General features: G+C 33.9%; 2 protein-coding genes across 5 annotated transcripts in view; both read left to right on the plus strand.

The window, feature by feature from the left end:
• Positions 1-707, plus strand: part of LOC136025260 (eye-specific diacylglycerol kinase-like) — a 266,512-nt gene extending 265,805 nt beyond the window's left edge. For all 4 annotated transcript variants that reach the window (XM_065701114.1, XM_065701109.1, XM_065701110.1 and 1 more), the window contains one exon: positions 1-707. This exon is cut by the window's left edge and continues 144 nt beyond it. The gene's annotated coding sequence lies outside the window, so the exon portion shown is untranslated.
• A 14,821-nt stretch (positions 708-15,528) lies between these two features.
• Positions 15,529-59,689, plus strand: LOC136025261 (uncharacterized). The gene is made up of 6 exons (XM_065701116.1): positions 15,529-15,673; positions 23,690-23,776; positions 34,523-34,618; positions 45,674-45,862; positions 54,532-55,473; positions 59,458-59,689. Exons 1-6 carry the CDS (start codon positions 15,637-15,639, stop codon positions 59,577-59,579), a joined length of 1,473 nt encoding a protein of 490 aa, XP_065557188.1. The 5' UTR covers positions 15,529-15,636; the 3' UTR covers positions 59,580-59,689.
• The last annotated feature ends 12,400 nt before the right edge of the window (positions 59,690-72,089 follow it).

Raw genomic sequence — 72,089 nt, forward strand, 5'->3', positions numbered from 1 at the left:
CTATCGCTCCAGGATTCCAGGTCATGTTTTTGCGGAAAATGTTTTTTTGGAAAAAAAATTATTTTACATATGTTTTCTTCATTTTGTAGAAAATCACCTTTAACAAATTGTATTTATACACTTACTATTTCTATATTAAGAGCTCTGTGTACTGTCTACGATGTTTACAATAATTTTGTGTGAATCTTTTATTTATAATTATCATAGAATATTAGAAAAATGGAAATGTATTTTGACCTGGGTAACTGCCCCTGGAATCTAAATCTTACAAAATTATTTTCATTATGTGCTATATCTCGTCTGATCCTTAAAGTCGCGACGGCAAAATCTAACCATAGATATTATGTTACATTCCTTTTTTCATTGTTTATTTGTTCCTTTTTTGATGAAGTTACCGAAATAGAAAAAAAAGGACGAAAATTAGAATTTATGTTTCAAAGTTTCCGGAGTGTGGTAAGGTTCAGGGTTGGCTTTAAAAATGTAGTGTGGCTCTTCATTGATTTTCTCATTTCTGTTCTCATATTCCTGTTCTCATAAACCTGTTTCCTATTCACATTACCGTGTTGATTTGCGTTTGAATCTAGTAAATAGCTTGTTTGGGCCAAAACATCAAGTCACTCGTCATTCTCTGGTTCGGCCATTTGGTCTTGCTCAATTAATTTGTTTGTTGGCCATAAAATTAATAGGGGCTACATTGTGAAACGTATTCTTCTCCTAATTTTCTCCTAAGGCTTAGCAATCTTTAAGGCAAACAATCTTCAATCAAGAATCTTCAAATGAGAAAGAAAACATGTCAAATGTGCTTATGTCATATGTTACTTTAAACATATCAAAATGAGAACTGCAACTTTTTCTAATTTTAAAATAAACGCTTTTAGTTTGGGTATCTATCTTACACTATGAATCTTATGCTGTGAATCTATCCTTTTAGCTCCCTCCTAAACGGAGTTTGAATAATTCCTTATTGATATGATTTGGCCTATAGGTGTGAACAGATCCGATCTTGAGAGAAGGAAACCGGGCTGGGGCTTCATAGCGGGCATTCTTAGGTCTGAATTTCACAAACTTTTATGGAGGGTCCATTGTGACTAACCTAAAGTCTCCTTTTTCCCTTTTGTTCCAGGCATGACTATAAGGTAGTAGACCTCTGGCCGACCGGGTTGCTGTTTATTGGGCATTATAATATCATTACTTGACATATCTAAGCATCTTATAATTTACCAACCTTTTTGTTTAAAACGATGTCAGTGCCAAACGCTATCTATTTACACTTAAATGCAAGTCTTAGGGGGCCGGAATTCTAGCACACGGATAACATCTACTTTGGAGCAATTAAAAATTATGTAAGGAAATTTCAAATAGGAAAGATGTAATTTTTTTGTCAATGCGCGAATTTTGAAACGGTAAAATGTGTTTGAATTTTAGCAGTCTATAAGTTCACCTATTTTCGTTTAAAGTTGAAAATATTCGTTTTATTGCATGATAAATGCATGGGTGCCAATCTGACTTCCCTCCTTGATCCCCTGTCCCAGATTTGAAAACGAATTGCCCCCTCCCCCATGAATTTCGACAAGTAGTTTTTTTGTATCTTCGTTAAGAATAATACTACTACTAGCAACTCACTGCAGCACCAAGCCACCTTGAGGCCAAGGCAGCTAAGTACGCTCCTTCTCTATCCCTATCTATTCAAAGCCTCTCTTGTTACACCCTCTCAAGAAGTTGCAATTTCCATTAAATCCTTCCTTACGACCTCCATCCCCCCTCCCCCTATTCGGGGACGATCTGCTTTTCGTTTGGCTCACTTGGCTTTAAGAATAGAATAGAGAAAAATCCCTAACCCCCCCCCCCGTCTCTACATTTTTGTAAATTGGCGCCCTGGATATCTAGCATGTTATGGTATCTTCTGTTGCAATATTTTATAAAGGTTAATAGTAAACGTTGTACCTAGTTGTTTCATAGCTAATGCTCACTCTTTGTAAGCCTTGTGCCTTCCCTCTATCGGCTGAAAATGTGTATCTTTCTGGTATTTTTGTACCCTGTATATATTATTCACTACTGTGTTATGGGAAGTTCTCATATTTGTTGTAGGTTGCACCCAACCCAAAGTCAATTTATGTTAACCTGTGATTTTAGCCTTTTTCTACACACATTTTTTAATATATTATTCTGTTTCATGGTGGGGTTGTGTGTGGAGTAGCAGTATGAATTTGATATAATTTTATAATTGATGTCGTAAAAAAGGTGACATATCATGAGACTCTTCTTTTAATAAAGTAGGGCTGCTAATAGCTATTTTTTGCGTAATTTAATCGTCCAGAAGGGATTACTAAGTACATTAAACAGCACCAAAAATAAACATGTAATATATATATATATATATATATATATATATATATATATATATATATATATATATATATATATATATATATATATATATATATATATATATATATATATATATATATATATATATATATAAGAAATTTATATCACTTTTTGTTGCTCAGTTAACTAGATGAGCACCATCTTGATTTTCAGAAAAAAATATATAGATAGCCAAGTACGCACGCAAGGAGTATGAGATTAGCCCCACGTTCAATAATATTGCTGCAATTTATTTTATAATATTTGTGTTGGATTGCCAATTACAGTTATCAAATTTTTTCTTTTAAAGTACTAATTGAAACCCACTGCAATTAATTATTTTGCTATTGTGCTTCAGAGCTGAATAAACTGTAACTCTTCCTTTTATGTATAGAAAATTATTGGAATACTTATCTATTAGTATAAGGAAAAAAAAGAATTTGATTAGTTTCAAAAGTTATATGGCTTAAAAAATTTTTTTGACTTTTTTTCAAGACATTCATTTCGATGCTGAAATGCGTTCCATAAAGTAGAATAATTACACTTATTCAATAAGTTATTGCAATCAAATAGTTCGTTGGAACGAATCGTAATTAAAGAGCGACCAGGCTCCTTCCAATGGTAACCGAAACTCTAAAAAACGGAATTTCGACATTAATTGATTATTCTTATATTGTTTGAATACATACAACAAAAGAATTGGTTTTTTATGCGGATTTTAAATATGCAAGTTTAATCAAGTTTAGCCTTACCCGTCAAAAGTTACGAGCCTGAGAAAATTTGCCTTATTTTCGAAAAAAGAAAGAAACACCCCCTAAAAAACATAGAATCTTAATGAAAATCACACCGTCAGATTCAGAGTATCAGAGAACCCTATTGTAGCGGTTTCAAGCTCCTATATGCAAAAATGTGGAATTTTCATTTTTTTGCCAGAAGAAAAATCACGAATGCTTTTTTCCCCAGGGGTAATCGTATTGACCCAGTGGTGCTAGAATGTCGCGAGAGGGCTTATTTGAACGGAAATTAAAAGTTCTAGTGCCATTTTTAAATGACCAAAAAATAGGAGGGCAACTAGGTCTCCTCTCAAGCTCATTTTTTCCCGAAGTCACAGTATCAAAATTTTGAGATAGCAATCTTGTTCAGCATAGTCGAAAAATCTAATAACTATGTCTTTGAGGGTGACTTAATTCCCAACAGTTCTCGGGGGAAGGGCTGCAAGTTATAAAGTTTGCCCGTTGTTTACATATAGTATTCGTTATTGGGAAGTATACAGACGTTTTCAGGGGGAATGCTTTTTATGGTGGGGCTGGGGTTAGGGGGAGAGGGTTGCGCTGGAGGATCTTTCCATGGAGGAATGTTTCATTGGGGAAAAAAAAATTTCCATGAAGGGGACGTCGGACTTCCCAGCAAAATTAAAAAAAAAGATCGAAAATTAACAAAAAAAAATATGTTTTTTAGTACTTCTAAAAGAGCTATTTATTCTAATTAAACGGCTATTCTGATCCAGGAGTCATTTTTAAAGAATTGGGGCAAAATTTAAACTTTAGCGGAAAGAGCGAGGTATTGATGAGGGATCGAAGCCTCTCATATACGTAACAATTTCTGTTCGTTTTAATGTTGCTCCTTACTTGAGCCGGAAAACTTGTTTTTTTGTTGTTTTTTTCTCTTGCAATAAGCTTTGTTCAACGCGGGGTGGATTTTGTCCTTTGTGACACTAAAAGAAACTGACGGTTACTATAAATTATTGTTATGACTGTTACTTTTATCGGTTAACGAAAATCTTTGGGTGTCAAAAAAGACGAAATCGAATCACTATAGACCCATTGGTAACATTCTATTTTGAATTTTATTGTGGACGAACTAACAGTAAAATTCTTTCTTCGTCTTTAGCAGCAAAGATTTAATTAATTTTATCCAAAGGTTCTTCCAGTTTAATTTAAGTTCCACCGAGTTTAATTCAAGTCCCATCTATGATATCATTGAATTATTTGAAATAGAGGTTGGTTCAATTTTGGTTTTGTGTGTTTTCTACTTTGTAAAAATTAAGAAAAACGAAATATACTACTCGATTTGGAATTTGATTCTCTTTTTAATGTTGCAATCTAATCTAAGTGGAAAATTAGTTTTAAAGTCTTTCCAAAAAAATTAAACCTGAATTAGACTAAAATAATCTATTAAAGTCCATTGAATCATGCTGTTAAAAATTAAAAAAAGGATGCTATTAAGAAAAACTAAGAAAAACTAAGAAGATTTAGAAAAATTAAGAAATAAGCTGTTAAAATTTCTAAATTAAATTTTTGTAAAAATTATGAAAAGGAAATATACCCTTCGATTTGCAATTTGACTCTCTTTATGAACATAATGATTATTTCTGCCAGAAATCTCATTAGTTTTTTTAAGTGTTGCGATCTAATCTATGTGAATTGTAATAAATTTTGCTTACTAGCAACGGTTTATTATACTATATACACTACTACTACTACTACTACTACTAAATCAGTTCAGCACCAAGCCGCCTGAGGCCAACCCAGTTACACACACACTACAAAATATATTTCAAACAATTTCTATTTAAAAATATCAATAAATCAAAAGCCACTGACACGTCACGGAACGAATATCAATTATGTATTAAATATTAAACATAATATACTAAGCACTATATATATTAATATAAGTATTATATACAAATATTAAACATATTCATACACCAATATTAACACAAACAATGCACGTATATAATATATTTATATATATATATATATATATATATATATATATATATATATATATATATATATATATATATATATATATATATATATATACTACTACTACCACTACTGCTACTAATACTACTACTAATAACTCACTGCAGCGCCAAGCCGCCTGAGGCCAACACAGCTACGCACGCTCCTCCTCCAACCTAATCTATTCAAGGCCTCCCTCTTTACACTCTCCCAGGAAGTTTTCATTTCCTTTCAATCTTTATTTATGACATCCTCCCAACCCAGACACGGACAACCTGCTTTCTGTGTAGGCCCAGACGGTTGGCCAAAAAGGACAATCTTCGGCAATCTGTCATCCTTCATCCGCAGAGCGTGGCCTAGCCATCTCAGTCTTTATTTCATTATAGCCCTAGAAAGCGAGATTGAACCACATTTTTCGTAACCTACTGTTTGAAATACGGTCATTCAGCCGTGTATCCAGAACAATCCGTAGGCAATTTCTCTGGAAAACATCTAGTAAATTTTCATCTGCTTTTCGGAGCGCCCATGCTTCAAAACCATATTTTACCACTGTCATCACTGTAGCTTCCAATATTCTAATCTTGGTTTGCAGACTTATTCTTATTTCTATTCTTCCAAACTTTTTGTAACTGTGAAAAAACACCCTGAGCCTTGGCTATTCTACTTTTAACATCTTCACTGCTCCCACCGTCTTTACTAATAATACTGCCAAGGTAAGTGAAGCTGCCAACCTGATCAATCTTTTCGTTACCCAACGTTACCTTTTCATCTTCACTTGTTCCTAGCCCTAGTGACTTAGTCTTCTTCACATTAATTTTCAAGCCTATTCTAGTACCCTGAACTCGCAAAACCTCTAAAAATTCATTCATTTTGCTCACACTTTCATCTAATATGCTTAAATCATCAGCCTAATCTAAGTCCAGGAGTGTTTTTCCTCTCCATTTGATTCCGTGGTGTCCAACTGCCTTTACTGTGCTCCTTAAGACGAAGTCCATCAAAATGATACATATAAAGGGGGATAGAACACAAACGTGCTTAACTGAATCCAAGTGGAAAAGCGACAATTTCAAATTCTTTCCAAAGAAATGGAACCTAAATTAAACTAAAAGAATCTATTAAAGTCCCTTGAATGCATCTGTTAAAAATTGAGAAAATGATGTTATTAATAAAAATAAAAAATTAAGAATTAAGCCGTTAAAAATGAAAAACTGAGAAAAAGGAAATATATCATTCGATTTGCAATTTGATTCTCTTTCTAAATGGTTATTTCTGCCAGAATTTCCATTAGTTTTTACGTTTTGCAACCTAATCTAAGTGAATTGTCATAATTCTTACTTGCTCACAAGGATTTATTTACAAATAAATAATTATTCCCTTCAAAAATTCCTGTAGCTTTCTTAAGTATCACAACTCAATCTAAGTGTAAAATTAGTTTCAAATTCTTTCCAAAAAAATTGGAGCCTGATTTAAAGTAAAAGAATATATTGAAGTCCATTCAGTCAAGTGTTGGTGGTAAAGTTATGCAAGAATTGTTTAAATTCTTACTTACCAGGTTTGTTTTTAAATAAATCTTGCTTACCAGCTCCAAATAATTTCTTAGACCAAACTACCTTTCCATTTACAGAATGTAACTTATGAATTCTTTTTTTAGAGATATTTTTGAAATCCATAAACAAATTTTAAATATTCAACCCGTTTCCACTATATTTTCATTTGTTAAACGCTTACCTGCTTTGTTTTGTTATTAAATAAAAAAAAAAAGTTTTTTAAACTGAAAATAAAGGAGCAATATTAAAACAAAAAAGGACAGAAATTATTACATATATGAAGGAGGTTGCCTCCTCCTCAACACCTCGCTCTTTCCGCTATTTTTTTAGTATTTTGGAAAAAAAAACTTCTTATTGTTCCAATTAAGTGAACCTTGTGTTTCGTTCTTAAAGAATTGGGACAAAATTCAAACTTTGGCGTAAAGAGCGAGGTGTTGACGTGGAGACAATCCCTTCGTATGTGTAATAATTTTTGTTCGTTTTAAGTTACAATGTTGCTCCTTGATTTCAGTTGAAAAAACCTCCTTAATTTTATTTAATTTCTGATCTTTTTTAAATAATTCCAGGAAATCTGATCTCACCTCCACGGAGAAATATCCTCCTCATGACAATTCAATCCCGGTGGAAATTTACCCAGGACAATTAACCACGCGTAAAATTGAGACGGAAAAGAGAAAGCAAGAAATATTAAAACAAAAATTGTATAGGAATTCTGGCGAATTCCTCCAGTGTGTACTTTCCTCTGACAAGTTTGCCCTCTGGAAACTTCCCTCCCCATGGAAAGCTTCCCCGAGATAAATTCGTCTTCCCACCCAATAACGCATTTTTTTTTTTTTTTTGCATTTTTCCCAATAACGAATTCTATGTGTAGACAATGGCCAATTTTTACAACCTAAAGACATTTCCCCTAGGGCTGTAGGGAGGGGGGGGCATGTTATATGCAAATGCATAGTTATCGGACCCTCAGTTATGGTGAACAAAATGGCTATCTCAAAATTTTAATCGGACGATTTTGGGGAGAAAGGGTGGGAGAGGAGTCCTAGTTGCCCCCCGATCTTTTTGGTAGGACCACTGGGTTGAAACAATCACCCCTGGGGAAAAAAACTAACACAAAAAAAAACAAATATTCACTCATCCCTGATCTTTCTTCTGGCAAAAATACAAAATTCTACATTTTTCTAGATAGAAACTTGAAACCTCTATAATAGGATTCTCTGATGCGCTGAATCTGATGGTGTGACTTTCATTAAGATTGTATGACTTTTAGGGGATATTTCCTCCTTTTTCAAAAATGAGGCTCTTTTTCCAGGCTTGTAACCTTTGATGAGTAAGACTAAACTTAATGAAACTTATATATTTGAACTCAGCCTAAAAATTCAATTCTTTTGATATAAAATTAATATTGGTATAATTTTATTTTGATATAATTTTCAATATTAGTATAAAAATTCTGTTTTTTACAGTTTCGTTTACTATTGAGCCAGGTCGTTCCTTACTTACAGTTTGTCACCACAAACTGCTCGATGATTGCTAGCTCATAAGAAGAATCCAAATAGATTAGTACCTTCTGCCCCGAGAAAAGTTTAGTAGCAAGAGCATATCCAGGATATTTGTGGGGAGGGGTTGGCTACAAAAAACTTTTATAATATCATGAAAGTTTCTTTCATTTTCATTTTTGACACGTTTTCACGGGGCGGACAAAAATTTCCGTGGGTCGAACCCAGTCCCGCCTCTTTGGTTGCGATCTTGTTTAGTGAATGTCTTCGCTAAAATATTTTCTTTGTCATTCCGTTTTATTCATTGGCTAAAGTTTAATCTCGTTCAGTATTAAGACGTGTAGTTTTGAGTAATGCAGTTTTTTTTTTTACCTAGAAAATAGATTTTTCTGAATAGGATTGCCTTTCTCTGTAGTAAATTGCCCCACAAATGACCACTTTGTCTTAAAAGAGCCATAAAATATAACTGAACGAAAATCTTGAGCATGCAACACTAACTCACTATGTTCATTTAACTTCTAAATCAGTTTTATTCAATACTAGAAGCAAAGGTTTTTAGTTATGGCTCTAATTAGAGCCATAAAATACAACTGAACGAAACTCTTGAGCATGCAACGCTCTCACCTATGTTCAATTAACTTCTAAATCAGTTTTATTCAATACTAGAAGCAAAGGTTTCTAATTATGGCTCTAATTCGAGCCATAAAATACAACTGAACGAAACTCTTGAGCATGCAATACTAACTCATTATGTTCAATTAACTTCTAAATCAGTTTTATTCAATACTAGAAGCAAAGGTTTCTAATTATGGCTCTAATTAGAGCCATAAAATACAACTGAACGAAACTCTTGAGCATGCAATACTAACTCACTATGTTCAATTAACTTCTAAATCAGTTTTATTCAATACTAGAAGCAAAGGTTTCTAATTATGGCTCTAATTAGAGCCATAAAATACAACTGAACGAAACTCACCTATGTTAAATTAACATCTTAATCAGTTTTATTCAATGCTAGAAGCAAAGGTTTTAGTTTCAAAGTAGCGTAATAAGTGTTCTTGCATTTTGATTTGTGTTTAAATGAATTCTAAGTAGTGCAAGAAGTGTTTGTTCAATTCAGTTTATGTTTTTATTGTTTCATTTGGATTTTTATCAGTTACACTGTCACATTCACAGTATATATGTATATGCCGTATATACAATTCTTTCTATGCAAATTCAATTGTGTTTTTATAGGCCTTTTTTCTATTGTGTTTTACGCACTTTTTTGTGTAGGCTAAATGCTGCTTAATATTCAAGCGTCGATTTATTTATTATTATTATTATTTTTTTCTTCTCAGGTTCTTATCTTTAAGGATCTGGCATCATGATATCCTAGAATATGATGGCCTCTTTTGCTGCCAATTGACACCCTGTGGCCCTTGGTGGCTTATAAAACTTGTATAGCCGTTTAAACGTAAAAATTAGTATTTTGGTCACGTCACTTTCGAACCTGAGCTGAATAAGCGAAATCGAAAGGTGGTCAAAAGAGGTCCTAATCAAGTCACATGATATTAACTCCTATCCGGTATCAATGAATCGTTCGGAACTGTAAATTACTGCTTTTTGGTTTTTTTTTTCTATCTATTAATTTATTTCACAAAAAATTAGTTATATTATCATCTCCTTCAAGGTTCTATGGTCTAGTTAAACAGCAGGAAAACTAACTAGCAGAATTATTACACTTTAAAAACAATTAGTAATTAAAAATACTAAATGAGGCGTAAAGAAAAAATCAACCCGATAAAGGAAGAAAAACTGTTGAGGCCCCAAAAATTTATCATTATTCGTTTTAAGTTAAGCGCTTACAAGCAAGGATGTAGTGACTAATTTGCCGTAGTGACGCAGTAAGTACATTGGGACCTATCCAAGACCGTATCCTGGGGTGGGTAGAGTAAGGGATTTGAACCCCCCTTCAAAAAAAAAACCGAAATGTTTGTCTGAGTTGTAAAAACGTAACGGAAATGGACATAAATAAATTTTTATGCGTTTTCTGAGTTTTTTTTGTGTACCCCCCCTTCTCTCCGAAAAAAACCCTTGTGTAAAACACCTCCAGAAAAAAATCCTGGATGCGGCCCTGAATCTCTCATACGTTTGGCACAATAAAAAACGTAGCCAAAATGTTTCATAGCACCATGTTGTGATAATGATTGACGTTTTCTATTTCACCGTATCGACTTCTAATTTTGACAACGAGACATTAACCTGTGAAGTTTAACCACAAGATCCAATGTGATGTGTCAAATCATTTGAGAGTCTACTATCTTTTCTTCAGCTTTTAATTTTTAGAAGGTTAAGGGCTTACTGGCAATGACGTTGTAACCTTTTGTTTCTTTGATGTGATAAAGAGTGTATCCAAGAAGTTTCGTGGCACCCTGTTTCTTATTCTGATCGATGTTTTCTGTTTCATCAAGACGACGTCTGTTATTGACCATGAAGTTTGATACTTAACCACAAGATATACTCTGATGCGTCGAGTCAACTTGACAATCGGTAGAAGGTTAAGAACTTATTTTCAGAAGGTTTAGGGCTCATTGGCAAGGATGTTGGGATTACCGTACCTTCAGCGCGATTTAAAGCGTAGCTAAGTAGTTTATGCACCGGTTTTGATCAAATTTTTGGGAGCGGGTCTACAGAATCAAGAAATTTTGAGTTTTGCCATTTGGGTTTGGGCCTGGTAATATTGTGGAAAAGAATAAAAAACACATTATATTTTTCGCTCATATTAAATTATGAGCTTTTCATTCACGTTCTTTCGTATGAGGAATGGCAGTGCATGTGAAAGAATTTGAAAAACTTTAAACACATAAAATATATTTTATAATTTTTTCTTGTCTCGTTTTAAAATCATGGAGAATTCAGTTGGAGAAAAATGCATGCAAAAGAATTTTAAAACCTTTAAATCATAATATTTTCAGTCATGTTCTTGGATCGCATGTCTGACAAAACACAGAAAAGAAGTTGATAAAAATTAGTTTTTGAGGCTTCATTGAATGATTTTGGTGTTACTTTCTTTTATTTATGTGTGACATATCGCTTTATCCATTCCTTTAGACTAAAGACAATCTTTGTGGTTGTCGGTTGTTGCCTAACTATTCTATGTTATAGTTTATTGTCGTGAAACTTACGAGCTTAAAAGTTAAGCAAGTGCAAAATAAAAAAAAATTTTAATCTTAATTTTTTTCAGTTTCAATTCAAAGTTTAATTTATATTTCAAAACAATTTGACAAGATTGAACTATCAAGTTTTCAGTTTGTATGTGTGATTTGGATGTTCTATTTTTTTCAGTATGTATAACATATCGCTTTATCCATTCCCTATGACTAAAGATGATATTTGAGATTTTCTAACTTTCCTATATTATGGTTTAGTGTTGTGAAACATAAAAATTTCAAAGTTAAGGAAGCCTAATTTAGAAAAAATTACATCCCTGTCTCCTCTCCCTGGGTACTTGTGTCTTATCAAGCATGTTGGCTAAAATTCAGGAGCAAATGCTACCCTTTTTGCCTCATTGCCAAAACCTCCAGAGGTTGAAACCTTACGTTTTCGGGCTCGTTAAATTTGACCACGCAATTTAACAAGACATCATTTTTTTAGTCATGTATTTCTTTCTATAAGACAAAAGGATTTGCATGGAAAACCAAAAACCGGTCATGTACACAAAAACATTCGAAATATATAAGGAAAAGTCACACTACAAAACTTAACATTAAACCTGAAAAAATAAAATTTAAATTGTGTGTTCATTTTCAAATATATATATATATATATAGTATACAAAATTGTTGACAATTTGTTCGCGTAATATTTTATGTGGAACTCTTCCACTCCCTGACCATTATATCTGTCATTACGCTATAGCTATTAGACTCACCTGGACTAAATATCTTGAAACAAAACTAAGATGTGTTGCAATTTTAGCAATTGTCTCTGGGAACAAAACACCTTTCTTCCTTGAAAGAATTTTCTCAGTAGTGAGAAGTTGCAATTGCAACTTGTCACTTCTGTTGCGACAAGTCACCATAAAATTTGGTAAAAAAAAATGTAATCAAAAGTGTTTGACTTGTCCCAACCAATTTGACGACGAAAATCATTTAATGTCTTTTGGATAAGAATAAATAAACTTAAATTATGCTTCTCTATTCGAAAACGCACGTTGAGTCTCATAAACTTAACAATTCTTGGTAATCACACATCACGTCTCTCGTTTCACTCTTCAACACAACCATATCCCTTGTCAAAACAATTCACCATCTAATAAATTCCCCCCCCCCCTCTCCACGAAAGCACAGCCACCTTCAGCGTTACAAAATAATACTAATAATAATAAAAACGGAGACAATAACAATAATTATTAAATAAATAAAAAAATCTCTTAATTATTATTTAAGTCTATTTATTGAAATTCAATCAGATAATTTTATTTTAATTATTTTTAAAAGACCCAAGAGAGCTCCTGCATCTTAGTTCTTGTGGAAGCATGTTCCATAGTTTTGCGCATGCTACTTCCGGGGTAAACTCCGATCATACCGTAGGTGTTCGTCTTACTGGAACATTTGATCCAGATTTCGTTTTCCTAGGATGTTGTTCTGATACCAACTGGAACAGGTTTTGGAATGCTGATGGAAAACGATAACCGAGTGCGATAAATCATGAAACGATACAAGTGCACCTCACCTAATTGAATATGTAATATCTTCTTGTGTGATTTATCCAATTCTACGTTCACGGATGAGATAAAAACTGCAATGGACGTTATTTTATGTTTGATCTTCCTTGGCTTTGTTTTTCAAAAGTTTTTTTTTTTCTAACCTAAGTGATTTTAGTATGTTGCACTTTGTATGTATTGAATTCTTATAGACTAAGCAAACTTTAGATTTTATGAAATAATTTTTTAAGTTGTGTTGTAATTTATTATATTCCTTATATTGAAAATGCAGGGTGTCTTGAAAGTAGTAACATTCGAATAGTAAATGTGGTTTTTGCTGCTATTTTATACTTGTTTTTCCTTTATATAGACTATTTTGTTCTAGTCTAGCTTTTTAGTGTTCAGAAATGCAATCAATACTTTATCTGTATCTACAATATTTATCCTATCAGTTATTTTTAGGACTTTTTGGGCAAATTTTTTAATTCTATTTACAATTAAATATGAAAATTTTATCAGTTTTTTTTTTAGCAATTACGGTTCTTTAGTTTTTTTGGTTCTTCTTTTATTGCATGCTTTGTGTCTTGACTGAAAAATCTTTAAACATTATATTTACAAATTTTAAATGTGCAAATATCCCCTCCCTCCCATTCACCATGAAAAAAGTTTAAGAAATTAATTTACAAGAAGGTGACGAAAAAAACGGTAGTATTTTCAAATAGAACATAAAAAGTTGCACTAGAAGCGAAATCGAACTTTCTCAGACCAAAAACTGTGTTGAGCACTGCGTGTCCACCAGTAGCCTACACGTAATAATTCTGCATTTTCAGGAAAGAATAAAAATGATTAGGCTATCCCTAAAAATAAGTATGTTTGACTTATCCTGTATTTCCAATGTTTTTGTGTGGGATAGTGAAAAATTATCCTCCTTTGATAATTCTATGAATTGTTATCCTATTTCTTTTAGGGTGTGTGTTTTTTTTCTTTTGTCTAGTCAACGTTTTAGAAAGTTTGAAATTATTAGATACTGTAAATTTTTGAATAAAATTTGTGTCCACTTTAAATAGAAATAAAATCTTATTTTTCCTGATATGGTTTAATTCTTAGGAACATATTTTTAGCAACGGTAACAAGTTATTAACAAGAAAACCCAACGCCATCCAGTTCCTAAGTGGAGAGAAAAAAAAACTGTTACTAGCTCAGAATCCACAATAGAAAATATACAAAGACTAAAGCCTTCCGAACAAAAGTTTGACATGTGAACTGGTTTGTTAATAAAATTGCTAGACTTGAGTCAGCCATCCCATATCCACTGCTTATCACTCGGTTGCGAGCCTAAATCAGAATTTCTAGCAAACACTTCGCGCACTTTTGCCTCTCGTCTGTTGTGCGGACGACATTTTGAACTTAAGTCACACTATACAGTGCGTTAAGGACGTTTTCACATCGCTAAAATATGAGCATCCAAAACTCGGTCTTGAATTCAATGCTTAAATCTCGAAGTTGTATTCTTCAATTGGAAGCACGCAGCGTCAGTAGATATTCCTCTTGGGAACAGCAGGATCAAACCAGCTGATGACATTACTTACCTTGGTCTTTCCATTGGTTCCTCATTCCTCAATAAAGTTCACACGACAATTCCTTACAGCTCACATTGAATGCCGAGTAGGACTATCGTCTGCTTCTTCTGTGACAAATAAGCTACGTCTCAACCGTCATCTTCTTTCAAAGCTTTTTAACTCAGTTGTTCTACCACATTATACATATATAGCACCGTTTTGGGAAATGTTTACTGAAACAGGCAAGTCAGAACTTCGCTCAGTTTTCTTTAGTTTCGCAAAACATCTTCTACGTTTCCACCCATGGACTCCACTATAGAAAAGCGGGTTTCTATATATAGTATGTGTCTTTTGAAGCTGAACCATCATGGGTCTCTGATTCTATTACGGTATGTATGGAAGTGTTTGATGGGTTCTGTATTCGTTTGTTTTCGGGTTTTTTTTTTGCTGTTGATTTTTTTGTTATGCTCCGAGTTTCTTTTTTGTATGACGGGTTATATATATATATCTATCTATATATATATATATATATATATATATATATATATATATATATATATATATATATATATATATATATATATATATATATATATATATATATGTAAACATAACCGGCTTGAGCCTTCTGTCCTCGCAAATACAGCTTTGCATCACCCTCTCCGCTTGCTATGGGTGATAGTGAGGGCCTTCGACCTTTGTAAATATTCAGTCACGATTGTCACCGTGTTTTCATGTTTATATTTTATTAGTCAATGTTAGTCATCTTTTCGTTTGGAAACATATTCTACAAATCAAAATTACTAGCTTATTAATTAGGCGTTAATCCCAGCTTATAGACAGGCATACACACACTTACCTCTATAAACATAGAGAGAGATTGATTTACAATAATCGTTTACGATAATTCATTGTTTCCTTTAGCATTTTTTTGAACTTGTGTCCCACTCCATATGAAAAAAAATTCATTAGCGGTTACCTGGAATGAAAAATACAGTGTGTGGTGAAATATTATTGATATTCTTTTATTGTGCAATATTGCAATATCTGATATCTTTGTTGCTATCCTTCATCCATTTCTTTTTTTCTTTCTTTTTACCAAAAGTGGTTAGAAATCTGATAATATGCGGTAGAAAAACATTGGTTTTCTACTTCCTTTCAAAACTAAGCGTGATAAATAAAAGACAACAGTTTTATTTTCTTACTTATAACTAGAAACAGCTTTCAAAAATGAAGCTTTGGATTCTGTTGTTGTGTTTCTTCCTAGGTAAGCTTTAGCTTTTCTAGTGCATGAATTACAGTTCTCTACTTGATGATTTTTTTTTGGTTTGAGGTCATAGTGTTCTTTTTAATGTCAATATGCATTCTTCCTATGAAGTAAATTTGAAAAGACAATTTTTCAAAATAAGAGTAAAGAGTGACGTTAAAACGAATGTAAATTGTCCTATGTATGGTGGCCCTACCGCCTCAAATATACACGGCAATTATATTCCTACACATTGAAGAAGGAATTTTACAGTTGAATTGAAACTTTTGCTGTTCTACCATATAGGCCATTTAATTTAAATACACAACTTATTTAAATAAGTTATTTAAATACACTTTATTTAAATTTATTTATTTAACTATCATTGTTTTCTTAAGAATAATTAATTTAGCCGTGTTCGGCTCTTGCATATGACCCTCGCTTCACTCAAGGCATCGGTAATTGGGGAGGGGGGCATTTGTTTCGCATAGACTGATGCTCTTCCCTTATTTTAACAGTGGCCCTTACTTCCCTCTTGTCGGCATTCGGTCCTTTGGCCCAAGTTATGTCCCTTGTTTCTCTAAGCTGGATGCACTTGGGTAAGTCCTTTACTAAAATACATGAAAACAGATTAAATACATGAAAATATTTATGCAATTGCAGTTTTTGAAAATAGTTTAGATATATAAAAATATGTCATTGCTATTTTGAAAATAACTCAGATACATGAAGATATTCATGCTATGGTATTCATTTTCTTTTTCTCATGAAGTCACTTTTCATGTTTTTTTTTTGGAATTTGTATGCAAGGATTTGCACCCTCACTTCCCAAGGATTATTTCCGGATAATATTGCGTTTCTAGCTTATAGAGTTTACCTGGAAATCACTGAATAGACACTTGCATTTATAAATATATAGATTGCCCTTGTGATAGAGTATTCATTCTTAAAACATTTAGATAAAGAAGTCAAACTTCAAATGCAATATGGAAGTGTAGAGGGGGTAGTGGTCCCCCAATCACATATAGTACGATTCGTATTATAAATTTCGCTCTTAAATTTCCTTTGAAAATCCCGTTTTATTACGTTTCTACTCGTTTACAACATCTTATTGTGAGTTGTCCTAAATATAGGATCAGCTGTTACCTCCTCAGCCCTTCTCTCTTTGCATAATATTTTAATATATTAATAAAAATGCCTCGAGGATAAGGGCTTATATAGGTGTAATTTCTTCATACGATAAAATGTCTAATTATGAGAGAGGCTGCCCCCTCTAACCCCTGCTCTTTGTGCTAAAATTTAACGTTCTAATCACAATTTGTCGATGTTTGAATACTGTCGTTCTTCATTAAAAGTGATCACTTCTGTAAAAAAAAGGTGTTACCGTCTTACCACCCATGTTGTATCCTTAGTTCAATACTTTGCTCTGAAAGAAGGGAGATAAGACGGTAAATTCGCTTCTCCACATTAATCTGAATGTGAATCTCGTATGTAAAGTTTAACAACTAGGGCCGAAGAAAAAATTTGGTTTAGGTCCCTCTTATTCAAAGCTCACAATGACCTCGTTGTAGATGGTGATCAGTATAACTATTAGTATTCTGCATACACAGTCATTAGCAGCCATTAGTTCCGCTTGGTGGGCGCATATGTTTAGAGACAAATGGGCCACCACCCGTCTGTGCAACCTCTGATATTAAGTGGCTATATAAAAAGTATTCAAATGGTTTTAAGCCTCTTATTTCAGAGTCTTTGCTCTCTAGTTCTATTAAGGCCAAAACTGTTGCCTTGTGGCCCAAAGGGGCTGAAATCAACTCATTATTGTAGCGCGGTGTGTATGTCTGCGAAAAAGGAACTTGAGGTTTAAATTTCTGTTCGAGTGAGTCTTTTTCCATTTTATTGCTTTAGATGCTCCCCTTATATTCATCCCTTAGATGCTATCCCTTAGATGCTATCACCCCTTTAAAGAAATATAATATTTAACAACTCGCATCATGTTGATTACCCTTCGAAGGGTAATTGGAGAATTGGGAATTTTCGAATTTTTACATTTAATTGCTTTGAATCATCTATTCTGGGGTTCACAGATGTCTTAAATTTAAAGTTCATTTCTTATAGAAACTATTTTTTTAGGTTTCCCCACCTTTTTTAAATCGTGCAAATATTTACATGCAATAACTTGCATTGGTAAATCTAAAACAACTAATTTTACATATTTGAAACTAACATACATTAGGCTCTTTTGATTCATGTATAGTGTAAAACTATACTTGATTTATTATTATAGCGCCAAAGTATCTAACATATGGGCGTCTTAAAAGAGGCAGTATGAGTGGAAAGGGCATGTTGTCTCTTCTATTTCAGCTAAAGTAAAACTGAACTTCAAAATCCATTTCGTACCAAGCAAAGCTTTTTTTTCATCAATGCTCATATACTTGCTTTTATAAATTGGCTAGCAATTCTAACAATTTGCTTTATTTTACATGGATTGACCCTCAATAAGCTCAAAAACAGAAATAAAATCAAATATAAATAAAAATAAAACCAAATAAAAATGATTTTAAAATTAAAAATAAACAGAAAAATCAAATAAATCAGAATAAAAATATTTTTTCCTCACCCACCTTAGACCAGACGTAGGCTTACTCATACCTGAAACCGTAATTTTCTAATATTTTTCTTATGGGTCTTTCAAAATTATGAAGTTTTAGTTCAGCACCACTTTTAGTCAGGGTTGCCACGTTGAAGCTTGAAAACAAATCAGCAAACGAATTTGTTAAATTTGACAATGATTTTTGTCCGTCAAAATTCAAACATTTACAATATGTTGAATCCTGAAAACAATTAAATCTTCAAAAAAAAGCTATTCCTCCTTATGCTATTTAGTACCATTTTTTTTAATTTTTTTTTATTTTTTGCTGATTTTTCAGCCACGTTTCTTTGATTTTATTACAGCACGTGCTACTGCCAAAAACTACGTATTGTAAGTCAATATATAGATTGTTGATGAAAACATATAGGTTTTTTTCGTTACATTTTTTCCATTTTTTAAGATATATACGGTTGTTTGAGTTTTCACTTAATCAATTGAAAAATCAGATTTCATTTCTCTCTCCTTAACATTCACCTTGCCAAGATGGACGAGCATTTTCATTTTGTGAGTTAAAGTGTTTCTGTGTTTGACTTTGCTTTCTCACTTAGCTCATAATTTTTTTCTTTTCCTTTTTTATTAATTCTTATTCGTTGTTCATTGTTTCATTTAATTATTCCTTTCTTATTCATTATTTTCTTATTAATTCTTTTTAATTTGTGTCACACAATCATGTGTGTCTTGATGGTTTAGGGTTGATTTATTTTAGTGAAACACTTCTTTTGCAAGTTTAATTATTTAATCAATTCACTTACAAGCATTTTCAGTTGTGCGAACGACTTTGTAGTGATATCCTCTTTTACCAGGGTTTTTACTAGTTTATTTTTATGTCCTCTCCTTCTTAAGAAAGTCATTCTCGTCATATATGGTGAACTTCCACACATATTTACCTCTCTTGATGACTTACGAGTACATTCGTACCCTCAAAAGAGGGGGCTCAAATATTTGCCGCAATCTGACGCTGCATTTGAATTCTATGCTAAACGTGTTTCCCTCCAGTCGTCGGATATATTTTAAAAATTTATTTATGTTTCTTTTATATCATTTTGAAAAACTACTTGGTTTCGATATCCAGTTAGTAAAATAGCAATGAAACATGCAGACTAGCCAAGTTTAACTAGCCAAATTTTAACATATTTTAATTTGTAATGACTACCTTATCTCCAAAACCAAAAACCTCTAAAACAAGACTATCGTATGTTCAGGAAGTCAGTAAATCAGGAACGAAGGTTGAAAATTTCAAAACATTGCATCTTGTGAAAAAGACGATTTCTGCTATGCAGAAGACGTCAGAAAAGGAATTGTTGACAAATTTTGTCGTTCTGGTTGATAGACTTTTAGATGGACATTGTTTTTCTAAGTTTAGATTGTCGATTGTTTTGTTCGATTGTCGATTGATTTAATTATCGATTGTTTTTATAAGGGATTCAATGGTTCTATAGTAACATATTTCCTGTACAATGACCTACGATCGTTTGACGTTTACAATCTAGGTAAAACAGAAACAAAAATAAATGTAGCTTCGAATTAATTGAACCGTGATAACTAAATTCTTTGATTATTCGAACTTCTAGCTCCTCTAGCTTGTACACTAATCTTATAATAGATAGTGTACCACTGAAAAATTAACATCCAAAAATGTTTATTCCTGCTATTTAAAAAATTTTCCGTGGATTTTTCCTTCAGTCTATACTTACAAGCTCCAAACAAATTAGGGGTATGTTTGCAGAATTAGATTTTTCTGGTGGAGTTCCTGCAAGTAATTGCTAGCCTTCTAATTGAAACTTGCCCAAATTCTGGCATTTCAAGGTATAATTGGGGATAAGGGTAGGATCCGTCTGTTTGGTCCTCCAGCTTTGTTGTTTTGTAGAACATTGATGAGTATTATTGGTTCCGTGGTATCATCCCAGTTCAGCTGAACTGCTATGTATCTTAGCGAGTCACTAAAATACGGGATTACCTTTAAAGCATTGAAGTTATACTACTTCTTTACTCCCGAGACATAAGTTCACATAGTATGCGGTGCAAAGATGATCAAAGTTCAAGAAACCTGCACTGCTCATTTCCTTCACAATGTATGGTTTTATTTAAACATTCTGACCTGTTGATCTGGTATTACTGGTCTTGTACATACAATATTAGGTTCAGTGAAAATCGCTCAGTAGTTACATCTATACAATTATTCTGGTTCTGTGTATGCCCAGGCTCAAGTTATATGCGGGTAATACCGGGGTTGATCATCTGCAAACAATAGATATAACAAGACAAGATATTTTAAAAAAAAGATAAAAATACACACTATAACAATATAAAAAAAACAAGACATTAAAGCTAATGTCTCGTTTTTTTACCACCGCAGTTATCACTTAAGAAGACTAGTTCGGTCGCACCTCGTGCTGCAGCATCACAAACAAATCCATATGCACAGCATGTAATCTTTGAGGAGGCTCTCTTGGCTACACCTATATACCTCGCATAACAATACCCCCTAGAGTTGAATTGCTTGAGTAAGTGAATATGTTTCGTAGGTTAAAGCATGCAATAGCAATAGCAGAATTTTCTTTCCTTCTTTTTGTTATTTCTACATAAGCTGGTGATTTTCTTCTTTGTCCTGAAGGCACTTCAAAAAAGTATAATCCCAGTGGTCTGACAGATGCTAAATGTTAACCATATTCCAACCAAATTTCTTCTAATATATATTTCTGGCATTATTTTTATCAAAGTGAGAGACCTGTGTCCATACATGTGCATTTTAACGTCTGAAACTTCCGAAAAGATCTATTATCCCCCCTTCCCAGTTTCTTAGGCCATCTGCTGTATACCTCAATACTTCCTATCGGATGTTCGTCAGTTCTTGCAGATTCTATATTACCCTATCAATTCTGCCAAATGCTATTTACCTCAATATTTCATTGGACAGCATGTTCCACAAAACATTTAACACCCGTAAGTAAAGGGCGTAATGCTTTACATTACTGCATACCTCCATACTTTCTAAAGCATCAGCTATTCCCCCAGATTCATGACACATTCAATAAACACCTGACACGTGTTCCGTGCTAAATCAATGGTGATGTTTTGCACTAGCCTCTACTAGATGATATTTTATGAACTCGATTTTTATTTCTTTGAATTTTTTATTTTATGAATATTTTGCCTCGTGCTCACGACTGGATAAAAAGCTGATTTTTATATTTTAATCTGTTAACTCTATTTTCTTTATATTCTCAAATGTTACAACTAAAACTTTATTATTTTTTGATTTTTTACATTTTTACATCTATTGACTTTAATTGAATAGCCAATCTGCAAAAGCAGTGATATAGATCAAAGACCTCTCTGCTAGTAATTTAGACGAGTTTATCACTTTTGACAAGCTATTCAGATAGGGAGTCTTGCACAAATACTAGAACTGACGAGCCAACAGGCATGATGGAAGTGTTATTTGCAGGATATCCTCACAAGCTATATAGTTGCTGCTTTCTACTAGAAATTCAAAAGTTACCTATACCTTTACTAGAGCCTTCTAACCTCCTCTGTGCCATTAGAGTGAGATACAGGGCCGTATCGGGGATTTTTGTTAGGAGGGTGGAGTTAAAAAACTTTAAGAAATGCATTAAAAATATGTTTTCATGTATTTTATTGTATTTTTAGGACTTAAACAAACATTTAAGGGGGGAGGGTTCAAACCCCTTAAGCCCTCTCCTGAATTTAAGCCCTCACCATGGCGTGAGAGCCACGCCATGGTGAGATACTATAGCCTCTGACGGAACAATTATTTCAAATAGAATACCCACCATCATTTTTAGCAAGCTTTCTGGCTAATTTTGGCATAATACTCCCTTTAGTACTCATTTTGAGGCTGATAAAATATAAACATTAAGAATTCAAAGTAGAATATCGGGCATCCAGCTTTTTCCGACCCCTACAGATTGTAATATGCCTGCCAAATTATTGTATATCTTATTTGGGACATTCAATAGTTTGTGGCTATCAAAACATCTTTGGAATTATTTTCGATTACTAGTTTTGAGTGCAATTTAGTGGAGCCAACTGCAAAAGGATGCAAAATTCGTGTTTGTTGTAAAAATTTCTTCAGGAAGTGCTGAAATTTTATTTTGACGGATTTTGGCCACACAATAGTCTTGAACTAGGTGGCGTAGTAAAATATATTCAAAATTTGTGTCAACAAACTTCTAATTTCTATAAAAACTTCAATTGTCAATATAATAATGCTTCTCCCAAAAATCACCACCTTTAGAAACAAAATACTTAATAACAAATAGCAATGACTTACAAACACTCCAATTTCAGAAAACTGGGATTTTTTACTACAAGCATTTTCGTTTCGTCTACAATTGAGAAATAAGGGGAGATAAATATACCAAGCTAAAAAGTATGTGAATTTTAGTAAATAAGGTAAAAAGATCCAAGTGAAAAAGTTGCACTTAAGTTAAAAGGTACGCCAAAAAAAAATTATAATGTATAAGAAAGATAAAAAGGGTAAAAATGTAAAGAATGAAAGGTACGTTAAAGTGGAAAGGTCAGCTAAGATTTTTAATACTTTTGCTATTTCAAAATCATAGGAGTTAGGCACTTCATTGCCACAAAATAAATTTATAAATGATCATTTTAATATCTAATAGTTTACCCCTATTAGTTTAGATTGAAAGCCGGACTGCATTTACCCCCCCTCTCCTAAAGCTGCTAGGTGGCCTAGAGACCTTAGACAGGGAACTACTAGTCCGCAGTCTATGCTCCGCTTCCAAATAAGCCACGCTTAAAAGGGGTTCCGAACAAGGCTCTTAAAATGAAACAAGAAAACATCTTCAACTTTGATTTATTCAATCAGATAAGCTATTAATATGTTATTTTTTAAATATAATAATTAATAAGACTAATTAGAGGGAAAGGAAGAGACATCTATTAAAAAATTACAACCTTAAAAAATATTCTTCGCCTGTAAGGTAAGTTCTGGTGGACCTACCAAACAGAAGGTGAATATACTAATTATGTAAAATATACTGATGAATATACTAATTATGTAAAATATACTGATTAATAATTATGATTTCTTATATAAAGCTATCAATTAAGTAATATAATGTATATTTTATAATCGTGATCAGACTCAATAAATTAGGTTATCAAATTACTGTATCATTGAAATTAATTTATTATCGTTCTATGGTTAAGAGTAAAGCGTGGCTAAGTAAAAATGAAATGCAAATATACCTGTATTTGTTATTAAGACTTATATCATTGAATGTATTTTGGACAGGTGTTTTACGAGATATGAAAAAAAAAATCACACTGAAGTAGTAGGGATAACCAAGGAAATTGGCTGAGTCCACCATTTTAAGTACTTTAAAATTTTGTTTCTATTTTAGATTACTCCATTGGTGAGCAATTCGTCGCCAGGGAGAAAATTCCTGGCCTTTGGGGTGAACGTTACCTTAGATCGATTGCAGAAGGAGGTAAGCCCTTTCGCATTTGACTATTTGCCACTGTTTGGAAACACGAGGTTGTTAAATAAAAATGTAGCTCAAGTGATTAGAGTGACATTCAATGATAATTCAACAGAAAGGTGAAATATTTAAACAGTTTTGGGCAAGGTAAGAACGAAACTAGATTCAATAAAACTCGAAAAAAAAGACAACCTAGATAAATGAAATCAAGATCTAGGATAATCGTAAATACGCTAATAAAGAATAGAAAATAAGAGAAAATATATAATACATAACAGAAAAAATAAACTAATTAGATAAAAAGAACAAGGTATGTATTCAAATGAAAGAGTCCTATTAACCCTTAATACAAACAAAAGTTATTCTTTATATGAAGCTTGGGCCCTTATTATACAGAACATTTCGGTTTTCTTTTCAATTCCGATCGGGTTTGACCATTCGTACTTGAAACGTTGTGGCGAAAAGTCGTAATTCAGTTTAAATAGAGAGGGTTCGAATTGGGTTTGAGCCCCTCAAATGCGCAGAATAGTTTTTTCGACAATGACGGATTAATTGGTAAAGTCTCTCTCCACTGCCCATGTGGATGTTTTAGTTATTCTTACATTGATCAAAATTTATCTGAAACCGTGAAACCAAAAAAAAAGAAGCAAAACGGGACATAAAAGTCCCAATTATTTATTGTGGTGGATTTTAATCGGTTGCAAAATTCACCCCCTCCCTCAAAAAACCTGTTGAGAAAGGAAAAAAAAATCAGAAAGCCCACGTAACAAGGTCGTCCAATTTCAAAGCAATGTGATACAGACTAATAAATACTACTGATAACAAATGATGTTCGACGGGATAGCAACCCGTTAACACAGGAGAGGCCGAAGACCGAGACCGAGTCCGTTGATTTTTGAATTAAATTCAAGTTGCCATCAAGTCATGGCTAATTGCCAAGACGGATAGTCTGAGTGAGAGAGGTAAAGCTGGCATAAGCCTTTCTCAGGATTATATGAGAATGATGTCATTTTCACTTGTTGATAGTATGCAGAATATTTTGTGTTGTGTCAGCATAAGTTTGAAACTGAGGAAGGGGAGACGAAAGTGTGATCTTGTGTCACAAATCGTAAATTGTTCCTTTGTGAAGTGTGCTCCGGTGGAACCCAGGCTTCATGCCTCTTTTCAGGATCTTTCTCATGGTGACACCTGAAATCAGGGGAGAGGACAGGGTTTCATGTTTCTTTTTTTCAGTATTTTGTCTGTTTGAGTACATTAGGCTGACAATTTGTTATCTTTGTGTGAGACTGACTACCAAGTACGGAATCATCTTGTGGTAAAAACAAAAAAAAATGAAAACCTATGGTGCAAAATCCATCCATCCATCTATCATCCATTCATCCATCCTTGGGCACAACTAAGATAGATAGTGATAGAACTTAGGGATGATTGTTGAGTAGAATCATGATGGAGAATGTCGACTGGACTTGTATGGAAAAGAGGATGAATTTGCTTGGACTTCACAAGTCAACGAGTGACGGAAGCCTAATAGGCTTGCCCGCTTAGAGTCTCAGACGGACTGCGGTGTTTTAGGATTAACACATGACTGGATTTATTATGGATTAAATAAAAAAAACAAGTTTTTTAACTGAAAGTAAGGAGCGACATTAAAACTTAAAACGAACAGAAATTACTCCGTATATGAAAGGGGCTTTTCCTCTTCAACGCCCTGCTCTATGACTCTTTCTCTTAACTCTACTTTTTAAAACAGTGAAAAACTTTAGCGTAAAGAGCGGGGCGTTGAGAAGGGAACAGCCCCTTTTATAAATGGAGCAATTTCTGTTCGTTTTAAGTTTTGATGTCAGTCCTTACTTTCAGTTGAAATGCATGTTTGATTTTGGCTCTCCGCACATAAATAATTAAAATAAAATTTGCATATTAATTGTTTTCGGCTAAATGGCTTTCTCATAGTTTTAATCGGAAGATTTTGAGAAAAAAGGATTGAGGGAGGAGGCCTACTTGCCCTCCAATTTTTTGATTACTTAAAAAGGCAACTAGAGCTTTTAATTTTTTACGAACACTTTCATTAGTAAAAAATATACTTCTACATTCTTCTTCTAACTTCTATATTCGTATGTTTTTATTACGTATATGAGGGGGTTCACCCCCTCGTGAATACCTGGCTCTTTACCTCGCCATGCCTAGTTGCTCTCCAATTTTTTGATTACTTAAAAAGGCAACTAGAACTTTCAATTTTTTATGAATGTTTTTATTAGTAAAAGATATACGTAGCTTACAAATTAGCTTACGTAACGAACTTCTGTATTCTCATGTTTTTACTAAGTATATGAAGGGGTTCACCCCCTCGTCAGTGCCTAGCTCTTTACAATAAAGCTTAAATTTTGTCCCAATTTCTTAAGAATGACCCCTGAATCACAAAAGCCGTAGAATAAATAGTTGAAATTACTAAAAATACATTAGCGTAAAGAGCGAGGCATTACGAGCAGGTGAACCCCTCATATGCGTAATAATTTCTGTTCGTTTTAAGTTTTGATGCTGCTCCTTACTCTCGGTTGAAAAAACTTTTCATATTTATTTTTTCACTTTTTTTTTCAAATAATGCTAGAAAGTCCTGCGCCCTCTTCATTGAAATTCTCTTCCCCAATGCCAAATTTCTCCATGGAAAAATCCTCCCACGTAAGCCCCCTCAACTTCCCCCCACCAAACCGAAAAAATCTACCTGAAAACGTCTGTACACTTCCCAATAACCATTAGTATATGTAAACAACGGTCAAAGTTTGTAACATGCAGCCCCTCCCACGGGGACTGTGGGGGAGTAAGTCTTCCACAGAGACATAGTCATTAGGGTTTTCGTCTATGGTGAATAAAATGGCTATCTCAGAATTTTGATCCGGTGACTTTGGGGAAAAAATGAGCGTGGAGGTGCCCTCCAATTTTTTAGTCACTTAAAAAGGGCACTAGAACTTTTAATTTCCGTTAAAATGAGCCCTCACACGACATTCTAGGACCACTGATTCGATACGATCACCCCTGGAAAAAAAACAAAAAAAAAACAAAAAAAACAAATAAACACGCATCCGTGATCTGTCTTCTGGCAAAAAATTCGAAATTCCACATTTTTATAGATAGGAGCTAGAAACTTCTACAATAGGGTTCTTTGACACGCTAAATCTGATGGTGTAATTTTTGTTAAGATTGCATTACTTTTAGGGGGTTTTCCTCCTATTTTTAAAAATAAGGCAAATTTTTTCAGGCTCGTAACTTTTGATGGGTAAGGCTAAACTTGATGAAATCTATATATTTAAAATCAGCATTAAAATACAATTATTTTGACATAACTATTGGTATCAAAATTCCGTTTTTTAGAGTTTCGGTTACTATTGAGCCGGGTCGCTCCTTACTACAGTTCGTTACCACAAACTGTTTGATTTACAATATTTTAGTCTTGCAGTGAAAAGTCTGTTCAAATTTCTCATTTATTATTATAAATTCAGATTATAAGTTCAGATATTTTCATTTATATTATAAATTCAGATATTTCAAATTGTTTATTTGAACTAATGTCACACACTGAAGACACCAATGAATCATCATTTTCTGGATTAGCCAAAAAACAATCTTTCTTTGTGTTCGTAAATTCCATTATCTTGACATCGGAAACGCAGAAATCATACTCTCATATTATTCTAACAATTGCATCCTCCTCCGAAAGCATCCTTTTAATAGCAATCTAAAACTTTGCAAAGGACTTTTTACAGTAAAGGTAGGATAGACGTAGTTAACTTGGTCACATTTATTATAATGGCGAAAAGGTTTTAGCATGAGAAATACAAACTTGATCCATCCAGTAATTGCATGCTTTTACTTGAATGGGATATCTTCTTTGTAATTTACATGTAATTATTAAAACTTCGCGAAGGAATTTGTATAGTTGAGTTAAGATAGGTGTATTGCCATTGCTCACATTTATCATAATGATAATTGGAGCACAGACGAAGCTTGCTATCAGATCTGTTTGGAATCGTGTAGTTTTCATGCGACTAGTTACCCAATTTATCAAACCACAGAGGAAAAATCTGGAACACATTCCTACTCTCATTCAGATTTTGAACTAACTGACAAATGCAAGATAAAAAAAACCTTTTAAGCTTATTACGATGAATTTAACCTTTTGCAGTCAATACCGAGAACTCGAGAAGAGAAAGTCACCACATATATACGAATACACATATACAATTTAACAAACCATACATATCCTAGCCGATTCAAAACCACAAAACCAGAAAAATAAGGGCAAAATTTTTAAAAAGCGAGGTAAATTAAAAACGAAAATCGCGCAAAGATTGGAAACTTTCGAAAAAACGGATGTACGTGAACAAAATAATGGAAAGGGTGAAATTTTGGGTCAAAAATTTGAAAAAGACGAATAGCGTGACTAAATTGTTTCAAATGGTGAAAACTTCGGGACTACAATTTGGACAAGATGCAATGGCATGTACAAAAATTTAAGATGGTGAAAATTTATAGATAAAACTTGAAAATTTCAGGAAAAAATTGTAATAGTGAAAAATTACCAATCTAAAAACAATAAATTTTAGAACCTTACAAAAAATTCCAAATAGTGAAACGTTTGGGATAAAGATTTTTAAAAGACGAAATGGCGTGAACATAAAATTCAAAATGGTGCAAACATTGGGGCAGAAATCTGAAGAACACGAAATAGTGTTAAGAAATGAAAAATGCTGAAAACTTTGAAACAAAAATTAACATGTCATCAAGTGAAAAACGGGAATTCTTATCAGCAAATTGAAAAGACAAAAACTTACCAAGTAAAATTTGGATTTTTTTTCTTTGAAATGAGAAAACTGAATACATCAACTGCTATCCTGGGACTTAAAAAGGACATTTTCATGTAACTTGATTGAATTAGGTTTGAATTAGGTTAGTTAAGGGAGGCTAGAGTGGCACCAATCTAACCTCACCTAATTTAACCTGTTTAAGAGGGGTGAATAACATATTTTCTGTGTACTGCTTTGAGAACGACAGAGATAGATACGATAGACGGAGATAGAGATGCAAATTTGAGAAAAAATAGAGAGGGGGTGGGTAAAAACTCCATTTCAACTTGGAATTAAATTTGTTTATTTATAATTGATAAATCATACTTGATTTAAGGTTCATAGAAGATCAGATATTCAATATTGACATTGTTCAGGCTAAGCTGCCTTTCATCTTCTGCCAGATAGACAAGGTGTGGTATGTTGAATGACGGGAAAGTGTCTTTCTATATCTTTGGGAGGCAGCTTCTAGGCCGAGAACCTTGTACTTGGCTGTCAAAATCTGTCTTTGGGAGGTAGTTACTATGTACATGATTTTTCGTACAATTTTCTAGGTAAAAGTTTGGAAACATTTCCTTGTCAGAAAAGAGTTGTTTTCTTTCCAAATATTTCAAATTCCACTTTGTCTTTCAGGAGTACTGAATATTTACCCTCCCATGCAAGAGTTCTTGCACCCCAGTTTAATCTACAGTGTTGCAATCTTCTGTTAATTATCTAATGAATGTTTAGTAAATCGAATCTAGTAGTATGATTATTATGCAGTAATATTTTTGCGCAGTCAGTCTTTCCTGGAACATCTTTGGTGGGTCCGAATCCTTTCTCATGTTAAATTACAATATAACGGGCTATAATATAATTTGATGTGAAGTAGCTTTTGGTTTAAAGTGGGCTAAAAAAATGTATTGCTCTGGTGGATTTGGTATTTTCCAGAGTGTTTTACCAAAGTTTTCGGTAGTTCGAATGAAAAGTGCTAAGAAATTCAAGGCAATTTAGTGTTTCACGGAATGGGGTAGTCTCCAAGCTCCCAAGACTGTTCTAATGAAGGTAAAGGGCTAATACTGGGTAATGAGAGGATCGATCTTGTAGACAGGTCTTCTTATCTGGGTATTATTCTTAGAAACTATAGTGGATGCAGTTAAAATTTAAAAGCAGAATAGGCAAGACCTAGGGTATTTTTCACATTTAAAAAAATTTGACAGAGTAGAGAAAAAAGTCTGCGAATCGAGATTGATTTGTAGCAACGATCATGGCAGGTGTCTAGCATGGTTTTGAAATGTAGACCTTTCGAAGTCTAATTGTACTTCAATTACTGAGGAGTCTTTTTTTCAACAAAGCCTAACCGAGTTTGCTGAAGTGTAGCTCTTTTGTTAACTAAGATAATAGAATAAAAATGTGTAAAAAAAAAAAAAATCGGTATCAAGCTGAGAAACGTTTGAAGTTTCAAAACTATTTCTTAGTCAAGTTATTTCTAAATATACTGAAGTAAAGTTTCACTTTAGTTGCTAAGGTGTCTTTTTTCCAAAAGACTCCAATGAATTTGCTTAAATGTGTCTTTACAATTTTAGAGGACCGAATAGAAATGAAAAGGAAACGTTTCAAAATGAAAAAGTTTTCAAGTCTCAAACTTATTTCCTAGTAGTGTTTTCCTTCAATCAATGAGGCAATTTTTTCAAAAAATTCGAGGGAATTTTACAAATATACCTTTTCAATTCAAAGGATTAAATAATAAGGCTTAAAACGTGGTTCAGTCGCAACCTTAGAAAGTGTTTTAGTTTTGAACCGGTTTCTTATTCAGATAATTTCTGAACATACTTAGGTAACATTTTAATTTAAGCACTAAAACTTTATTTTGTTTTGAAAGACTCTTCTAATTTCAATTAAAAGTATTTAGTGCACGATTGGGAAGGCTTTCAAAAAGTAAATCATCCCTAAGCAAACAGAGTTGTCTAGTTTCCAACCAATTCTTAGCCAGGTAATTTCTGAATATACTAAAGTGACATTTTACTTTAATCGCAGAGGTTTTTTTTTTAAGAAACATAACCAAATTCACTTTAATAAATCTGCTTGATTTTGAGCACAATCTAAAACAGTGTTTAAAAGGATTCAGCCTCGAACTAAGAAACTTTTCTATTTTAAAAATTAGTTCTAAAGTTGGGATTGATGAATTTGGTGAAGTAAAATTTTTTTTGATGGGTTGAAACACATTTTTTTTTCCGAAAACTCAACTAATTTTTGTAAATAAATTAATTTTTATTATTTTGTTTCTATACCAGATATAAAGAGGCAAACTAGCGATATTTTCTTGATCAATCAATAAGAAAAATCCAAATAAGAATAAAATTTAGAATAAAATATTTAGAATAAAATATTTATAGAATAAAATATTTATTAAAAAGAGAATAAAATATTTAGAATAAAATATTTAGAATAAGAATAAAAAATCTCAATAAGAATAAAAATTCTTGAAAAAGAAACAAGCTTTCTAGTTTCTCTAGTTTCTGGAATACAGATTGAAAACAGCCATATTACATTTTTCAAAACAGAACAATAAAACAGCCTAGAACTAGTTAGTTTAGTATTCTATGCGATATATGGTTGGTGAGCCATGTATCTCCAATATTATGAACTACCATTTAATCCGGTCAAATCAGCAACATCAAAGAAAATTTAAAATGTATTCCAAATATAAAAAACATATTTTTATGTAAATAGCTTTTTTAAGACATAAAGTGAAGAAAGTAAGCACAAAAAAAACTATGAAAGACTTAGTTTGAAAACTAAGATGTATTACAGTCTTTTTAACTTGTGAAAAGAGAGAATTCTTTGAGCCTACTCAGGAAGGGTGTTCCAAGCAATGTGAGACAAAATTTAGGTGACTAAAATTTTATCTAAACATGAACTAATACAACAGAAAAATTTCCAGGCAAGTTTCTTCAATAAGACTTTCAAAAAGAAGAGTTTCAGTGTTATTTGAATTCCCCAGCTAATAAGAAAACTTATTAGAGGAGACAAAAACTGACTTTTAGTTACAGCTTCAAAAGTTAAGTAATTAAAACGAGTCACTTATTTTTCGATATCATTCTAGCTCGTACCTAATAGACCCTATATAACATAATTCCACAAATCAGAAAAATTACACAAAAAGTTGAGAGAAGCGAGAGAAGTTATATAGCCCGTGGACTGCAAGGTGTAAGCTTGCCCTCTTTCGAGGATCGGAAACTAAGTCTGGTTGTTGCCTTAAGCAGACTCTGGGTAACTTGCACTGCTTAATTCTCTTCTTAAGCGTATCGATTTGAATTTATAAAATTTTTTACCCAAAGCTATTAAGGGAACAACCAATGCATTTTGTAGCATAAGTTGGCAACTTTTAAGAAAGAGAAAGAGATAGGAAAAAAAATCTAGAGCGGTAAAGACTGTCAAAAATTCTATTCAAGTCAAAACTGTTTCGAACCTTTTCGTCGCTGCTAGGCCAGAAACAAGCACCGGAAAAACTGAATTTCCAGTGAACTTCCGGAAAAATGAAAACTGAATTAAAGACATTTAACTAGAACCTATAAATTTTTTCATCCTCCCCCACTTAAACGGAAGTTGCAACCAACTTGAGTACCGCAGTCGGCAGTTATGAGCTTGCTCTCATTCGAGGGCCAAAAACTAAGTCTCTTTGTTGCCTTAAGCAGACTTTGGGTAGCTTGCAGTACTTAATTATCTTCCTTAACGCATTGATTTGAATCTATAAAATTATTTACCCAAAAGTGTTAAGGGAACAACCAATTTATTTGGTAACCTAATTGACCGAGGCGATTTAGTTCTTTCGTACTCAAAACTCGGCGACAACTTGATTTTATTGTTAAATGAAAAAAGAGGAAAAAACGTTGAATTTCGCGTATTTATATTAAACCTTCCCCAATGATTCTCTCAAGACTTGATTAGTCTACTATGGCGTGTGTCTGCAGTTCAAGGCAGGCTGTTTCTACTATCCAAACGTCGTCATCGATAAAAAAGATTTATTGTGAGCTTAGGGCTACTAATTGTCTCTAATAGAGCATTCCTGGATAACTAATTAAAGTTTGGGTCTGTACTATTATAATTCTTAGTCTCAGTTATCAAATAAGGTAAATTCTGTTAATTGTGTTACTTTTACAGTTTTATTTAATCAGTCCACGTAATTCAAATAGAATGCAAGTGTAAATTAAATAGATCTAAGGTAAATCTAAGAGCGTTGAATAACTTTGATTGATTAGACACAACTTATTAGTTCAATTCAAAACAAGCTATTTACTAATTATTCCTCTTAACAAGAATACATATTCCTTGGACCTTTGTTAAACATTCATCTCAACAGGGAAGACCGTTGACTGAATTTCCCTAGACTGGAAAGAACTTTAAATTCTTAGCTTGACTAATAACACTCCTCTTCCCCTAGCTTCTTAGCATAGACTTTTCGGCTACTTGACTGAATAGATGGCCGAACCAGGATTGGCGCAGTAAAAGATCAAACTAGAGGGTAGAGAAGATAAACTTATCTCTGGATTCTAATTCTATCGTATAGACCTTAGATAATGAATATCAGAGTTAAGTAAAACTGGAGTCTAGGAAATTCCAACCTCTATGCGTAAAAATATCGTACTTAAGTTCCAAAAAAACACTTAAACTGGAAAAAGGGGGTACAACGCCATTAAAGGTTTGAATCCCTTGTTGTGAGTTATTCTACCTTGAGCCCCTGGTTGTTCTAAGCACATATCAATAATCTTATTGTGTCTAGGAAAAAACTCACTTCTCGAGTTCTTAAGAAAGGGACGAGTCTTAAGATTAATTAAATTTTACATGGGATTGTCTTTCAATGATGTTGGTTTTAAACCGACCCGGCCTTAACTAAAAGAAGGGTAAGGAACAGATCACAAAACTTGTAACCGAATAAAAGAAATATCTAGGAAGGATATTAGGGTATTTAAAAGGTAACCACGGACTTCTGCTGTGGTCTGAATATGCTTTAGTACAATGTCTAAATTTAAGGAAAAGGTTACGGCTCTAACTAAAGTTAAGGCAAAACCCAAAAAGGGAATTCAAGGGTTTTACCTGATAACTTAATTCAACAAAATTAGGATTCTCTCGGTTTAAACAAAGTAACAAAAAGGCTTTATAATATTATTGTAATGTTATATTCGAAGAAGGTGATACAGACCGGGGGTTGCTGCCAACTTTGCTAAAAAAAAAGGTGACTTACCACCTTTTCCTAGCTTGATCTCAAGACAAGACAACCTCAATATCCAATCGGTCTCTGTGTTTTATTTTTTTAGAGTGTAATTGTGATTTATTAGACTCGTTTTGTTTCGTTCCTTCTTGAAATCTTAGCCAATCTCCAACCTTTTGTTAAATAAGTAGTTTTTTCTGGTGTTGCTCTAAAAACTTGTAATGTCGCAATATTTTACAACATTCAATTCAGTCTTATACAAAACTTGACTGAATTGGGTCTTCAACTATTTATTATTGGTCAAATGTTTCAATAATTGCTATTTTCTGAAACAATGAGATGTCAATATATTTACAACTTCACGGTTTATTATAGCTGGTATAAAAAGCCAAGGAATTTTTATGTTTTACCTTGAAAATTACTGGCCGGTTTATGCTTGATTTATTGAGCCAATGGAATTTTTTTACTGCTACCAAAAATTGAGTTACGAAACTTACACAAAAATAAGGCTTTTTTACGAAGTACAGTAACAAAATATAGAACATTCTGATAATTAATCTCCTTTAAGAAAAGACACATGGATATGAATAAACAAAACAGTTTGGTGTCATGTAAAGATCTGATCAAAAGGTTTTTCATGCAATTTTGATAATCCGGACCAATTAGTCTGGAATACCCTCCTATGCACATTTTCTTGTTAATTACTAAGGCTATTCTTTTTTACAGAAAGTACAGAATCTGAAGAGGAGTATACAAAATCTGAAGAGGATTATTACGAGCGGTTTGTACGGTCTTTCACACAACAAAGTGGAAATATCGGAGGTATGTATTTTTTGTAAAGCTTTTCAGGAAAATAGAGAAGTTGAACACACACACACACAAAAAAAAATACAATTCTAGCTACTGCATTGCAAGTTACCCTTAAAATATTCAGCTCCAATTTTTAATTCAAGACAAAAAGAGCAAGCTTTAAATGATCTCTTTATTATAGCTTACTAAAGACTATAAATACTTTTGTACAGATATTTAGATTTAGATTAAACCTGTTGCCTTATAATCTCTAATTCTTATTGGTAACTAGCTGTTGGGGGTGGCGCTTCGCGCCACCCCAACACCTAGTTGGTGGGGACGCTTCGCCCCCCCCCAAGCCCCCCCCCGCGCGTAAGTCGCTACGCGCCATTGTAGTTGTGTCCCTATGCCCCCCGGCGTCCCCGTTGTAGTTGTGTCCCTGTGTCCCGGTCGTCATTTATATTCCCTGTGTCCCAGTTGTGATTTGTGTCCTGGTGTCCCAGTCTGTAATTTCTCTTTGAGTGTCCCGGTCGTCATTTATATTCCTTGTGTCCCGGTGTCCCGGTCGTCATTTGTGTCCCGGTGTCCCGGTCTGTATATACATTCGTTTTTGAATTGGTCTCTTTTTTAGTTTTTAGTTTTTTACCTTTTTTTTAGTTTTTTTTAGTTATACCTCATGATTCTAATGATTGCCCTTGATCTTTGTTGGTGGTGATTCCTAATCGAACATTCCCTGTGTCCCCGTCGTCATTTATGTATCCCCCTGTGCCCCCCGGCGTCCCCGTTGTAGTTGTGTCCCTGTGTCCCGGTCGTCATTTATATTCCCTGTGTCCCTGTCGTCATTTGTGTCCCGGTCTGTATATACATTCGTTTTTGAATTGGTATATGATGAAATAATTTTTTTGTTTTTCCCCTTTTTTTCTTTTTAGTTTTTTTTTGGTTTTTAATTTTTTTTTAGTTTTTTTAGTTTTTTTTCTTTTTTTTAGTTTTTTTTGTAGTTTTTACCTTTTTAGTTTTTTTATTTTTATTTTTGTTTAGTTTTGTTTTTCTCCTTTATTTTTCAGTTTTTTTTTCTTTTTTAATTTTTTTTCTTTTTTAGTTTTTTTAGTTTTTTAGCTTTTTTAGTTTTTTTTATTAGTTTTTAGTTTTTTTTTCTTTTTAGTTTTTTTTTTGTAGTTTTTACTTTTTTTTAGTTTTTTTTTTACTTATGTCCTGGTCGTCATTTATATTCCCTGTGTCCCGGTCGTCATTTGTGTCCCGGTGCTTTGTTGATGGTAATTGCTAATCGAACATTCCTTGTGTCCCGGTCGCTTTCTCTTTGAGTGTCCCGGTGGTCATTTATATTCCCTATGTCCCGGTGTCCCGGTCGTCATTTGTGTGACCGGGAATTCGGTCGTCATTAAGGTCGTCATAATGACGATATGACGACCTGATGACATGACGTCACTCGATACACAGACACACAGACAACTTATTTTTATATATACAGATGATTCAGTTCTTCATTGAACTGCAAGAAATTATATTTTTCGTTGAGACTGGTTACAATGAAAATCATTTTATTTAATTCTGAAATCAATGTTCTTACTGTTTTATAATTTTTACCAATTTTGATTACCAGCTTTTGTGCAACGTCTCTCATATTGGTGGAATAGTTAAGCCAATTTTAGAAAAATAGATGAACAATTATGTAATGAGAAAAGAGTGAAAAATAATAGCTGAAATAACTAAATAGTGAAGCATACACTCGGGCTGCTAAACGTCAAGATAAACACAGCTTTCCACCCAAGAGCCTGCCTCTTAACTACTCCCCACCAGATATTTTTCTTACCAAAAAAAATCCTCAGCCACACTACTCCCCGCAAACAAAACATATTTTCAGAAGAGAAAGGGAAGAAAAACTACAAAAAGGGACACTGTCTTTATAAAATCGCTCAATCATTTTTAAAATGTCAGACAGCCCAAGAGCAAGGTCATCTGACATTTTAAAATTTTGAATAACAGCGTTAGGTGTATTCCTCCTAGGAAATCCCCCAAGAAAATTCCCCCAAAATTTCCCCTGCCCACCCAAGATTCCTCTCTGGAAAACTTCCCACTCCGCGGAAAATTCCCTTGCAAGAGACTCACCCAGAAAATTTCCCCATGGAAACTCTCCCCCGTGTAAAATCCCCCACGTGCAAAAGTGAGCAGCCAAAGAGAAAGTATAACAAACAATAATAACTAAAGAAAATAAGGAATTATGGAATATTGTTACTATATACAAAAATACAGGCAGAAGGTATTTTGTAGAACATTTCATAGTATTTATTCTCATATCTTATTTTCTTGAGTTCTTTTTCCGTGTTTTGGGGGTTGATATATCGTAGCAGGGTATATTACAAGAAAAAGAAAACTGTTTTGAAATATGAGATAGCGCCACTTTCTTTCAGAATCAAGTTTTTTCTTATAAGAACTAACCTAAAACATTTGGAGAGAAGAGTCGCTCCTTCCTCAAACTTGATGCTTCCACCAAAAATATTATATTAAACACCAATTTACCCCTTGTAATCGAGAACGTGTTCAGCAGGGTTTTTTTTTCGTCTGCAAGTGCCTTTACTTGTGCGGACTAGGTGGCTTTTCAGAAACGAACATGCAACGAATATCTTCTCATGGTTGAAGCATTTGATATTTAAAATGAGCATTACAAGCTAATTCTCTTGAAGTATTAATTATTATTAAAATTCCTTTTTTTGAGCTTTGGTTACTATTAACTGTTTGATTCAATACCATGAGGTCTACATATCTTTAGGAATATAGTTAAAATTTTCCAGGATTCTTTATTTTCTTTGTCTTATATCTTTTTGGCTGCTTAATTTAACATGTAGTGAGAATTTTCCAAGGGGGCAGTGTTGGGGAAGAATATTCTGCGGGGTATTTTCTGGGTGGAATCTTCTGAGGCGGGATTTTTTTTTGTAAGGGGGGATTTTCCGGGGGAATTTTTTGAGCACAGAATAGGGACGTTGAAGGGGTGGCATCTTTCTTCCGGTTGTGGTTCTATTTTGATCTTTTAATAGTTACACGATTACATTTGTGTGATTTCAGGCAAAGAGGTGGAAGAATTATGGGAATGGGCTGAGATTAGGATTTGTAACAAGAAAAAATAACCCCAATTACTTTCCTTTTCCACCAGAAAATTTGTAAAAAGCAAAAAATGTTGAAAAAAGCTCTTAAGAATGCAATAGTAATTTTTCAAAAGCTTTCTGTCGTGAATTCTTTTTTCAGATCGAATTTAAATTTATTTTAGTATTTTATTTTTATGTTGTTGCTGTTGCCGACATCCTTTCATTAAATCAGTTAAAAAAAAAAAAACCTTTTTGAAAAATGACATTTTCAAAGAAAAGTAAACAGCCATATTGAAACATAATACGAGGCAAAATAATGTAGTTATGTAACAGTTCAAACTTAAAACGAACAGAGATCATTATCTGTGACTAACTGACACCCGAAGCGAACAGCGCAAGAAAGCGCAATATTACTGCCTATATAAAGGCGATATGGCTTCAAAGAAGTATTTTTTTTTCTATTCTCCAGGCCACTTCGCGCGGAAGGGCAACTAGCCACCTCTTACATCCTTTTTAACCACCAATCCCCCTAAACCATCCTAAGACATCTATTCAAAATTCTGAGACAAGCATTTTCTCACAATAGTTGAAAGGTCGAATGACTATGCCTCCAGGAATAAAATGACCCTCGAATTCCCTGGAGTTCTACAAATTAGACTAATTGCCGCTGAATAAATATAGGTTGTATTATTAATATGGTTGTATATTCTAATTCTGGGCGTCCAAAAAGACTAAGGATAATAAGATAACATTTTCGGGGAATGCTTTTAGGGAATATTGAAGGGTATTGAACTGGAATATTGAACTAGTAAAAAAAAAACATCCTGTGCATTTATTTTGTAAAAAGTACGTGTCTGCAATATCTCAGGAATTACAAAGGATATTAAGCTTAAACTTTCAGGAAATGTTCAGGAGTATTTTGAACTATATCAAAAGACACTGTCTACATCAAGGATGTCAAAAGGATAATCTCAAGTATCTCTGGTTAGACAAAGACAATAAAAAATTGAAGAGAAATATGGTTGGATTCATTCTTTGTACTAAATGGCCTTTTTTATATGGATCTTATCAAAAATCTTTCCAAGAAGACATTTGAATAAAACATTCAGGACCAAGAGAGCCTTTACTGGAAACAAATCTGTTTTGTTTTGATTTCTGATGTCCTACTTTCATTTTATTTTTAAATGTGGGGAACCCGATAGTAGAGGGTTGAAGCTTTCCGCATAAAATTCGTCCGGAAAATCTCACGTCCCACGGAAATTTTCCATCGTGAAAAAGTTTCCTTGCCAATGTGCAAAACTGAGCAGCCAAAGAGAAAGAATGACAAACATTATTAACAAAGAAAAGAAGAATTTTGAGACTCTTCTAATTATATTACAAAATGTAAGAAGAATGTAAAACGCAGAATGTCTTATAGTATTTATTTTTACATATTTATTAGTTGAAATGCAGTAAAAACTCTTTTTAACATTTGAGCAGAAAATGCATTTATTGAAACAATCACGAATTTAAAACAATTCATAAATCAATAAGGTTCTTGTATCCAAATGATTGATTAATATTTGCATATTTGTCTATATTCAAGGTTGTAAGGTTGTAACACGATGGGGCCAGGAAGGCATAAAATTAAGCAGATTCATAATTAATTTGTTTGAATAGCATTCCCCATATTCATTCATCCAAAGCTATGTAATTTATTTTTAGCCCTCGTAGAGCAACTAGGCAAAAGCGGAGTATTGAACTACAAAAGAAAGAGAAGACACCATAATAAAACAATCAACTACAAGAAAACATGAGATAAGACCATGAAATGGTTCAAACTTTGAAATAGCAGATTCAGAAAACTCTTCATGTAACAGGGTCACTGTTCCTGGACACAGAAAAAACTGTGTCCAGGAACAATGATTTTCAAAGAATTGAACTAAATAAAACCAAAGACAAGCAGAAATAAAGATTAACATTAACTCAAACCTAAAATGAGCAAAAATTACTGTCAATGAATAAATGAGACCCAAAACAAATAGAATTTAAAACTAACGATCAATTGAAACTTAAGGCGAACAAAAATTACCTCAAAAACGAGTAGTGTTGACACCCCCTAGACCTTGTAAAGGCTAGAGCATCATTTGCGCTTTATTGAAAAAAAAATGTAGATATTAAATGTTTTCTGTTTCACAGCATTAATGAATTGAAAATTTCTGAAATTTCAAGGCATGGGTATTTTGTATCAAACATTCAGTTCTTTTTAATTTTTTCTTTTCAGTAATGTTGGTTATTATAGTGTTTTTCTTTCTTTTCTTGTGTATGTTTTGACAAATTAAAACACACCAATTGAAACCAAACATTGCTTTCAGTAAAGTGTAAATGACCTTCACGCCTGGAAAAGGCTTAGAGAGCGTTACTCCTGTCGATGGTAATTTCTGTTTTTTATGAGTTTGGCTTCGTTATTCATTGTAATTTCTATTCGTTTTGGGTCTTATTATTCATTTGTAGTGATTTATTTCCTTTTAGGTTTGAATTGTTATTCGAAAAAAAACTAACTTTTTTGCAGAAAGATTTTTTAAATTAATGAAGACAAGTAGTCTCATCGGACATAAGGATAACAGATACTGCTATAAACGAATAAATGAAGCTTAGAAGAGAGAGAAAAATAAAACTGAAATTGAAATGAATGGTCCAGTAGAACTTAAGACGAACGAAAATTAGCACAAACATGAATAGGGCTGCCGTGCCTTAAACCTTTTAAAGACCACAACTTCATTTGCTTTATTGAAAACAATTTATATTTTGAGCCGTTCGTTTTTGTTACTCATACCATCACTGCAATACAACGAAAAAAATAATATCTCAAGGCTGATCACGGCTTATGTAAAAGAGCGGTGCTATCCCTCCTCCCTTCCCAACAATAGAGATGGCATGAGTGTCGTGTGTTTTTTTACTGTAAATAAAGTTCTTTTAGCACATTATGATTTTTATTCATTAAAACATAGACAAAAAGAAGAAAAAGGAAAAAGAAAACAACAAAACTAAATCAAAATGAATGGGAAGTACTAATGAAAGGAGACATACTGTTTAATACAATGGTGATATTAGTTCCTTGAAACCTCGGCAAATTTGGATTTTTCAAAGTTATATTTAAAAAAAATCAGGAAATGTTTAAAATATACTCCGTTTCAAGCCGAGCGTAAAAGACATTATAGGCTTTAGAAGGCTTGGGAGCACTTGGCCTACTCCCGCGAGTAGTAATTTTTGTTCGTCGCAAGTTTTACCGGATTATTCAATTTATTTTTGCTTGTAAGGATCTATTTACTATATCTATTTATGTGATCATTTGATTTAGTTCATATTCGCTTCGGGTTTCATTTATTCATTGACAGTGATTTCTGTTTGTTATCGGGTCGAATTAAATAAAAAGTCAAGTGAAATGAAAGCAAAGAGTGATGTTAAATAAAAACATAAATTATCCTTAAGCTGAAGATGTTTTTTATTCCAAGTCAACGACCCATATGTCTGAGTAGTTTCAGACAAATGGACATATTTGATATAATATACATATACATATAGACATATTTGTATAATATACAATCTAAAAAGGAATTGAGACAAGAAGTCTCAATATATATATATATATATATATATATATATATATATATATATATATATATATATATATATATATATATATATATATATATATATATATATATATATATATATATATATATATATATATATATATATATATATATATATATATATATATATATATATATATATATATATATATATATATATATATATATATATATATATATATATATATATATATATATATATATATATATATATATATATATATATATATATATATATATATATATATATATATATATATATATATATATATATATATATATATATATATATATATATATATATATATATATATATATATATATATATTGATATATGTATATATATATCATATAAATATATATATATATATATATATATATATATATATATATATATATATATATATATATATATATTTATATATATATATTTATATATATATATATATATATATATATATATATATATATATATATATATATATATATATATATATATATATATATATCTGTCATGCATGTGGAATTTCATCCTACAGTTTCTATTAAGATCGCACCTTTTCTTGGGAAGTTTAATATCTGTTCCTAAATTTTGCAAATTTTGCAATCTGAAGGATTTTAATGAGCAGCTTTAAAATTAATATATTTGTATATTCGGAATAAAGATGAATAGTAGATTTTGTTGCTGCATACGTTGAGATCGAATTTATCTTGCGTTTCAATTGGCAAGGATTGATGGGAACTGTCTGACCTAGGGGTCTCTTAAATCGTTCTAAGACAATCCCCCTACAGAGAACTCCCTCACAGAATTTAATAAAAAAAAAAAAAAAAACAGTGTAAATTGTGTAAAAAATTAACAATGGAAAAAAGCTTTAAGTAATAAAATTCTGAATATCTCGACTCCACGTCAAGTAGCCTTTATCAACGGGAAAAGAAGTTAAAGTAAAGGGTATAATTTGCGGAACAAATTAATAGTGGAGCAAAACAAAAAAATAAACTTTAAATAATAAAAATCCAAATATTTTAACTCCGCGTCTGGGACCCTTTATCAACGGAAAAAAAGTTAAAGTTAAATTTAGAAAAACGAAAAAGAGAGTGAAAAACACACACACAAAAAAAAACAACAAATGAATAAAGTTTACATTCTAATAACCTCCAAGATACTGCAATCACTGTAAATAGCCTGAATAAGCGCACAGAAATGAAAAAGATTGTCTCTGATGCTGCAATCAGGCTAATCCAAGGGTAGCCTGATTACTGCCTGATAGCCTGATAGCATGAAGTAGCCTGATACTGCAATAGGCTACCTCCAAGATACTGCAATCACTGTAAATAGCCTGAATAAGCGCACAGAAATGAAAAAGATTGTCTCTGATGCTGCAATCAGGCTACTCCAAGGGTAGCCTGATTACTGCCTGATAGCCTGAAGTAGCCTGATACTGCAATAGGCTACCTCCAAGATACTGCAATCACTGTAAATAGCCTGAATAAGCGCACAGAAATGAAAAAGATTGTCTCTGATGCTGCAATCAGGCTACTCCAAGGGTAGCCTGATTACTGCCTGATAGCCTGAAGTAGCCTGATACTGCAATAGGCTACCTCCAAGATACTGCAATCACTGTAAATAGCCTGAATAAGCGCACAGAAATGAAAAAGATTGTCTCTGATGCTGCAATCAGGCTACTCCAAGGGTAGCCTGATTACTGCCTGATAGCCTGAAGTAGCCTGATACTGCAATAGGCTACCTCCAAGATACTGCAATCACTGTAAATAGCCTGAATAAGCGCACAGAAATGAAAAAGATTGTCTTTGATGCTGCAATCAGGCTACTCGAAGGGTAGCCTGATTACTGCCTGATAGCCTGATAGCCTGAAGTAGCCTGATACTGCAATAGGCTCCCTCCAAGATACTGCAATCACTGTAAATAGCCTGAATAAGCGCACAGGAATGAAAAAGATTGTCTCTGATGCACCAGATTGTCTCTTGTGTAATTCCTGTTTGGCAATTGTTCCTAAGATGTTGCAAATAGGGTATTTAGCTAAACTGGATGCCCATAGTTTCCATTGATTTACTACTATCTTCTTCTTCCAAGCCATAGTCCAAAATTCAGTTGTACCCCTCTGTCAACACTTTCTGAAAATTTTGAGTTTATAAGACAAGCCATTTCCAAAGTGTTGCAGATATACCATTTTGATAACTTGTCAGTACTTAGTGGCTTTTGATTGACCTAGATAATATACTGTGCATTTAATATACCCTTCCATGCTTATTGTTTTAAGTTATATAAGAGCTTATAGTACAAAAACGTTTTGACGGATTAGAGAAAATTCTATTTTGTCCCCTCCCCTTCCCCAAATCAAAACTGAATCCTCCTCATCCCAAGCATTTCCTTTTCCCAAAATAATGCCTAAAAGTCTTAATTCCCTTCCTCGAGCTTACTTAGTCTTTTTACTTAGCTATATTCTCTCCTCCATGATATAGCTTATAGTTCACTTGCCTCCCTCTCCTCCCTAATCTCTCGCTGAAAATTTATACTTGAAATCCCGAGCCGTTCCCAAGATATTGTAGATACACTGTTCAATTAACCCTGAAAAGGCATAGTCTCTTTTGATCTACCTCGCTATTCAACTGCGAAGAGATTATAAGATCCGTAGGAACTTATACAAATTCCTTTGGTAATTCAGAAACAAAAATTATTTTCCTGCTTCCCCGCCCCCGGCGCAAACAGTTTGGAGTCCTCTTGCCTCATCCTCCCCCTCTTATCCTCTAACAATACCTTTTAGTTTTAATTTTAAACCGTGAACCGTTCTGAAGATATTGAAAATATGCAATATCGACCACCTAGATATGTACTGTATCTTTCGATTTACCACAGCCCTTTCCCCTAAGCCGAAATTTGAGGCCAACAAAGCCCTCTCCCCCTCCAAGAGTTCGTGAAATTTTCAACTTTATTCCTGAAGCCAATCTTAAGAAGTTGCAGATATTTTGGAAATTCTGGTGCAGACAGCGTCTTTTAAATTAGCCAGGTACACCCTAGTCTCCAGAGTAGACTTTTGGAAATCTCTGGGAATCAGCGAACAACCCGTAAAAGGTTTTAGCTAATCAGAAAACTGAAACTAAACATGGCCTCCTTTGCTAATATAGCTTACCTGGGAACGTTGGGTAATTTTCAACAGTTTAGAGCCGTTGCCCTAGGGCTGTGGAGATGATGTTGACCCTCTAGGTATGCTTTTTGGAACTTTCGATGTTTTGAACAAAATTGACCATTTAAAAAGTCTGATCCGATATTAGAAGGGTTATTGGGGCATGAGTGTCAGAAAAGGTCAAGTAAGGGAGACTGGGTGTCTTAAAATCTCTTTCATCCCTTATGAAAGGGCAGTAGGACTTTCAGTTTCAAATTAAAACATCCCCCTCCCAAGCTAAAAAAAAATCCTATACTGAGCGGCCAGGGAAAATTTGTCGGCTCTTTTCAGTCGCTTTCTTGGACTCTGTTTGGAAGAAGTCTCTTTTCACTTCTATCTGTTCACTTGCACTGGGGTCCCCTAAGCATGGAGACTTAAATATATAAGTTTTGAGGCAATCTGGAAAAACAAATTTTGTTCCCTTTTTTGCCGCATTATTCCCCAAATAGGGCTATCTCAGAATTCTATTTGAATATTTTTAGAGGTTAAAGAGGGCAGTATAGAGAAAAGAGCAAGGCAGGGGGACTGCTTGCCCTCCAAACCGAGTCCCTTCTAAGATTTCTACCATCACCCCTTTCATAGGAAGTGGTCTTGCGAAAGAAAAAAAAGGTAAATTGAAGGCTTATAGCTCTTTACTTCAGGCAATGATTTAGCACTGCCAGAGCAACGCTAAAGCAATGCTAGAGTACTTTTGATAACAAAGACTGCAAAAAGAAAGTTTTGGATAAAACAAAGCTTTGTTTTGCCCTGGCTGCCATGAAGTTGGTTACATTATAAAATCAAATTAAGTACCTTGAATTACAAAATACAGAACAACATTAAAAGAAAATGTATTTAACTAATAAAATAGAAAACATAAGAGCCATCATAACGCAAAATTTTGTCCTCGAATTTTGGTACGAATAATTAATGATTTTGCTATGAATTCATGTGAAGTCTTAGGATTTTCAATTTAAAAAATGTGGGAAAAATGATTTTTCGTGTGTTTATAATGTGGCTGTATTTAAAGCTGCGAAAAACTTCTTTGCAACAATCAAAAGCAACACCTTGGAAAATCAAAGTTTCAGTTATGATTACACCTAAAGTGGGTCCAGAAAGGGGGGGGAGGAGGTTATTATTTCAATGTCTTTAGCACCTTTAGGAAGTCGATCTCAAATTTTACCGTTTCAGGAATGGGCGTTTCTCCATCAGTCTCCAGAGTTCCTCATATAAGACCTGATATTTGCGTAGGAGCTGGTTCCAATATAGATATTTTGTTTGCTCATCCAAATCGTTGTGATAAATACATTCAGTGCGTGCATGGAGCACCAATGGTCCGAGATTGTGGACCTGGAACATATTGGGATCCAAGAAAAAATGGTAAGTTTTATAATTGATATATTGTACTTTTAGTAGTATATATTTTATTATTAGCCTACTATTATATTTTGTAACATAGTATTATTATGTTTTTGATTTTATTTTCTATTATATAATTTTTATTTTTTTTAGTTTTTTGTATTATTTTTTGCATACTTTATATTATCGTCTCTCGTGCATACTCTACCTTGCTTTTCACCGATACGTGATTAGGCGAAAACAGACATTTCTACTTTTTTTTATGGCACTTGGTATTAACCGAGTGACATATAGCAATCGCCAATTCTGTCGGTCTGTCTGTCTGTCTGTCGGTCCCGGTTTTGCTACTTTAGGCACTTCCAGGTAAGCTAGGACGATGAAATTTGGCAAGCGTATCAGGGACCGGACCAGATTAAATTAGAAATAGTCTTTTTCCCGATTTGACCATCTGGGGGGGGGGGGGGGGGTTGGGGGGCCGGTTAATTCGCAAAAAATAGAAAAAATGAAGTATTTTTAACTTATGAGCGGGTAATTGGATCTTAATGAAATTTGATGTTTGAAATGATATTGTGTTTTAGAGCTCTGATTTTAAATCCCGGCTGGATCTGACGACACTGGGGGGAGTTGGAGGGGGGAAACCTAAAGTCCCGGTTTTGCTACTTTAGGTACTTCCAGGTAAGCTAGGACAATGAAATTTGGCAAGCGTATCAGGGATCGGACCAAATTAAATTAGAAATAGTCTTTTTCCCGATTTGACCATCTGGGGGGGAGTGGGGGCTGGTTAATTCGCAAAAAATTGAAAAAATGAAGTATTTTTAACTTATGAGCGGGTAATTGGATCTTAATGAAATTTGATGTTTGAATGATATTGCGTCTCAGAACTCTTATTTTAAATCCCGACCGGATCTAATGACAATGGGGGGAGTCGGAGGGGGGAACCTAAAATCTTGGAAAACACTTAGAGTGGAGGGATCGGGATGAAACTTGATGGGAAAAATAAGCGCAAGTCCCAGATACATGATTGACATAATCGGAACTGATTCGCTCTTTTTGGGGTAGTTGGGGGGGAGTAATTCTTAAAAATTAGAAAAAATCAGGTATTTTCAACTTACGAACGGGTGATCGGATCTCAATGAAATTTGATGTTTAGAAGGATATCGTGTCTTAGAGCTCTTATTTTAAATCCCGACCGGATGTGGTGACGGGGGCGGGGAGTTGGGAGGGGGAAACCTAAAACTTGGAAAACACTTAGAGTGGAGGGATCGGGATGAAACTTGGTGGGGAAAATAAGCACAATACCTAGATACATAACTGACATAATTGGAACGGATCTTCTCTGTTTTAGGGAGTTGGGGGGGGGGCTAGGGTTAATTCTTAAAAAAATAGAAAAAATGAGGTATTTGTAACTTACGAAGGAGTGATCGGATCTCAATGAAATTTGATGTTTAGAAGGATATCGTGTCTCAGAGCTCTTATTTTAAATCCCGACTGGATCTGGTGACATTGGGGGGAATTGGAGGGGGGCCTAAAATCTTGGAAAACGCTGAGAGTGGAGGGATTGGGATGAAACCTGGTGGGAAAAATAAGCACAAGTCCTAGATACGTGATTGAAATAACCGCAACGGATCCGTTCTCTTTGGGGGAGTTGGAGAGGGTTAATTCTGCACAAATTAGAAAAATGAGGTATTTTTAACTTACAAAGGAGTGATCGGATCTTAATGAAATTTGAAGTTTGTAAGTATATCGTGTCTCAGAGCTCTTATTTTTAATCCTGACTGGATCCTGTGACATTGGGGGGAATTGAGGGGGGACCTAAAATTTTGAAAACGCTTAGAGTGGTGGGATCAGGATGAAACTTGGTGGGAAAAATAAGCACAAGTCCTAGATACGTGACTGACATAACCGGGACGAATCCGCTCTCTTTGGGGGAGTGGGGGCGAGGGTTAATTCTGAAAGATTAGAAAAATGAGGTATTTTTAACTTACGAGTTAAGAAAGAAGCATGTTTGAGAAGGAAGCATGATAAGAATACAATATGCATAACAATTGTAGCAAACAGATTTTGCATGGAGCTCCCTATATTTTACCCCTCCCCCCTTAATGTGTAAATATATAGTCGAAATTATATATTTCTCCTCTATTCTCCCAATGCGTCTCTCTTGTTTCATACCTTGTACTTATTAATTGAATTAACTGTTTAAAAGAAGAACCGGAAAACAAGTGATGGGTGACAGAATGTATTGCTTTTATATAATTTGGACTATATATTTGCTTTTTAGGGGAAGGTGGGTTGGCGGTAAAGTATAGGTGGGGTCCATGCAAAAGGTGTTAGCTACAGCTATTGTGCGTATTATGGAATGTTTTCTTAACATGTTTCCTTCTCTAGGCCTATACCCCTAAGCTGTAACTATTGCTGACGAAATTGGAATTCCCTAAGAAGCAAAGTCCTGCGGATGTAACTGTTCCAGTCATCTATGCAGTCAGCACAGTAAAGGGAAAATATTCTTACACTGTGACAGTCATCAATGATGATTTTACATTCATGAACTTAGCTATTGACTTTTAATTAGTTCCCATGTCCTTTGGGCACAGACAACGTGGACCCCAGTTATAGCTCACCTGTTTCAAAGGCCGCCTTTTCAAATGCGCAATTTAAACACGTATTTAAAACGTTTTCCATGAATTTGATGAGCAGGTCATTCAAAGAAGCTATGTCAAAAGATAAGGATAAAATTGTAACTGAAATGTATGAAAAAATTCCTACCTATAAAGAACGGTATCGATAATTCAAAAGGGCAAGATAATCATTTTTGATACTATTCTAAAGTTGGGTGTTGAATATTTCGATAGCCTTGCAGACTCAAAGGACACAGGCTCTTGGTTCGTTTTTTAGGGGGGGGGGGATTAACTTAAAAAACAACGAAAATTGGTTCTATTAGTCTGTGGCCTTTTGAAAGAAAATTACTGGTACTTATGTATTATACCTAACACACTCAAGAAGTGTAGTTACGTTAATCAGTATTTATTTGCAAAACCAGAATACTTGGAAAACGTGATAATTGGGGTATTTTTATCTTACGCATAGGTGATCGGCTCTTAATGAAATTTGATATTTAGAAGAAATGCATGTCTCAGAGCTCTTATTTCAAATCCCGACCAGATATTTTGACATTGGGGGGAGTTGGAGGGGGAAATCTTGGAAAACACTGAGTGGAGGAATCGGGATGAAGCTCGGTGGATAGAATATTCAAATGTCCTTGATACGTGATTGACGGAACCATCTGGATTGGCTCATTTTGGGGGAATTGGGGGGAGGGGTTCAGTGATTTGGTGAGGTTGGTGCTTCTGGACGTGCTAGGACGATGAAAATTGGTAGACGTGTCAGGGAGCTGCACAAATTGATTTGATAAAGTTGTTTTCCCAGATTCGACCATCTGGGGGGCTAAAGAGAGAGGAAAAATTAGAAGAAATTAGGTATTCATAACATACGAGTGGGTGATCGGATCTTAATGAATTTTGATTTTTAGAAGGACATTGTGACTCAGAGCTCTTATTTTAAATCTTGACCGGCATTAAGCCTCTTATTTTCCTTTTAAATCAATCTATTGATTCATAGAATCTTGTTAGAGCTCATACCATATGATCTCTTGGCTCTTAGCTCTTCATGCATCGTCACAAGTGCCATATGAGCTCTTAGCTCTTGTTTTTTAATAATATTTCAACGAAAAATACACAAGATTAACCAAACGGATTTCTATTCTGCAATGGCACCTATCTAAATAAGATTTTAATTTTGTGACGAGAGAACTTTTCGGTTGTCCAGTGCCGTGAATGCCGTGAAACCGTGAATGTGGCTTTTTGGCATTTTTCAAAAACGGTTTGGAAGTTTCAAAAACTAAAAATCGCTCTCTCTTTTTTTCTAAGTTGATTTGTGGGGAAAAAAAATTATACCTTGAGGCTGGTAATTTTAATCCAGATTTTTTATTTTAATTTCACTGTGAAAATTTACTCTTACATTGATTTATTGAGGAAATACAGAATCACATCCACGGTTTTGTCGAGGGATTTCTTAGAAAGACTGGGTAAAACCATGAATGCAGAGGAGGAAACGTAACTATCCCAGTTTTGCCTTGGGAAGCCATGGCAAAATCAGGAAGGTTTTATAATTTTAGCATGGAAGTTAACAACGAGTTGATTTGGAAAAGGAAGATTATAATAAAAAATCGACTTCAAGTAAAATGGTTGAAAAAGTACAGAAATAAACTGGTACACTAAGCTTTCACTTGTACATCGCTGAATCCAGTTTATTGTCACAACTTCTTTCGTCTGCCAAATCCCGGACGCCAACACTAACTGGTAGGGAATCACAGAAATGTCTCTTTTCAAGTGAAACATACGGCAAAAGAGTTTTCACGACTTTCTTCTTGTTCGCCTCTGTAATGCCTTTGAGTTTGTGCAGCTGTTTTGAGTGCTGGTGATGGTTTAACAGCTGTTTTGAGTGCTGGTGATGGTTCTACATCTGTTCTGGGTGCTGATGATGGTTTCACAGCTGTTTTGAGTAATTTTGATGGTTTTACAGTGGTTTTGAGTAATGTTGATGGTTTTAAAGCTGTTTTGAGTGCTGGCGATGGTTCTACAGCTGTTTCGAGTGCTGGTGATGGTTCTACAGCTGTTTTGAGTGCTGATGATGGTTTTACAGCTGTTTTGAGTAATGTTGATGGTTTTACAGCTGTTTTGAGTGTTGGTGATGGTTCTACACCTGTTTTGCGTAATGTTGATGGTTTTACAGCTGTTTTGAGCGCTGGTGATGGTTCTACAGCTGTTTTGAGTGCTTGTGATCGTTATACAGTGGTTACGAAAGGACCTTGGAGTAGAGCAGAGTAATGGCTCTCACTAGATAAAAGTTGCAAATACTTTAGGACAAAACTGTGAATGTGCGAATATGTCATTTTAAAGGCTTTCTGCTTGGTGGAAATAAATTCACAGTTTCGACATGCATTCTATGGCCACACTCGTGGTTTTGCTGCGAGTTGTTGACAATATATTCATGGTTTTGCCACAGTTTACAAAACTGACTTATAGAAGGGGTCAATATAGATGAATCTGGTACTTAGAATCCCGAGCCGTTCCCAAGATATTGTAGATACACTGATCAAACAACATGAAAAGCCATAATCTCTTTTGATCTACCTCGCTATTTAACTGCGAAGAGATTATAAGACCCGTAGGAACTTATACAAAATCCTTTGGTAATTCAGAAACAAAAATTATCTTCCTGATTCCCACGCCCCCGGCGCAAATAATTTAGAGTCCTCTTGCTCCATCCTCCCCCTCTTATCCTCCAACAATACCTTCTAGTTTTAATTTTAAACCGTGAACCGTTCTGAAGATATTGAAAATATGCAATTTTGACCACCTAGATATGTACTGTATCTTTCGATTTACCACAGTCCTCTCCCCTAAGCCAAAATTTGAGGCCAAAAAAGCCCTCTCCCCCTCCGAGAGTTCGTGAAATTTTCAACTTGATTCCTGAAGCCAATCCTAAGAAGTTGCAGATATTTTGAAAATTCTGGCGCAGACAGCGTCTTTTAAATTAGCCAGATACGCCCTAGTCTCCACAGTAGACTTTTGGAAATCTCTGGGAATCAGCGACCAACCCCTTGGAACTCGTTGTGATTCTTACTGTTGCTTCACTTCTAACCGAAGATTTTATTTACGATTTGGCGTGGTCATCCCTGTTGCAAATATTCTATTCACAGATTTCTGTGTCCATTATTTTTATTTGGGATTCGTTTTTATGCTTGTGTTCGCATGTCTTCTACCCATAGTTTTCGTTGTGCTTCATTTTCATGCATTATTATTTCAAAAGTTTTTCTATGCCTTATTTCTTATGCATTATTGTTTCATAAATTTTTCCATGCCTTCTGCCTTAGCTGTTTGGATTCATTCAAAATCATGTATAATTTTTGCATGGTGTTAGAGATACCAAAGAACTTTTTTCCCAGCTTTTCCTCAGTCTTTACATTCTTGTTTCAATTGCGTTTTATATAATTCATTAGCAGCCATGACTCTTCCAATGCATATGTCCTCTGATATCAAACAGTTTGTGGTAACGAACTTAAGGAGTGACCCGGCTCAATAGTAACTGAAACTCTAAAAGACGGATATTTGATACCAATAGTTACATCAAAAGAATTGAATTTTAATGCCGATTTTAAATATATAAGTTTCATCAAGTTTAGACTTATCAATCAAAATTTACGAGCCTGAGAAAATTTGCATTATTTTAGAAAATAGGAAGAAACACCCCACAAAAGTCATCAAATTTTAACGAAAATCACACCATCAAATTCAGCGTATCAGAGAACCCTATCGTAGAAGTTTCAAGCTCCTATCTACAAAAATATGGAATTTTGTATTTTTTTGGCCAGAAGATAGATCACGGATACGTGTTTATTTGTTTGTTTGTTTGTTTTTTGTTTGTTTGTTTTTTCCTAAGGGGTGATCGTATCGACTCAATTGTCCTAGAATGTCACAAGAGGGCGCATCCTAATGGAAATTAAAAGTTCTAGTGCCCTTTTTAAGTGACCAAAAAATTGGAGGTCTCCTATATTTTTCATATTTATTTTTTCATTTATTTAATTTTTTTAAATAATTCTAGAAAATCCTGTGTCCCTTTCATGGAAATTCTCTTACGCTAATTTTTTCCAAAAGTCGCCGGATCAAATTTCTGAGATAGCCATCTTATTCAGCATAGTCAAAAAACCTAATAACAATGTCTTTGACTTACTCCCCCACAGTCCTCAGGGGAGGGGCTGCAAGTTACAAATTTTGATCATAATAAAGTAATGGTAATAAAGTAATAAGTAAAAATAAGTAAAAATAAAGTAAAAACAATAAAGTAATGGTTATTGGGAAGCGTGCAGACGTTATCAGGGGAATTTTTTTGTTGGGGGAGGGGTTGAGGGGAGGGGGTTACGTGGGTGAATATTTCCATTGAGGAATTTGTCATGGGGGATAAGAATTTCCATGAAAGGGACACAGGATTTTCTAGAATTATTTAAAAAAATTAAATAAATGAAAAAATAAATATGAAAAATATTCTTCAACTGACAATAAGGAGAAGTATTAAAACTTAAACGAAAAGAAATTATTACGCACATAAGGGCTTCACCTCCTCCTAATATCTAGCTTTTTACGCTAAAGTATTTTTAGTAATTTCAACTATTTATTCTACGGCCTTTGTGATTTAGGGGTCATTCTTCAGGAATTTGGACAAAATTTTTGCTTTAGCATAAAGAGCAAGCATAAACCCCCTTGTATATGTAACAAAACGATATGAATATAGAAGTTCATTACGTAAGTTAATTTTCAAGTTCTGTATATTTTGTATTAATAAAAACGTTCGTAAAAAGTTAAAAGTCTAGTTGCCTTTTTAAGTAGCCTGAAAATTGGAGGTGTAACTAGGCCTCCTTCCCCGGTTCTTTTTTCTCAAAATCGTCCGATCAAAACTATGAGAAAGCCGTTCAGCCAAAAAAAATTAATTTGCAAATTTTGTTTTAATTACTCATGTGCGGAGAGCCAAAATCAAAACATGCATTAATTCAAAAACGTTCAGAAATTAAATAAGAAACAAGTTTTTTTTTAACTGAAAGCAAGGAGCAACATTAAATCTTAAAACGAACAGAAATTACTCCGTATATGAAAGAGGCTGTTCCCTTCTCAACGCCCCGCTCTTTACGCTAAAGTCTTTTACTATTTTAAAAAGTAGAGTTGAGAGAAAGAGTCAAACTCTAGCGTAAAGAGGGGTGTTGAGGAGGGAACAGCCCCTTTCATATACGGAGGGATTTCTGTTCGTTATAAGATTTAATGTCGCTCCTTAATTTCAATTAAAAAAAAAACTTTTTTTTTCACTTACTATCTGAAAGCATTGACATAATCATCGTTTTATTCTTATGTTTCATGTAATAGAGTGGCAAATCAGCAATTTCAGTTGAACTACGAAATTATCACATGAATTCATGTACTTCATGAATCATGTATAATTTTTGCATGGTGTCATAGATACCCAAAAACCTCGTTCCCAGCTTTTCCTCAGTCTTTATATTTTTGCTTTAATTGCGTTTTATATAATTCAGTAGCAGCCAGGAATCTTCTAATGCATATGTTTTCTGATACATCTGAAAGCATTTGCGTAATCATCGTTTTATTCTTATGTTTTATGTAATAGGGCGGCAAATCAGCAATTTCAGTTGAACTAAGAAATTATCACGTGAATTCAATTCCTCTTTCTGTTTATCCTGTACAGATGCTAAAATAGAACGTCCCTTGCTCTAAAAACAATCAGACCATTCCTGGGGAATGGAATTCCCCAGGAATTCCAGATTTATGCACTTGAAATGCGCTCATAAAGAGGACGTCATTCATCTGAATCCCCCCCCCAGCTAAGGCTCTGAACGAATTTTCTTAAGCTCGTGACCTTTTTAGATGTTTTTTTTTCAGGCCAGAAAATTCTTTTAAGGGGTGTACGGTGGCACTAAAAGTGTAATAAGTACAGACTTTCCATTTGGCTATTTTGAAAGGAAGCAGGATTTACTGCCTCTGATAAAAAAGTTCATGGCTCATTGTATAAGAATAATGAGAATGGTTTGCATACACACTTGATTCTAATTAATTAAAATTCTCTTCTAGAATGTGGATTTTGGACAAATTCATACTGTTCAGTGGAAATGAAGATCAGCGAGCCTTCTTACGATTGCAACTGCAATGATTTTGATCTATCCCAGCTTGCCATTCAAGGACAAAATGAACCAGCAAGAACTCAGATATCTCATTCTCAGACTACAGGATATTCAGTCAATTCTAACCATGGGCCAGGAGCAGTTCCTCAAAAGTACCAGGCATCTAATTTGGGAATTATTCAAGCATCGAATGAACCACCAAGGAGTCAAATAGCTCATACCCAGACAACAAGCTACTCAACTAACCCACAAAACATCGCCTACAACTCGCCTACAAAATATGAGACATCAAACTTTGGTAGTAATACAGGTCCACAAGCTTCGTATCAAAGTTTTAGCAATTCATTAAGACCAGTAAACCAACCAACAAGTAATATAGCTCAGGCCTCAACTTTAAACCACCAAACATCTTACCAGTCATCTAATAATGCTATTCATCCGTATAGCACTCATGAAAACTTTCCATCGAAACACCCATCTTTCAATATGAATGGCGGCCTTCGGCCACAGTCTGCTTTACCTCCAAATAGATTACCTGCCCCAATTAATAGTCAGTCTCTTCCGGCTCAAATACAAACAAGCCCCAGTCAATTTGGCTCTCAGTTTTCTAATTTTCAAAAACCTGTGCAGACATCCTTCAAAGGAGCTCAAACTCTTCCACAATTTGCGAAACCACAGGCCCAGAGAGCTCCTGCATATCAAAACAACCAGAGCTACTATGGAAGCACCACAGTTCCCCATATCAAGCAGAGGATATGCCAAGAAGCAGGAAGTCGAACTGATGTCCTCTTTGCTCATCCAAGCAGATGTGACAAATACATCCAGTGTGTACAAGGTGTTCCGATGGTAAGGGATTGTGGACCAGGCACATTTTGGAATCCATCAGAAAATAGTAAGTGTCAGTTTAATTCTTAGAATTATGGTACCAGCAGCATGAACAGTGGCAAATATGGTCTGTAATTCTTTTGCAAGCAAGAAATGTTTATATACAAAATCGCAAAGATAAAAATAAAAGTTTTTATTCATTTTTTCTTAGCTTTTGTAGTCCACAAATAGGACATTTTCTTTGTTATAAATTTGTTAAACTCACTTTAATGAGTATTCTACTATTTCATTTTTATCATTTAGTGTTTAAATATTAAAAAGAGCATATTATCCCAGGAAAATTGCAAAGTTGGTGCATCTAGAGCAGACACTCAGTAAAATAAACTCATTTTATAATTTACTGATTATTGCTGCTAATTTGATTAGCGCATTTGAATTACCATTGTCAGAACTACCAGGTATTGAATCGTGGCTAAATCTGGCAATTCTGGCAAGACTTGCCGGATATAACTTGCCATAGTTCTTCTAAGTAGGGAAAGCTACATGTTAAGAATATGAGTATATGAAGCCACAATCAGCAAAATTTTGACGGTTGCCTGGCCGATAGGAAATAAGGACTGCTACAGTTTAATAGTTATTGTTATTGTAGGCTATACATTGAACTATTTGCTCTAAACAGGGATTTTATCAATGGTAAATGTTTTTAATTGAAAACATATAATTTATTTAATATATTTTTAGTCAAAATATGTATTCATTCAGTCCAAAAAAGACATTTAGTACCCATTAAAACGGTGCAAAGTCAACACTTTTAATGCACAAATCATATGCAGCGCAATAGCGCTGCCTATGTAAAGAACGATGTAATGTTTTTAGACCAGAGCAGTTGGCTTAAAAGGAATTGTCGTAGGAACTTCAAAAGAGACTTCCTCGATTGAAAATTAAAAGTTTTAGTGCACTATTAAATAGTCGAAAGTGATTGGAAGGCACCCAACCCCCCTCCCCCGACGCCCATCATTTTCCCAAACACATTCAATAAAAATTTGAGATAGAGATGATGTTCGGGATAGTTTAAAGGGTCTTTAATTATGTCTTTGAGGATGACAAACAATCCCTCAAGAGCCCTAAGAGCAATGGCTATCAGTCATACTAGCTACCCATTATTAACATGCAAGGTTCTCATGAAAGGGGTAGTTGTGGGAGGATCTTTTCAAAGTAGGAATTCATCTTGAGGGAAGAGAATTTCCATGAAGGGGGTGCAGAATTTTCTAGCATTATTTAAAAACTACAATGAGAAAATAAATACATTTTTTCAACTGGAAGTAATGAACCGCATTAAGACTTAAAACGGACATAAGGTATTACGTGTATAAGGGGCTTCGTCTCCTCTACAATACTTTGTTCTTTACGCTAAAATATTTTTAGTAATTTCAACTATTTATTCTACGGCCTTTATGATTCGCGGGTCATTCCTAAAGATTTGGGAATAAATTTAAGCTTTAGTGTAAAGAGCGAGGTATTGACAAAATTTAATTTTCTTTTTATTTATTCATCTGCGGTGAGCCAAGATCAAAACCTGCATTAATTCAAAAGCATTCAGAAATTAAATTTAAAAAAACAATATTTTTCAGTGCAAGTAAGGAGCGACATTAAGGTTAAAACGAACAGAAATTATTCTGTATATGAAAGGGCTTGTACCCTCCTTAACGCCTCGCTCTTTACGCTAAAGTGTTTTTATTGTTTCAAAAAGTAGAATTATGACAAAGAGTCAAATTTAGCGTAAAAAGCGGGGCGTTGACGCAAAGGGGCAAAAACACAAAGTTCGTTTCTTGCCTTTAGTAATCAAGCAATAGCAAGTTATATGTTCAGAAAGGCTACAGGTTCAAAAGGAAAGATAGTTGTGGTTCCTTAAAATCATTTTACTAAAATTTGGCAAGTTTTCTCAGACTCATAACTTCTGATCCTTAATTTGAGCTTAATGAGTTCTACATATTTCATATTTAGGGAAACGCAATAATAAGTCCATTGTTTTAAGGCATGCGTCATAGTTGCACTAACATAGTAAAGAGTCAAGCCCATAGTGTCCTAAAAGTTAAAAAATAATTTTTTAAACAGGTTTTTAACTGTGAAGGAATCACTCGATGATGCTGATTTAGTATTGTTAACTATTATATTATGCTATAAAGATTAACAAAGATTAATGATAAAAACAATATTATGAGACAATGACAAGTTATTTCCCTTCTCTGTATTTTGGAGAATATATATAAAAACCACTATTTCTTAAAGCTACATATTTGCTTACATTGCTACATATTGTTACATAACTTAAATAAAGTTTACATGAGCCTTTATAATTTTTGATTAGAAGTATGTGAATATTAACATATTGACATATAAATCAATATACGAGGTACCTTGTGATAGCGCAGTGGATGAGACCACAGCTCGTGTTTAAGGGTTCTAGGTTCAATCCCGCTTTTCGCAAGGAACAATTGTTTTCCTATGTTTCATTATTCTTCAATTATTAAATTTTTTTTTCTTATGTTTGAATCAATTTGTTATATTGTTTCCATCTGACTTGAGACGATTTGTATCATGTAAATAATACACAAATAAAATAAAACACAATCTTTTAGTTCTAAATTTTTAACTTTTAAATTTAATTTTCTTCACGTTTGACCGAAGATATACGGAACAAATCGGCCAAAAAGACACAGTAGCTTTGTTTCAGGAATACAGCAAGAGATATTTTCAAATACCAAGATTGGCATTTATTATTTATCTGTTTTAAAAGATAATTATGGTTGGGTAATTTTAACTTTCAATAAATCTATCTACTTTCCATTTTGTTTTATTTTACCAAAAGAGGAAATGGTATATTATTTACTATCTGTAAGTATTATATTTTTACCATAGTGAGAGATGATAAATAAAATGTGTCCTTTAGAGCAGAAAAAATACGAAAATTCGGGCGAAATTGACAGCCGTCTATGAGATGTTGAGAGAGCGATGGTAGAAAAGTTGCTCGAGGGAAGAGAAGGGTAAGGATGAAATTAATGTAGCAGTTCCTGTTAGATTTTAAACTGAATAAAAAGTATTCTTGTTACACTAAGCGAATCTAGAGCAAAATCCTAGGGGAGAGGTGTGATTAGGGTCCCAATAATTGACCAAATTGACAAGTACGTTAAAAAATGAACAAAAAAGAGAAAAACAAACAAATGAGGGCGCAATAAAATATCGGGGGGCCACAGTCTCTCCTTCCCTCTGGATCTGCCTCTGTTGCTACAATCCTCCAAGTTGGGGTTTGTTTCGCTTTTAAAGAATACATAGTCGCTGATATGTTTGTTCCTCGGTGTTTAATCTAAAAGCGTTCAATCAAAATAATCTAAGACATATGCACAAACACTATTTGAAACTAAAAACTGACAAGACACAGAAATTTCTAAAAACAGGCGTAGGGCAAGCGGTTCCAAAGCCTTCTAAGGACAAGAAGGTCATTTGAACTTTACTGAAAACAAAATGTGTTTTAAACTTTTTTCTTTTATGATATTAATGCATCATAAATAGATTAGACTTCCAGGAAAAAATGTTATTACACGTTAGATAATCGGTCAACTTACATTAATAATTTTGAAATAAGCCTGGTTGACCTTTTTTTCTTATATTGCTGTTTTTCTATGTGTTTAGATGAATAAAAACCACAGTGTTCAACATGCTTATCATTTTTAATAAAATACAAAACACAATCCTGTCATTTAGAGGTTTTGGGGGATGGAGGCAAGCCCAACAAGTACCACCACTCTCCTTTGTATACCATGATTACTATTGAAATATCGTTCTCTTTTTTATTGTGCTATTGTTGATGCTATAACAAATAAAAAGACACTGCTTGAATTAAAAATCGTTTTCAGTGAAGCACAAACAACGCTCTGGCATTTCGAAGCCCTAGGGTTTGTTACCCCAACTCCTGTTTATCAGCTCCCTGTTTTTGTCATGTTAGCATCTCTTATTGGAATACAAAAACACTTCACTTTTTTTTTCTTTGCAGATTGCGGTCATTGGCAGAGTTCATACTGTGCAAAGGAAATGCTTATTGCACAGCCAACCAATGAGTGCAGATGTAACGACTATGACCTAATTTCAGCAAGAACAGGCGTCAAAAACGGCTAATTAATTGCTCCTTTGCCATGTGTATCAGAAATTTTGATTTATTCAATTGTTTGTCCCTTATAACTTTTAGATTTTGAGTCAAAATAAAATATCTATATATATAAAAATAAGTTGTCTGTCTGTTATGTCTGTTACACTATGTCTGTTACGCCAGATTATATCTTCTATATATATAAAAGAAAACAAACTAGAATGTAAAAACTGGAAATTGCTAAAATATTTCGAAATATTTTGACAATAGATTAAAGTAATTCGAAAAAAGAAAAATGGTAAAAAACTAAAAAAAAACTAAAAAGAAAAACCTAAAAAAAACGTAAAAAATTAAAAAATTAAAAAAAGAAAAAACGTAAAAAAAAATAAAAAAGATAAAAAACTAAAATGAAAAAAAAATAAAAAAAAACTGGGAATTGCACAAATATTTCAATATATTTTGACAATAGATTAAAGTAATTCGAAAACCTTAAAACAGATACCCCAAATTTTGAGGTTTAATATAAATTGTTGGAGCTTTAGCATGCTTGGCACGTAAAGATTTTTCCAAGTGTCAATGTTAGAATGAACATTGACAAATTGAAGAAAACAAATCAATAAAAAGAAGAAACTAAAAAAAACAACTAAAAAATAAAAAAAAATAAAGAAGAAACTGTATCAATATATATATATATATATATATATATATATATATATATATATATATATATATATATATATATATACTAGCTGTTGGGGTGGCGCTTCGCGCCACCCCAACACCTAGTTGGTGGGGCGCTTCACACCCCCCCAAGCCCCCCCGCGCGCGTAAGTCGTTACGCGCCATATTAGTTACGCGCCATTGTAGCTGTGTCCCTGTGTCCCACCTGTGAATAGAGATAGATATAAATATATATTTTTAACTACGTAAAACATGCGAATATACAACATTCTTCGCTGTCCCATTGTCTGTGCATATAAATAGCATTTATATTTATATGTCTGTGCATATACAAAGCCTTATGTACTAATAATGACGTCATATGCAAACGCTCTTTTTACAAACAAACAAACATGCATACACACAACTCGCTTCGCGCCACCCCAACACCTGGTTGGTGGGGCGCTTCACGCCCCCCCCCCCAAGCCCCCCCGCGCGCGTAAGTCGTTACGCGCCATATTAGTTACGCGCCATTGTAGCTGTGTCCCACCTGTGAATAGAGATATATATAAATATATATTTTTAACTACGTAAAACATGCGAATATACAACATATTTCGCTGTCCCATTGTCTGAGCATATAAATAGCATTTATATTCCCTGTGTCCCGGTCGTCATTTGTGTCCTAGTGTCCCAGTTTGTATTTTCTCTTTGAGTGTCCCGGTCGTCATTTGTATTCCCTGTGTCCCAGTGTCCTGGTTGTCATTTGTGTCCCGGTCTGTAATTTCTATTCAAACAATCCCTGTGTCTCAGTCGTCAATTATATATCCCGCCTGTGCCCCCGGTGTCCCCGTCGTAGTTGTTTCCCTGCGTCCCGGTCGTAATTTATATTCCCAGTCGTGATTTGTGTCCGGGTGTCCCAGTCTGTAATTTTTATTTGAGGTTCCTGGTCGTCATTTATATTCCCTCTGTGTCGGTCGTCATTTGTGTCCCGGTCTGTAATTTATCTTTGAGTGTTTTTCCTTTTTAGTTTTTTTAGTTTTTTACATTTTTTCAGTTTTTTTTTCTTCTTTATTTTTCAGCGTCACTATGAAGTACATATCGCCGAACCTTTGTTTTTTAACTTAAATCTGGTAGGCATTGATGACCTTATCCAAGTCAAAATCCCAAACCCAATAATCATCGCTATCATTTTCAGTTTTGATATGTTTTGACTCTCGCTTTCCAGGTGGATTTTCATCTAACTGCGCGGTTTTGCGTTCTTTAGCCGCAAGCCTGTTTTCTTGCTGTTCTTGTGATTCCTCGGCACGCTTTCTTTTCTTACTTTCTCTATCAGCTGCAAGCCTGTTTTCTTGCTGTTCTTGTGATTCCTCGGCACGCTTTCTTTTCTTAGATATAGATATATATATATATATATATATATATATATATATATATATATATATATATATATATATATATATATATATATATATATATATATATATATATATATATATATATATATATATATATATATATATACTAGCTGTTGGGGTGGCGCTTCGCGCCACCCCAACACCTAGTTGGTGGGGCGCTTCGCGCCCCCCCAAGCCCCCCCCCGCGCGCGTAAGTCGTTACGCGCCATATTAGTTACGCGCCATTGTAGTTGTGTCCCTGTGTCCCACCTGTGAATATAGATAGATTTATATATGTGTTTCAAACTACGTAAAAATTGCGAATATACAACATTTTTGGCTTTCCCACTACTGTAAGCTTTCCGTTTCCAATTGCCAGCAATTGATCTGAAAATGTTTGACCAGAATCATCGTTTTGCAATCGGACACGCATATTTGTAGTTAATTTTAATATTTTTACGTGTGCCCATAAATTAGAATTTTTCAGGCAAGCATTCATTTCGTCTGCAGGAGTTAAACTACGTAAAAATTGCGAATATACAACATTCTTGGCTTTCCCATTGTCTGTGCATATACAAAGCCGTATGCACTAATAATGACGTCATATGCAAACGCTCTTTTTACAAACAAACAAACATGCATACACACAACTCGTTTTTATATAGATAGATAGATAGATGGATACAATACAAATTAACTGCGTAAAACTTGCGAATATACACCATTCTTCGCTGTCCAATTGTCGTTGCATATAAATAGATTGTCAGGTTTACCGACCCTCGAACATGCAACGTACAATTGTCCATGGGAAAAACAATCAGTATTAAGATCTATACCACATTTTTCTAATGATTGACCTTGAGCTTTGTTAATGGTGATTGCAAATGCTAATCGAATTGGGAATTGCAATCTTTTAAATTGAAAAGGGAGATCCGTTGGAATCATGGGAATGCGAGGAATAAGAACAGCCTTACCCTCAAAAGGCCCTGTCAAGATTGTCGCCTCTATTAGGCTTTCCATTGTTTTTTTTACGGCAAGTCGCGTGCCATTGCAAAGCTTTGGTGGGTTGATATTTCTTAAAAGTATTATTGGTACGCCTATTTTTAGTTGTAGCACGTGTGGTGGAAACCCTGAAAGATATATGAAATTTAAAAATTCAGATGGATAATTAACCGCTTCATTTGGTTCCAAAACTGTGTCGACTGACTTGCAAAGGACTGCCTGGTCTCGAATCTTGGTCAAAACAATTTTGTTGATTTCGTGGACGTCTATATTTTTGGGTGCGAGAATCGCTCTTTCACTTAGCCATTTATTATTTTTATAATTTTCTAGAATATTCGGAAATACTTTTTCAATCAATTCATTTTTGGACGTCACTAAACTACAGAAATCAGCAGGTAGTTGTATACGTCCTGAAATTGAGTCTATCGTATCATAAATGTCTTTTTGTTCCGACGTTAACTTGTAAATGTTATTTTGTACATACGACAATAGATCACTCGTACTGTAACTTTGTTCACGATCCAATTCTACACATGTCGAAACAGCAGCGATACGGTTAGGTGAAGGCATTCCCAAATCCTGAAGAGGTTTGTTTGCCATACGTACGCACATATCTTCTATAATAACTAAAGTGTCGTTATAAATTTCTGATGTAAAATCAAAAGTCATTTCTGACGTCTCTAACTGTTTTCGATGGAGTATATCTTCGGACATTTTTGACTTATATTTTTCCCATAACTCTGTAGGAGCTGATGGAGAGCAAGTGTACGAATTTGACTTGGGGTTGACGTTTCGCACGCGTCATTGATGCAGTTATCCCAGTGTTGGTCATTCTCCAATAAATTCAGAGCTTGGCATGCACTACGGTAAGTGTCATGTATAGTACCGTTTACAGTTCTCAAATACTCAAAGGATGTCGGACCGGGTACATTCACCAAAAGCAGGCGTAGAAAGAAGCATTCATGTTGATTGGGGTGAACGGTGTAGGGTCTTCCTATCGTGGTATCTTTGAAGATGGTAGGTTGGCCTTAAACCCACTGGTTATCTACTTCGATGGTGGTACCGTTGCCATTGTAGGTTTTTCAGTCATTTTACAATTAGAAATTTCTCTTTCAACGGTCTTCTTACAATTAAAAATTTGTCTTTGAACGATATTCTTAAATACCTGTGTCCTGGTCGTCATTTATATTCCCTGTGTCCCGGTCGTCATTTGTGTCCCGGTATCCCAGTCTGTAATTTCTCTTTTTTCTTTTTTCCGTTTTCTTTTTCTTCTTTATTTTTCAGCTTCACTATGAAATACATATCGCAGAACCTTGGTTTTTTTAACTAAAATCTGGTAGTCATTGATGACCTTATCCAAGTCAAAATCCCAAACCCAATCATCATCGCTATCATTTTCAGTTTTAATATGTTTTGACTCTCGCTGTCCAGGTGGATCTTCATCTAACTGCGCGGTTTTGCGTTTTTTAGCCTCAAGCCTGTTTCCTTGCTGTTCTTCTGATTCCTCGGCACGCTTTCTTTTCTGACTTTCTCTATCAGCAGCAAGTTTTTTGGCATAGACTCTTTGAGCATCTTCATCAGTCATTGTAAAACAAGATGGCTATCTAAAAATTTTGATAGTTTGACTTTGGGAAAACATGAGCGTGGAAGGGGGCTTGTGTGCCCTCCAATTTTTTTGGTAACTTAAAAATGGCACTAGAGCTTTTCATTTCCGTTAGAATGAGCCCTCTATCGACATTCTACGTCCACTGGGTCGATACGACCACTCCTGGGAAAAAACACAAAAATAAACAAACAAACAAACACGCACTTGACGCAGTCGTGATCGGTCTTCTGGAAAAAAAAATATGAAGTTCCACTTTTTGTAGATAGGAGCTTGAAATTTCTACAGCGACGCTTTCTGATATGCTAAATGCGATTGTGTGATTTTCGTTAAGATTCTATGAATTTTAGGGGGTGTTTCCCGCTATTCTCCAAAATAAGAAAAAGTTCCCCAGCCTCGTATCTTTTGATGTGTATTACTAAATTTGATTAAACTTATATATTTAAAATCAGCATAAAAATCCCATTCTTTTGATATATCTATCAGTATCAAAAATTCCGTTGTTTAGACTTTTGTTTACTATTGAGCCGGGTCGCTCCTTACTACAGTTCGTTACCACGAACTGTTTGATTTGGGTTCATTTTAAGCTTAATGGGCTATTCAACAGGTAATTACCGGGTTATTCAACGGTAATTATTCATTGTAATTTTTACGTTTTGGGTTATATCTATTAAATTGATAGTGACTTCTCTCCGTTTTTTAATAAAAAGAATAACTGTAATTTTTTTCGGTTTTTCTACTTCATAATTAAGATTTTTGCTTGCTAGTTATATTTGGTTCAAAATTTTCTACAAAATTTCGTAATATTCTTAGTATATAATATTGTATAGATGGCAAGGCGGAATGTTATTCAATAAACATGTAGAATTTTTTTTTTACTTTTTTGCCTTCTTTTGGGCTGAAACCACCCTGAATCCCTTCCTGTTAAAACTTTGGAGACAGGTGAATGTTGATTGTGCATATTTTCATATAAGTTTTATTGTATTACATTTTATTAATAAATGGGGTTTGAGCTCATTTATTGAAAAGTTGTATTTCTTATTTAAAAAAAAATTATCAAAGTAAACAGGAGATAAAGAATCAATGTAACCAGAGTTGTTTCCTGATTGTGGTTGCATTGATTCGAAATCGAATTTAATCGAAGCGTCTTCATGGCATAAATTTTAAAGCCTATGGATATAAAAAGATAGAACATTTTGTGCTAGGATACAATACAATTCAATTTTCTAGAAATTGATTGTTCCCTAAAACAAAATTTAAAGTTTATTTGATTCTCCTCCCCCCCATCTCCGTCCAATATTCCCTCAAGGTTTCGGCTGGACCCCTTAAGGAAGCAGTTTTACAGCTTCCTTGAAGAAGCAGTATTACGACAATCCTGCAGCTACAGATCGAACAAAAATGTCTAAACTGGCTGAAAAATAGGGAAATATTCTTTTTTCAAGACTTTCAATCAATTTTCAACGGCTTCTCAAGCAAAAAAAATTATTTACAAAATTTCATCATTGTATTTCTGCCATGAACACTTTTCCTAGCAGTGCCTGGAAGTTTCAACTCCACCACCCAATCTTCTCCTAAGATATTGCATATATATTATTTTGATTATTTTAACATACTGGTTCTTTCATTCGTGGATTGACCTCAGTTTAAAACTTATCCTTGCTAATCGTTTGCCATTCTTTTTTAATAAAAGAAATAAAAAGCCAGAGAAATTTTGTTAATCCTCTGAAAATTTTTACACTTTTGATCTAGAACGAAAAGAAAAGAAAATCAGATGGAACTAAGGAACGACTTTTCACTTAAGATGAGTAAAAATAAATCCGTATATGAGGGAGAATGCCTCTCCCTCAGGCCATTGCTCTTTGTACTAAAGTATTATAGAAAGCAGAATTGTTCAATGGTGACACTATTGTTCTTAACCATCTTAGTCTTAGCCCATAGAAACGCTTAGCGATTTTTTTATCGAGTTTTTTTTTTTACCGAACGTTTTTGCCGTTGCTATTCTTTAGATCATAATATAAATATATATATATATATATATATATATATATATATCTATATATATATATATAAAAATAAGTTGTCTGTCTGTCTGTGGATGGATCAGGTGACGTCACCTGAAAAAACTGGATCAGGTGACGTCAAAACTGAAAAAACTAAAAAAAGGCAAAAACTACAAAAAAAACTAAAAACTAATAAAAAAAATAAAAAAGCTAAAAAACTAAAAAAACTAAAGAAGGCAAAAACTACAAAAAAAACTAAAAACTAATAAAAAAAATAAAAAAGCTAAAAAACTAAAAAAACCAAAAAAACTAAAAACTAAAAAAAACTAAAAAAAAAAGGAAAAAACTGAAAAATAAGCTAAAATAAAGGTAAAAACCAATAAAAAACTAAAAAAAAACTGAAAAAACTAAAAAAAGGCAAAAACTACAAAAAAAAAACTAAAAACTAATAAAAAAAGTAAAAAAGCTAAAAAACTAAAAAAAACTAAAAAAACTAAAAAAAGGTAAAAAACTAAAAAAAATAAAAAATAAAAAAAAACTAAAAAAAAGGAAAAAACTGAAAAATAAGCTAAAATAAAGGTAAAAACCAATAAAAAACTAAAAAGAAAAAAAGGAAAAAACTAAAAAAAATTTTCATCTAAAAAACTAAAAAAAACTAAAAAAGGTAAAAACTAAAAGAACTAAAAAAGAAAAAAATAAATGACGAAACTCAAAGAGAAAGCGACCAGGACAAAAGGAATGTTCGATTAGCAATCAACAAAGCACCGGGACACAGGAAGTATAAATGACAACCAGGACATAAGTAAAAAAAACAAACTATCTATATATATAAAAATAAGTTGTCTGTGGATCTGTGGATCGTGGATCAGGTGACGTCACCTGAAAAAACTGGATCAGGTGACGTCAAAACTGAAAAAACTAAAAAAAGGCAAAAACTACAAAAAAAACTAAAAACTAATAAAAAAAATAAAAAAGCTAAAAAACTAAAAAAACTAAAAAAAGGCAAAAACTACAAAAAAAACTAAAAACTAATAAAAAAGCTAAAAAACTAAAAAAACTAAAAAAAAGGCAAAAACTACAAAAAAAACTAAAAACTAATAAAAAAAATAAAAAAGCTAAAAAACTAAAAAAACTGAAAAAACTAAAAAAAGGTAAAAAACTAAAAAAACTAAAAACTAAAAAAAACTAAAAAAAAGGAAAAAACTGAAAAATAAGCTAAAATAAAGGTAAAAACCAATAAAAAACTAAAAAAAAAAACTGAAAAAACTAAAAAAAGGCAAAAACTACAAAAAAACTAAAAACTAATAAAAAAAGTAAAAAAGCTAAAAAACTAAAAAAACTAAAAAAACTAAAAAAACTAAAAAAAGGTAAAAAACTAAAAAAAATAAAAAATAAAAAAAAAACTAAAAAAAAGGAAAAAACTGAAAAATAAGCTAACATAAAGGTAAAAACCAATAAAAAACTAAAAAGAAAAAAAGGAAAAAACTAAAAAAAATTTTCATCTAAAAAACTAAAAAAAACTAAAAAAGGTAAAAACTAAAAGAACTAAAAAAGAAAAAAATAAATGACGACACTCAAAGAGAAAGCGACCAGGACAAAAGGAATGTTCGATTAGTAATCAACAAAGCACCGGGACATAGGGAGTATAAATGACGACCAGGACATAAGTAAAAAAAAAAATTAACAAAACTAAAAAGAAGGTAAAAACTACAAAAAAACTAAAAAGAAAAAAAACCTAAAAACTAATAAAAAAACTAAAAAATCTAAAAATCTAAATAAACTAAAAAAGAAAAAAAAAGGAAAAAAATAAAGGAGAAAAACAAAACTAAAAAACGAATGTATATACAGACCGGTACACCGGGATACAAATGACGACCGGGACACAGGGAATATAAATGACGACCGGGACACAGGGACACAACTACAACGGGGACACCGGGGGAAACAGGGGGATATAAATGACGACCAGGACAAATAAACTAAAAAGAAAAAAAAACTAAAAACTAATAAAAAAACTAAAAAATCTAAAAATCTAAATAAGCTAAAAAAAAAAAGGAAAAAAATAAAGGAGAAAAACAAAACTAAAAAACGAATGTATATACAGACCGGGACACCGGGATACAAATGACGACCGGGACACAGGGAATATAAATGACGACCGGGACACAGGGACACAACTACAACGGGGACACCGGGGGAAACAGGGGGATGTAAATGACGACCGGGACACCGGGACAGGGAATGGTCGATTAGCAATCACCATCAACAAAGCTCAAGGGCAATCATTAGAATTATGAGGTATAGATCTGAATACAGATTGTTTTCCCATGGACCATTATATGTTGCATGTTCAAGAGTCGGTAAACCTGACAATCTATTTATATGCAAAGACAATGGGACAGCAAAGAATGTTGTATATTCGCAAGTTTTACGTAGTTAAAACCATATATATATATATATATATATATATATATATATATATATATATATATATATATATATATATATATATATATATATATATATATATATATATCTATCTATATTCACAGGTGGGACATAGGGACACAACTACAATGGCGCGTTACTATTATGGCGCGTAACGACTTACGCGCGCGGGGGGGGCTTGGGGGGGGCGCGAAGCGCCCCCACCAACTAGGTGTTGGGGTGGCGCGAAGCGCCACCCCAACAGCTAGTATATATATATATTTTCGTTATACATATATATGTTTTTAACTACGTAAAATTTGGGAATATACAACATTCTTCTATGTCCCATTGTCTGTGCATATAAATATATTGTCAGGTTTACCGACTCTTGAACATGCAACATAAAATTGTCCGTGGGAAAAACAATCCGTATTCAGATCTATACCTCATTATTCTAATGATTGCCCTTGAGCTTTGTTAATGGTGATTGCTAATCGAACATTCCCTTTGTCCCGGTCGTCATTTATATTCCCAGTATCCCGGTCGTCATTTGTGTCCTAGTGTCCCAGTCTGTAATTTCTCTTTGAGCGTCCCGTTCGTCATTTATATTCCCTGTGTCCCGGTCGTCATTTGTGTCCCGGTCTGTAATTTATCTTTGAGCGTCCCGGTCGTCGTTTATATCTCCCGGTCGTTATTTGTGTCCCAGTGCCCCAGTCTGTAATTTCTCTTTGAGTGTCCCGGTCGTCATTTATATTCCCTGTGTCCCGGCTTTTAGTTTTCTTTTTCTCCTTTATTTTTCAGTTTTTTTCCTTTTTTTAGTTTTTTTTCTTTTTCAGTTTTTAGTTTTTTTAGTTTTTTTATTAGTTTTTAGTTTTTTTTTCTTTTTAGTTTTTTTTTTGTAGTTTTTAACTTTTTTTTAAGTTTTTTTTTTTTTAGTTTTTAGTTTTTTACCTTTTTTTGTGTTTTTTTAGTTTTTTAGCTTTTTTAGTTTTTTTAGTATTTTTGTAGTTTTTACCTTTTTTAGTTTTTTCTTCTTTTGTATTAATGCTAAAGCCAAGGTTCAAACCTGGAGCCTCTCGGACCTAGAACCTGAAACATAACGCTTTACCAACTCAGCTACTTCGGCTTGAATACATTCGTTTTGAGCAGCTTCCTCGGGTGTTGCCATTGTAGGTTTTTCAGTCATTTCACAATCAGAAATTTCTCTTTCAACGATCTTCTTACAATTAAAAATTTGCCTTTGAACGATATTCTTAAATACCTGTGTCCTGGTCGTCATTTATATTCCCTGTGTCCCGGTCGTCATTTGTGTCCCGGTATCCCAGTCTGTAATGTCTCTTTGAGTGTCCCGGTCGTCATTTATATTCCCTCTGTCCCGGTCGTCATTTGTGTCCCGGTCTGTAATTTCGCTTTGAGTGTTTTTTCTTTTAGTTTTTTTTTTTTAGTTTTTTACCTTTTTTCTTTTTTCAGTTTTCTTTTTCTTCTTTATTTTTCAGCGTCACTATGAAATACATATCGCCGAACCTTTGTTTTTTTAACTAAAATCTGGTAGGCATTGATGACCTTATCCAAGTCAAAATCCTAAACCCAATCATCATCGCTATCATTTTCAGTTTTGATATGTTTTGACTCTCGCTGTCCAGGTGGATTTTCATCTAACTGTGCGGTTTTGCGTTCTTTAGGCACAAGCCTGTTTTCTTGCTGTTCTTATAATTCCTCGGCACGCTTTCTTTTCTTACTTTCTCTATCAGTCGCAAGTTTTTTGGCATAGACTTTGAGCCAATATTGTGATTCTTTCGAATGGTGAAAAAAAAGTCTTATTGCTAATTAACGATACTGGATCAAATCAAGGAGTGATAAAGTTATATTTTGCACTTTGATAAGTTTATAAGGGTGTAAATGGCAGTCCAAACACGAGAGGCCGAGAAAATGCAAAGTGCCCAGTTCTTGCAAGAAATTAATTTTAAACTGGATTTATTACCGGTGCTTTCGCAGAAAGTTAATACGATTCCTGAACTTTCGGATAGCATTGATGCCATACAAGTACAGTTAAGTGCCATTATTACGCAGTTATCTAACAATGCTAAGACAAATGATGAAATTAAAAAAAAGCTGGAAAATGTGAAATGTAAGCTAGCAGTCTCTTATGAACGAGCCAACAAGCTCGAAGCAGAGCAGAAAAGAACGAATTTAATCTTCTATAATTACACCCCTCAACAACTCGGTGATTATACTCTGAAGCAGAAATAACGGGGTTATTAAATCGTACTATGCCCTCTCTCGGAATAAATCGAAGTGATATACGTGACATTTTTAGATTGAAATCAGGGCCGATAGTAGTAAAGCTAAACTCGGTTGAAATCAGAGACTATATTTTAAGAAACAGCTCCGTATTAAGAAGGTTTGGTTTATCGGTGGCTCCGGATTACACAGCTATACAAAGGGAGGCCCGTAAACATTTAAAGGAAATGTTGACTACTGCGCAAAATGATGGCCGTGATGCAAAATTACGAGGTGACAAACTATTCATCGAAGGCCGAATATTCAGGTATGATGGAAATTCAATAGTCGAGAAGCGTAATTTGAACCCAGTAAAAAATTCTGGTCCACCCTTTGGTGCTAGGCTCCCAAATGATCCCAATAATATTCCGATGAGGCTAGTTAGTGATGCCAGTGATAGTGATACTGAGACATTAGTACCATCGACCAGCACTCCTCAGGCAGTATCGACAGCTAAAAGATCTGCTAGTGCTATTGTCAGCCCAAATGACTTGTTTCGACCAGGTACTCGTAATGTAGCACCCAAAGGAAGCCATTCGCCAAGAAAGAAGTTTAACGAAAGACGTCGTGGTGGTTTTTCACGTGATTTTTATGACAATAAACACCGAAGTGAGTTAGCGGATATAAATAACCGCACTCGTGAGTATTATCATGTTGCCTTTCCCCCGACTAAGAATAATAACGAGCAATCTCAACCAAAGGCTAGTGATGTTAACGTTCTAACAGAAGGCGTAGAAACATAGGATATAGAGGGCCATATACTGAGTCTAGTGTCATGGAACATACAAGGATTACGTGATAAGTTTACCTATTTATATGACAATTTATTTTCGTTTGATGTGATTTCGCTTATTGAAACATGGAACGATTGTTCTCCTATATCACCTCTCCCCGGGTATTTCGTTGAACAGACCGTGCGTAATGTAGCAAGAAATAATAGACATTATGGTGGCATTTTGGTTTTGGGTTAAAGCATCTGCTATTGACGGTTATGAGAGAATTACTAGTAGATCTGAAAACTTGCTTTGGCTGTCTATTTATTTGAAATGTGGGAAGAAAATAATTTCGGGTGTAGTGTATATGCCTCCACAGAATAGTTCGTACAATCGAGAAAATACTTAGGAAATTTTAGGAGAAGAATTTTCGTTAATACAAGAAAGTTATAAA

This window comes from Artemia franciscana, chromosome 3, assembly GCF_032884065.1.
Source record: "Artemia franciscana chromosome 3, ASM3288406v1, whole genome shotgun sequence".
Taxonomy (NCBI): Eukaryota; Metazoa; Arthropoda; class Branchiopoda; order Anostraca; family Artemiidae; genus Artemia; species Artemia franciscana.

What these genes read in the sequence shown, in the direction of transcription:
- LOC136025261 (XM_065701116.1), top strand. Translation starts at nt 15,637, where the DNA reads ATGAAGCTTTGGATTCTGTTGTTGTGTTTCTTCCTAG. An exon ending in ACAAAGTGGAAATATCGGAG is followed by an intron (nt 34,619 to 45,673) that starts GTATGTATTTTT and finishes TTACCGTTTCAG; the next exon opens with GAATGGGCGTTTCTCCATCA. An exon ending in TTGGGATCCAAGAAAAAATG is followed by an intron (nt 45,863 to 54,531) that starts GTAAGTTTTATA and finishes ATTCTCTTCTAG; the next exon opens with AATGTGGATTTTGGACAAAT.